General features: G+C 38.9%; 1 protein-coding gene across 1 annotated transcript; it reads left to right on the top strand.

Moving 5' to 3' along the window:
* The first annotated feature begins 27,610 nt into the window (after positions 1-27,610).
* TFAP2D (transcription factor AP-2 delta) lies at positions 27,611-70,004 on the top strand. The gene is made up of 7 exons (XM_039329662.1): positions 27,611-28,170; positions 31,330-31,390; positions 48,801-48,966; positions 49,423-49,541; positions 56,137-56,278; positions 59,853-59,966; positions 66,137-70,004. The coding sequence occupies exons 1-7, from the start codon at positions 27,706-27,708 to the stop codon at positions 66,354-66,356; spliced, it is 1,287 nt and encodes a 428-aa protein (XP_039185596.1). The 5' UTR covers positions 27,611-27,705; the 3' UTR covers positions 66,357-70,004.
* Positions 70,005-72,089: the final 2,085 nt, after the last annotated feature.

Genomic DNA, 72,089 nt, shown 5'->3' with positions numbered 1-72,089 from the left:
CTATTCTATTCTATTCTATTCTATTCTATTCTTATGCTCCCTCCCTTGTTGTGCTTACTCAAATCCCAGTCAACATTGGGAATGTCCAAGGTTCACTCAAACATTCCTCTTAGAAAATGAAATAGGAGTATACAGCAGCCACAGGGCATATATCGGTTTAGCCAGGTTGTCCAGACAAGTCGCATGACCAGATGAACTAATTCTACTTTATTGTAAGGTTATATTAACAGAATCTTGGAAGTCTGACAGTATGTTTCTCCCCTTTCATCTGTACAGCCTAAGAAACTAGGAAAGGTTTCTTCTCAGATGTTTGCCTCACCCACATTTGCTAAGCTACCTCTTCTGCTTAGAGGGGCACACCCACTGCTTCCTGTTTGGCCAAGGGAGAATGGGGCATTTCGCAAATGTAACTCTGTTAAGATTCTTTTAAAATGGCCACCGATTGCCTTGACCTTCTGGAAGGCTGTTGAAACCTGGCTTTTCCCCAGGTTTAGGATGTTAGTGAAACATGTATTTGTTTTTGTGAAATTGTTATGCAGTGCCTCAGGTTTCCTCTTTTGCATAGGGTTGTTTTAATTTGTTGTAGGATGGATAGAGTGAGGGAAGGAGGGATGGATGATTTTTGTAAGGATTGTTTATCACCTAGAATTACATATTTAAGATAGGAAGTATTTAATAAATAAATATAAATAAATAAACAAGGTTGTTGTCAGATGTAGGACATAGTCACATGACTATGGGAGTGCTGGGACAGCCACAACTTTGAGGACTAGTCATAACCACTCATACAGCAACTGTTGCTGAATGAATTATGCTAAACTGAGCACTACCTGTATGAAGATACTTTTAATTCTATCAAAGTCAAGCCATGCATCTGCACATATGCACAAAATAGCTTGTGATGGTAAGGTTATTTCCAGAGTGATATTTTGTATAATTATATCATTGCATCAATGACAATATGGCATAAGACATGGAAATAAACTGACAAAACACATATCCCTCAACAGGTGCATAAATCAGTTTCTTGGAACCACTCTGGATCATGAGAAGACAAGAGATTGCCACATGTGCTCTGAATGGCTACTCCTCTTGAGGAGACTGCAGGGCAGTGGTTTTCTGTGCATTTTAGCACTGGGAGATCATGAGATTAGCCATCTTTGTCACAACTGCAGCAGACATTTCAAGGACATTAAGTATGCAAGTCTCACTTTCTAATCACTTTCAGAAATTGCTCATTACCTACCTACAAGCTTTTAAAGACCTTTGTAATGACAAGTTTGAAAATGCCAGGTGAATCTGCCTTCAATTCTGAATGAAAGAAAAATTTTAATGTTAAGTTTAAAAATGTTAAAAATCAGAAATAAACAGCAAAAAAAAACCCCTAAATAAGATTTTGATCTTGGAATGTTATAAATAGACTAAGGGCCCAGATAAAATTGGAAAATTGAAACTTTTACAACGTGATTTTGGAATTAATTATAAAGAACAAACAACTGTCTGTGGAAAATAGATTCCATTTTGACATAAGAAAGATAAGCAATTTCATGATTTCAAAAATTGGACACTAAAGGGGACTAAAGATTTAACATAGATATACAGACCCGCAAGACGGTGCAAACCATTATAGCAATAAAAATATTGAAGGAGACTATCAAAGTGTGGAATCCAAAAATAATAGCCACAATATCAACAATGCTATTTGCTTCTATGGATAGAATTAGACATAGATGTTCAACTAAGAGGATATTGAAGAAATAACAGATGTAGAACAAATTTTATATATGACAAGATAGAGATGGTATTAAATGAGTATTTACAACTAACCGGCCAAGAAAATTACCTAGAAAAGGTTGTTTCACTGGCTCTACAAAATAATCTGACTAAGGTTTCAAAACTTAAAAGGGAAATACAATAACAAACTAAGAGACTGTCCTGGATAATTTTTCCTATTGGATTTATAAAAGAGGTTTGTTAAAGCCTTGAAGAACTGTGGGCAATGGCACAAAGAAAAACTCAAGAGAAATCAAATCCTATAACAATATTTGAATAAACTAAAGTATAAAATTGTTATAAGTAAAAGGAAGGAAAAGTTCAGTTATTTGATCGGGTTTAAAATAAGCTACATTGTAACTTCTGCCAACCCTTTATGGACTTTCCACTGATACAAGGATTAAAAAGATTGTTTTATGCATTTATTTATAGATAAGAGATGAAATATGATTCCTTGGATGCAAAAACAAAATGCAAATGTTTAAAGTAAGCCCAATAATATTTCATATTATACTATCTCTAAAACACAAAATTAAAGCATAAGGAAACCTGATTTAAAAGATTAATCAGACACTTCCAGAAGTACCGGTATAAACAGGGGCAAATATAATTTAAAAAAGCATACATAAGTAATTCATTCAAATATAAGGGGCAAATATAATTTTAAAAAGCATACATAAGTAATTCATTCAAATATAAGTTCCTACCTGGAATTAAATATTTGTTTTCTGAAATAACAAGCCAAAGCTCTACGTTTCCTAACAATTTTGATGATCAGTATGACAAAATTCTGATGAGTCACAAATCATAAAATTTTGTTTCAACCAAGCAATTATTTAAACTAAACTCCTATTATCAAATTTAAGTAAAATATTCTATAATATTTAGTTTTTTATTTAATATCCTTATCAAACTGGACAATACTATTTATTTTAGACTGAATTTCTTGTTCAGAATCCAAAGCCTTGATTTTCAAGATGTTAGCAGATTTTTAGGAGTCAGAATACTCATCCTAATCTCTGATAACTGGGATAGACTTATTTGTTAGATTCCTTATTAATGGCTGGGTTGCTAATTGTAAGCTGTGAAATGGGTTATTCTAGGAACACATAAGAATTGACCTTGGATATACTGATTCCAAAGCCAAGGAAGTGTCAGGATTACATCCATTGTTGAGGACAGCCTGAAACTGGTATAAATAATTTTTTTACCAACACTGAGGAACTGAAGACAGGACTTTGAACATGAAGACATCTTCTGTTCCTTTTCTCATCTTCACTTAAGATTGTTCTAATGATGATCCACCCCTTAGCCTCATCATTAGCATCATCACTTGGTTAACAAATAATTTGTAAAGTTATTCACTTCCCTCTTATTTGGAAGATCGTGTGTAATTAATAATAAATAATAATAAATTTCTTGATAATAGAAATAAAAGGTATTTATTTAATGATAAATGACAAAATAAAAAATAAAGCCAAATCTGCAGGGAACCTTAGTAATTTTACTGAATAAGTACGGTATATAGACATATAAAAAAACCTCAACCTTCCTCTGAATCTCAATGCTTAAGTTATATAGAGTAATAACTGGAAAATAATTAGCTAATGTATTACTGTCCAAGATTTTAGTAGGGAGCAACAGATTTCTGTGCTCATCTCACTGTCCCCTATCAAAATGCATGTTTATGTTATTTTGATTGAAATGTAAAGAACTGGAAATAATTGTAATAGAGCTGGGTTACAATGTAATGCAAACTGAGAAGTAAGCAAATTCTACTGAGCTTATTAGAATATTATGGCAGTGAGTGCTTTTAAAGCTGTCACAAAGAAGTGGCCTATATAAAGTAGAAAAACTGCAATGATCATTCACATTTCCAACTAATTTCAATTATTCCTTAATTCATTCCTGCCCGTTCATCCTTGCTCCACCCATACAACAACCTCCTGTTGGCCAAAAGAGCCATCTGGAATGGGTTCATGAATGGAATATTGACTGTTGGGAACAATGTTGAATGCTTGTTGTTCTTGTCTTGCACACAAGCTTTCCAAAAGTTTCAGATTGCCAAGATTAGAACAGTGCACTATTCAATGCCAACTTGCTTGCCAAAGCCACAAACCACCAAAAAAGCAGCTGATTTGATGGCAAGGAACACCAAGCTGATGTTCACATTTGCTGACCGTTTGACAGGCAAACCTGTGATGTTAATAACATATCCAAGCAAGGAGCCTGAAAACTAAGAAGATGTGGAATCTGAGTCCCATCGATCAGATCAGATTTCTCCCCATTCCCCTTCAAATTGCATCTAAATTTCACCTATCCAGCAGCAGGAATTTCTGTTTTATGTTTTTCTGTTTTATGAACCAATTTACCATGTCAGACTGTACAGTGTTTGCTTTTAAGAACTCAGGCAACAGCTTAAACCTGGCCTTAAAGACTTGACCTTAAAGATAATACACAAACAATCAGATTTCCAATAATGGGGTATCCCTGCAAAATTTCATCCTTAAGGGGAAAAAAACTCTTTCCTCTGGTACCAATCAAGCAGCGTTCAAATCTGAGAAATATCAGAGAAGAATCTCAAGGTTAATGAAGAGCAGGTTCATTTCAAAGTCATTAGAATAAATAGGGAACTTAACTTTCTGTGGCTGTATTTTCTTCCTTGTTTCCATTCTCCTGAAAAGAGTTTTGAAGTGTTCTTGGAACACAAGAAGATGTTTACAGTGTTGTATGTTTAATCACACTGGTTGCTCAACAATATGCTTGCTTCTCTTACTAAAGTATTTTCTTGATATATAACCCATTTAACCATATAAATGGAGCTTGCGTTTATATTATCATTTGGCTGACACATTTATTTTGACAACATTACTGCACTTCCTGCATTTTTCTTTCCTTCCTAGAACTCTGTTTTTTCCAGCCCTCTTCTGAAACAATAATGTGTTCCTGCAGATGCTGCAAAAGATCAAAAGCTGTTCAGATCGTATTTACAGTGCTAAAGGCACAATGTGTGTCCCTGTAAATGACATGTAAATTACTGGATGATGATTTTACTTCAGTCAGGTTCTGAGGATGAACTGAAATTCTATTTTAGCTGGGAGATATGGTTATTCTGATGTTTGTACAAAATCAGCTTTAATTCCCTTTAAATGTCATTCCACAGGTTCTTGCTGTTCAAAAGGCACATATGATTTATCCTTCATAATTTTTTTCTACTTCATTTTTCTTCCAAAGAACAGTCTTAGGAATAAATTAGATCTGGAATAGCCAAGCATTAAACAGGTTAAAAGAGAGTGTGGGAAATTGTTCTATTGGCATTTTAGACACTGTGGATCAGCTCATATTTGGTTACTTCTTTTACATTCCTTTTCTTGATGGGACATCTAAGCTTTCTATAGTCAATAACCAGACTCTGTGAACAGTGATTTCCATTAAACAGGAACTGAACAATATTAAAATATTTAATTCTTTTTAGTATCTACATTGAGATGGTATACACTCATGGTATACCACAGCCTTCTCTAACTTAGTATCTTTCAGAAGGTGAAAATAATAGTTCTTAAAATTTCTAGGCACACTAGCTGAGAATTTTATCTCAGAATATCTGGAAGCCATTAAGTTGGAGAATCTAAGTTCATATGTAAAATGAGGACCCAGATTGTTGGGGGCAATGTAAATATATATATATATATATATATATACATTGCTTACTGGTGTACACCGCTTAGAGAGTGCTTGCACTTAAAGTGGTATATAAGTCTCATAAATAAATAAATAAAATAAATAAATGTTTCCAGACCTCAGATTTTTATTTTTATTTTTTTACTTAAGCATGTCCATCTTTTGGTAGCTAATGAAACATAGCTGTGTTGAACCTAATTGCCTTGTAAGCACTGAAACTGCACTTGAGAGTTCACATGGAGGAATGTTCCTCCAAACAAATGCAACAGTATGATTCATGATGGATTGGTCTAGATCAGCGGTTCTCAACCTATGGGTCACGACCCCATTTGGGGTCGATCGACCATTTCTCGGGGGTCGCCAAAGAAGGCGATCCGCCATTTTTCCCCCTCAGGGGGCGCGCCACGCATGCGCGCGCCGCCGCACATGCGCACCACGTTTGTGTGACGGGGGTCGCCGTCACACAAACGTTGAGAACCACTGGTCTAGATGATTATTTCTTTTGCAAATCAGCTTTCTATATTTGACTATATGGAATTTCCATGTGTTACTATCAGAAAATAGCAGACTATATTCTTTTACAGAATACTCAAACTAGTTGAAAATAATAAAATGATAGATTTCTAAACCATGGCACCATGGAAATTAAAAACGTGTTTTTCACAACTGTACCCATTCTTCATGCTTTATTTTTGTTTATTTATACATTTCAAGGCAAATCTTAACATGCAGAATGAGCAATACACATTTTATTAGGAAACCCATCTTTGGCCTGATACTTTCATTTTGATATGATGTGACCTGCATTTCTGTCCTAATGTAACTGTCTTATCTAGTCTATAGGTTTTCCCATGGGGAGCAGGCTTAGTGCTCTGAATATGAGAAGCATTTCTGGGTTTTAAGAGAGAAAGAAAAGCACAATAGTGGGATTGAAAAAGCTTCAAGGCAGGGGCAGAGTTTATTCCTGTATACTCAAAGTTGAACTCCTCTCTCCCCCTGTCTCTCTTCCAGATATTTGGAAACAAATCTAGTACATTATATCCAGAAGCTACGGTTTCTGAAGTAAGACCTACATTCCAGTAAATCAGGGGCTTTTCACCTCCATCAAACTCTACTACCCCCAAACCAGTACTTGTAGCAGGATAACTGGGCAACAGACAAATATTAAAGGGGCAAAGCCCCAAGGCTCTCCCAACCATTAGAGAGGGTGAATGGACATGCCTGGGGCAATAGATTTTGAGATATTTTTAAAGACCAGCAAATTGTCATTTATTTAATGCTCCCATGACATAAAGCATCTGAAAAAGCTGAAAGGTGGGGGAGGGGGGTGGATTGACACATGAGGTGGTCTAACCATTGCATCTCATCATGGTATTTTCCTGCTCCCTTTATTCTGTCCCTCTTTACATCTCCTGGAGTCATCATGAACTATCTCATCTAGCAATTTTGAGCATTGCAGTTTTCAGAGAAGTCCCTTTCAGTGGTGGTTTATTTTAAGGTCTCAGGTTTTTTTTGTAGGGGGTTAGTATTGATCTACAATGACATGAATGAAAAATGTGGCTCAAAACATGAAGAAGAATCTCTAGCAACATTGTTCTAGACAGCATTGTACACTGATTTGGGGAAAAGAAACATTTGGGTCTATTTGAATATTATTTGTTTCTGTTTTCATTTACCCCCACAATGAATGTAGATAGAGGGGAATTAAGTGACACTATGGGAATCATTATGCTCCTTATACAGTGCTATCTTTTTTTCTGATCCACAATAATAATATCAGATTTATAGATAGGTGATATCCCTCTGACTTGCTTGTCAATGCCATTTTTCCACACCTGGCTCTCCTTGGCTTGAAGGTGAGAAGGTAGCAAAGTAGAATGCTTGTGATAGGAAATCTTCTCCCAGATGTTCTCTCTGACCCATCTGATACTGCTTCTGCTGTTGCTTCAGGGGTCTATAGCACTGTCTCTCAACTTTGGTCCCTTGGAGATATGTGGAATTAACCAGCCAGCATTTCCCAAGTTTAAGAAATAATAATAATAATAATAATAATAATAATAATAATAATAATAATAATAATAATAATAATGAAAAAAATAGCTGGGAAAGCAGATAACAATACAACCTGGCAATGGCTAAGAGCAGGAAAATTGAAGAAAGAGACCGAGGGACTAATTCTGGCTGCACAAGACCAAGCCTTAAGAACAAATGCATACAAAGTCAAAATTGAGAAGACAGCAACAGACAGTAAGTGCCGCCTATGCAAAGAAGCTGAAGAAACAGTGGACCACTTGGTAAGCTGTTGCAAGAAGATTGCACAAACTGATTACAAGCAGCGGCATGACAAAGTAGCAACAATGGTGCATTGGAAGATCTGCAAAAAATATCATTTGCCTGTAAGCAAAAACTGGTGGGATCATAAAATAGAGAAAGTCATAGAAAATGATAAAATTAAACTGCTCTGGGACTTCAGAATTCAAACAGACAAGCACCTGCAACATAACACCCCAGACTTAACAATTGTCGATAAGAAGACAAAAAAGTCTGGATAGTGGATGTGGCAGTGCCTGGAGATAGCAGAATAGAAGAGAAAGAACTGGAGAAGATAACAAAATACACAGACCTACAAATAGAAATAGAAAGACTGTGGCAAAAGCAAGCAAGGGTAGTACCAATAGTCATAGGCTCCTTGGGTGCAATTCCAAAACAACTGGAGCACCACTTGAACACCATTGGCATTGACAAATTCGCTATAGTCAATTGCAAAAGGCAGCCTTATTAGGAACTGCTTCCATCCTGCGACGATATCTGTAATACCATCAAACATCCACATATGCCTATCCCAGGTCCTGGGTAAGGACTCGATAGGTAGACAAAATGCCAAATCCAGTCTGAACATCTGGCTGACTGTGCGATGATCGATAATAATAATAATAATAAGTCAATTGCAAAAGGCGGCCTTACTAGGAACTGCTTCCATCCTGTGACGATACCTGTAATACCATCAAACATCCACATCTGCCTATCCCAGGTCCTGGGTAAGGACTCGATAGGTAGACAAAATGCCAAATCCAATCTGAACATCTGGCTGACTGTGCGATGATCAATAATAATAATAATAATAATAATAATAATAATACAGTTGGAAGGGATCTTGGAGGTCATCTAGTCCAACCCCCTGCTCAGGCAGGAAACCCTATACCATTTCAGACAAATGGCTGTCCAGTCTGTTCTTAAAAACTTCTAGTGTTGGAGCATTCATCGCTTCAGGGGGCAGGTTGTTGCACTGGTTAATTGTTCTAACTGTCAGGAAGTTTCTCCTTAGTTCTAGGTTGCTTCTCTCCTTGATTAGTTTCCATCCATTGCTTCTTGTCTTGTCTTCAGGCACTTTGGAGAATAACTTGACTCCCTCTTCTTTGTGGCAATCCCTGAGATATTGGAACACTGCTATCATGTCCCCCCTCGTCCTTCTCTTCATTAAACTAGACATACCCAATTCCAGCAACTGTTCCTTATATGCTTTAGCCTCCAGTCTCCTAATCATCTTTGTTGCTCTTCTCTGTACTCTTTCTAGAATCTCAACATTTTTTTACATCGTGGTGACCAAAACTGGATGCAGTATTCCAAGTGTGGCCTTACCAAGGCATTGTAAAGTGGTATTAATACTTCATGTGATCTTGATTCTATCCCTCTGTTAATGCAGCCTAGCACTGTGTTGGCCTTTTTGGGAGCTGCAGCACATGCTGGCTCATATTTAAGTGATTGTCCACTATGACTTCGAGGTCCCTCTCCCAGTTACTACTATTGAACAAGGTACCCCCTATACTATACCTGTGCATTTGGTTTTTCTTGCCTAAATGTAGAACCTTACTTTTTTCACCATTGTTGGATAGTGCCCAGTGTTCAAGTCTGTCCAGATCCTCCTGTATCTTAAGCCTGTCTTCTGGAGTGTTGGCTATTCCTGCCAGCTTGGTGTTGTCTGCAAATTTGATGAGTTCCCCATCTATCCCCTCATCCAAATCGTTGATGATGTTGAAGAGCACTGGGCCCAGAACAGCGCCCTGGGGCACCCCACTACATACTTCCCTCCATGTAGATGCGGTTCCATTGAGGACCACATGCTGAGTACGTGTCAGCCAGCTATGGATCCATCTGGTAGTGATGCTGTCTAACCCACATTTTTCTATCTTATCAAGTAGTAGGTTGTGATCTACTTTATCAAATGCCTTACTGAAGTCCAAGTAAATTATATCCACAGCATTCCTCTGATCCACTAATTTTGTCACTTGGTCAAAGAATGCAGTAAGATTTGTCTGGCGTGATCTGTTTTTGAGAAACCCATGTTAGTTGTTAGTAATGACTTTGTTTGCCTCTAGGTGTTCACTGATTCGTTATTTGATTATCTTTTCCAGATACAGAAAACTAAAACCATACAAAGTATCATGGTTATTCCTTGCTATTAATGATCCTTAGTGACTGGATTATTTTTAGAAAATTGTGATAAGTATCATTGGGCACCCAGCATCCTGGCATATAGTTTCTAATTAAACACAATTATAGCAAATACAAGATAAATCATATTTGGTGGCTATGAATATAGATGAGATTGCATTAATGCTCAGAATCTTGCTAAAATCCAGTGCATTAAACAACTGAATATCCTTTATTTGAAATTTGAGGAAGGAGGGCTAAAGGAAGTCACTAACTCTGATGTGGTAAGATGGTGGAGCAACAGTCAAACCTTCTAACATTTCAAAATTGTTCTAGCCACTGAGCTCCACTGCCTCCCTGGGCAACTTTTACAGATCCCTATAATCAGTCAGAGTCAGTCTGCTGTAGGGAACAGAAGATTCCCACTAACATCTTTTGTTTTACTTGAAAAGGCCCTTTGATATTTCTATGCATCCGGCTCATTTTTTTAAAAAAGCCTCTTCCCTCTGGATACATGGGATATTAATATGATCCTTGTAACAAGCAGCAGAAGAAATAAAACATCTAGGTAAATACAGCAAATGAGATTAAAACCCTTAGCTTTCTGATCAAAATCTGTGACACAGAGTTTCGAACAAATTAAACTAAACATGCCAGTATTTAATGACTAATCCTTTTAAGTATTTTAATGCCCAAATGAAGATTTCTTGGGGGTGGGTGGGGGGAGAGGGGAAGCATATGTGGTTTCCGTTAGAGCTTGCCTCCGGGCGTAGAATTGAACAGATTGCTCCTCTCTTTCTTTAGCTCTCTTAATTAATATTTCACTGCTTTTGTTTTTTCGCGGGCAAGCACCACGTGGTTGTCTGGTTCTGAATGGACAGCTCCCTGCTGAAGCGGGGGCTGACAAACAAGAGGCAATCTTGTGTTGCAGAGCTAGGAGATTCAATAAAGGAATTGCTCCTGCAGAAACCCAATGGGGATGTGGCCTTGAGGGAGACAGGCATCTTCAAAGGATAAGATTTAAAGGCGAATACACCAAGCAGACTTCCATCTATCTACCTACCAACCAATTTACTTCTCCATAATCCTCAATCAGGGTTGGTGTTTCTTGAAAATAAAAAGGGGCAACTTTCCACACTTTTGGAAATATTCTTCCAGAAATGAAATGAAATGGCAGGAAGGATGTTCCAGAGTGAGCAGATTGCAAAAAACAGAGTTTTTATACAGTGACCTTTTGTTTTGCACTGGAGACTTAGAAGTAAAGTTGCTTTTCCCTAACCATCTCTAATCAACAAAGCAGGGGTTGAAGAAAGCTGGTTGTCAAATTAAATTATCCACAGCTTGACTGTTGCAGCATGCTCTGTCTGGGGCTTCTCTTGAAAAGTGCCTGAAAGTTACAATTGGGGGAAAGTACCATATGGCAGTTTGGCTACTAACTTCTGTAAGGTAAATTGTCTCATGAAGTCTGTTCTGAAAGATACACACTAGTTATCAAAGGTTTGTCAGGCACAATTTAAGGTGGTTTTTTTCCAATTTTTATTATTTTATTTTCATTACAATCCTAAGAAAAAAATTCAGATACATAAGAAGTTAAAATACAACACACAAATTCTGACATTGCTCACCCATTTCCCCCCAGACCGCATCCCCCTCTCATCTCTTCACTTCCCCCTTCCTTCTACCTCCTCCTCTCCTCCCCTCCCTCCCTCCTCCATCTTTCTACTTACTTATCCCTCTCCTCTTCTTCTCAATCGGATGCGGTCTAAGGGAAAATGCCCGAGCAATCCTCTATCACCAAAATCTGAACTATTGAAGATACTACCCATACTCTCCCCTCCCCCCTCCCCCCACCCCCTTCCCCCCCCCCCCAACTTCCCAGAGCTCAGTACAGGGTTACAAAAAGAAGAAGAAGAAAAGAAAAAAAAAGAAAACTAAACATAGTCAACTTAAATTTACTACTTATACAATAACCGGAATCCTAATAACCCTTAACTCTCTGCAAACTTGAATTCATAATTTAATAAAAATCCATTATTCATAAAATAAATGAAACTTTGTTGTTCCATACTTCTTCTGAATATATTCTATCCATCTTCTCCATACAGAAACATATCTCTTTTGTGAATGGTCCTTTAAGTAAGCAGAAATTTTAGCCATTTCTGCTAAGTTAGAAACCTTGAACACCCATTCTTCCAAAGAAGGCAGAGAATCTTTTTTCCAATACTGACCCACCAATAGTCTTGCTGCTGTTATTAAATTCAGCATTAAAATAGTTTCTTTAACATCAAAATCCACAAAAATACCCAAAAGAAATAATTGGGGAGTAAATTTAATTTTCCGTTTAAAAACCTTTTGAATGTTCCACCAAATCATAATCCAAAAAGCTTTAATATTTTTGCAAACATGAAAATAAGTTGCATCCAAGGAACCACATCTCCAGCATTTGGTTGCAAATAGGCACAATTTAAGGTTTTGATATTGACTTGAAAGGTGGGATAGAAATCCAAATCATAATAACAATCTATTCTCTTGGGAGCTTCTTTTCTCCTTCTAGCTTTCCCTTCTTCCCTTCCTTTGCTCAATTCATTTCTCAAGCTTTCTATTGCTAAATGATTTGGCTATCAGTTTTGTCTTAATTTTAGTGTGTGGGTGTGTATTTGAAAGTTCTCTTGAGCAATTGCTAGAGTAGATTTGTAGTTTATGAATTAAATACATAAATAAAGGAAAATATGGACAATTTTAAAATTGTATGAATTTGATTTTTGTCAGGGACAAGATGAACACACACATAATCTCTCACACACACACATAACAGAAGCATGTGATTTCATCACTTAGCTCCCAGTTCATTAAGTAAACCAAATTTTATATTTGCAAGTACATAAACCTGTGAGCAGGTTTATACTTCATCTGAATCATTCACAATGATTCACTCTTGAGGAAAGTGCCACACATGGAATGAATGTAGACAAAAATAACACCTGGAATACAAGTGTGTTGTTGTTGTTGTTGTTGTTTTAAAGTGGGAAACGGTGGACAACTTGCATAAGAAAGCATTGATGTTGGTATAAATATGAATTGAAATGATCATCTTGAAAATGATTGTGTAATTTTCTTTAATTTTCATCAATTAACATATATCTAATTTTAAAAATATTTCCTTCACTCTATTTCCGAGCTGTAAGAATACATTCCCATGCACATTTGACACACCAGGTAAATAAAACATAGTCCTCTGAATAGATAGTATTGCTTATGTTAATTCTAGTATTGCACATGTTTATCTAAATTTCCAAGTTTTATTAAAAAGCTGGAGTTATTACCAATTTAGTGACAAAGCTACAGATCTCCAAATCTGTATTAGGCACAGTAATTATTAAGACTCTATGTTACTTTTGTTTTTAATATATGATCTGAATGTAATTCTATTGAACCTTAGAATCAGACTGACTTTCCAAATCAGATCAGTGAATCAAATTGAACACCCTCAGATCAATATAATGATTCAGAATGGTTTTTGCTTATGCAAAAGATTCTTGTTAAAATCTATTTGGAAAATCAAATCACTGCTTCAAATTGACTCTCAATTTCTAAATCAATTCAAATCAAGACAACAGTTAAGGCTAAAATGAAGTCAATCCACACATCCTTAAAATTATAAAATCTTCCAAAATATTTACCCAAACTGATTATTCTTTTCCCCCTTGTTGGTCACTTCAAGTGGTAAAGTAATTGGAATATCAAACACAACTATAAAATATTTTCTTTTCCAGTTTTGTAAAGATCTATATAAGAGACTGGTAAAACTTTAATGCAGATAATTTTGTAGCTGTTTCTAGTTTATAGCTTAGGATTGTAATATATGCACAATAGGTACCTTTCTTCCATTCGCCTCTTTTTTTAATTACAAGAAAAGCAGAAAAGAGCAATGTATTATCTTTTGACTTTTACATTTCTTAATGTCATATATTTCTCTGTGAAATTCCATCTCTATTGGTAATGTAATTTTCTTTCCTATGAAAATATTATATTATATTCAAGGCAAACAACATCTCTAACATGGAGGAATGTATCTGCATTCTCAGTTGCCATCTCAAGAGATACCCTTTTAAATATACCTATAGCAAAGGAATCAGAGATCAAATATTTTTGTTTGTGTGTACGATATAGCCTGTTCTCACCAGATGGCATGTCCAAGTTTAACTGTCATGTAAAATTACTTCCAAATGATGTGACTGATCTCCTTAAAAAATCAATTCTCAGATATTTATTTTTGATTTCTTCCTTCACTCTAGCACAGAATCTCAAAGACATGTTTGCAACCCCATCTTGATCCTATCTCAAATCAATGGAAATAATTCTATTTAATATGAGCCTTGGCCAAACCCTTCAAGACTGAGATTGCTCAAGTTCTAAGGTTTTGATCATTCAGTCTTCATTCACAAGAATCCACCAGGTTGTCAACAAGGCAATTGGCTTAAGGTTTATCTACTGACATTACAAAACTGACTCCATAGTTTGTATTGTCAGCACACAAAATAAGATATTAGTTATTACCCCCCCCCCAAAAGTTATTTTTGAAGTCCTTCCTTTCTTCCTGTTAAAACAAAAACTCACATTCAGTAATGATCCCTTGCTGATTAAAAATGAAATTTCACTACCCATTTTATTGCTGGGTCGCTGAAGATGTGGTTTTTTTCCATATCATATTTAATTCTTAATTTTAAGTGGTAATTCTCAGGGAATATCTTGATTTTATTCATGAGTTATGATCAATGGGGAAATTAAAATATGTTTTAAAAACATAAATACATATCCCCTGATGGATTCCACTATATCTGAAGTAGCGGGTTTCAGTGTGGGGTATGCAGCATATGCATTTTAATAGCAAAAAGTCAAGGAAAATATGTGCAATATCTTGGATTCTTGAGTCAATAAAAGCCTCATGTTTCAAACCATGAATAAATATGTATTCAAATTTTGACAAAAACACCACCTTAATCATAGATTTATTCAAGCTGCTCATACCCTTGGGAGAATAATAGCTTAAAAATATTAATAGCATTGCCCTTCATGTAGTGAGCATTTACTGACAAATCCTAGATCTAGAGCAAAGCTACAAAAATCTTGCAAAATACATCCTTGTATGAAATATTGCAAATGAGTCATATGCAAAATGCAACTATTTATCTGAAAGGAAGACACCCCTGAATTTAACATGATCCTCCAAATAAAAGGTTAGACAAGAAAAATAATAAATACAGACAAAAACCATATACAATGCCAATTTTTTCCTACTTATCATAAGTTAGCTTGGCTAACTTGTGTCAAACTTGTGTGATAATGTGTCTATTGGACCTATCTACTGTATGTACTGTATTTGTTAGAAGCCACAGTCCAGAGAGAAGAGGGGGGGGGAAAGAGAGGGGAAGGAAGGAAGGAAGGAAGGAAGGAAGGAAGGAAGGAAGGAAGGAAGGAAGGAAGGAAGGAAGGAAGGAAGGAAGGAAGGAAGGAAGGAAAAAATGACTTTAAAATAAGACATCTAATTGATAAAATTAATTGATCTCCATCTACCAATCAGTCTCTTTCACAAAGCCAAGCTACTCTTACATACAGAAATACACTAAAACATTGTATTCCTTTCTTCCAACAGAAACAGCAAAAACAAGAAAGTGGGAGGAGGGTGGGAACCCAGAGGGAGGGTAGGAGCAGCTGCAATGAGAAAGAAAATAAAGAGAAAAGGGAGAGCAAAACTGGATGGAAATGAGGAGAGAGGAAAAGGTAGTTAGATGGAAAAGGAAAGACAAGAGAGAGAAGCCCTCTCTTTAGGGATTACAAAAAGGGTTAAAATTCACTAGGAAAACAACCCTTCCCAAGCAAGGGCTAATCTTCAAGCTAATCTTCAAAGGCATCTATGCTTTTCATCATCTTTGCACTTATAGCCCAATCCTTTGTTTTAAATAGCTTATCTATTCTTATCAGGTAATGTAAGGTGGATCCCTGCCCAAAATACAATTCACAGGTGATTGTTTGGGAGGAAAAATATTACGTATTTTTATATTGCCAGTTAATATGGCAACATCAAAATGTTTCACATTTATGAATGACTGATAATCTCAGACAAATTATGGAAATCATTGCATTCTTTCACCTGTGTATTCCTTTCCTAACTGGATCTCAATTGGTAGATTTATATATAGATGGATCTCATTATTCACTGAGATTCCTTTGACTCCTACCACATTTACCTGCAGTTGCCAACAAACATTTGTGAATGCCAGTGCTGAGCCTTATCTTCAAATGAATTATTTAATCGATGCCATAATTTTGATGGTGTATGAGCAGGGCTTTTTTTCTCATAGAACGCCCAGAACGGAGTTCTGGCACCTTTTTTGGATGGAACCTTGTAGGATAGGCAAGGTGGGTTGTATGACGTGTATGAGTTCTGGCACCTTTTTTTTTTTACAAAAAAAGCACTGTGTATGAGCATACCATAGTGCTATGAATTTAATTAGGTATATGGTTTGTTATTACTGGTAAGCATAATTCTCAATAATCTAAAGAATCTAATGTTAATCACAATCTACAGATGTTTTCCTTCTCAGCTACCACAGAGAAATGTAAAAAGTGGTTCCTTAAAATGCATCTGGAAAATAACATCAGTCTAGTTTGTTTTTTAGTGGAATAACAGCTTGTCATCTGATCCGATATTTTTTTACAGAGAAATTTATTATGAGAAATATGACCAACTTCTAATTGAGAACTTGGAAGAGTCTTTGTGGAATCTTTTTGTTATGACTCTAAGCAGTGTTGGTTTTTTTTGTGTGTGTGAAAAAAAAGTGCCAGAACTCACACATCATACCACCCACCTTGCCTACCCTAAGGTTCCATCCAAAAAAAAGATGCCGGAACTCCGTTCTGGGCATTCTATGACAAAAAAGCACTGACTCTAAGTCAGTTTTCATTTTTTAGTAATTGGGCCTTTCTTTCTTTCCTTCTTTCCTTCCTTCCTTCCTTCCTTCCTTCCTTCCTTTCTTGAATATTAAATAAGTCAAGATAAGAGCAGGTTCTTCCAAAAGAATTGAAAGCCTTTCTAGATGAAGGTCCTTGAGAATTTAAGGGCAATGAGTCAGCACATCAGCACCCGCTGATCAGGTTCCTCTGTTCTTTCATTCTAGGGAAGTATGGGTGATGTCAAATTCTTTTATTAGTTGATAATCTTGAGTGACACTTTTTCTTCTACAATTGCTTGTGGCTTGGCATAATGGATGAAACAGTCATCCATTAGTGGGTTTCTTAGATCATCTTCTTCTTGTTGTTGTGCCATATCTGTTATCAGATATTGGCGATCATGTTGGAGATCCTGTTTTTATCAGCAGCCACACGAAAAAGTGCTGGTGAATTTTGTCCAAACCAGTCCATTAGATTTTGAAGCCACAATGTTCTTCTTCTGCCTGGACCTCATTTGCCTTCAATCATTTGCCTGGAGGATTAAATGGAGTATGCTGTATTTTTCTGGGTGTCGCATCACATGTCTGAAATATTCTATCTTTAGTTTTTTGTTTTGATGATTTCCCTTGGCTTTCCCAGGTGGCTTATCACCTCATTTCTTAGAGCATGCCTATGTGATAATTCTGAAAAATGTTTTCATATTTGATGTATATGGACCTTCACTAACCTCTCTTGAATAGATCCTTTGCCATTCTTCACTATTCCAAGTCTCAACTATTGGATAATGTCAAACTGTTATTCAAACTGGGCAATGTCAAGCTCTTTTATTACTTGATAATCTTGAGTGACACTTCCTTTTCTACAGCTGAATAGAATAGAATAACAGAGTTGGAAGGGACCCTGGAGATCTTCTAGTCCAACCCCCTGCTCAGGCAGGAAACCCTATACCATTTCAGACAAATGGTTGTCCAATCTCTTCTTAAAAACTTCCCGTGTTGGAGCATTCACAGCTTCTGGAGGCAGGTTATCCCATTGATTAATTGGTCTAACTGTCAGGAAAATTCTTCTAAGTTCTAGGTTGCTTCTCTCCTTGATTAGTTTTCATCCATTGCTTCTTGTCCTGGCTTCAGTGCTTTGGAGAATAACTTGACTCCCTCTTCTTTGGAAGATATTGGAACACTGCTATCATGTCACTGCTATCATGTCACCCCTCTTCATTAGACTAGACATACCCAATTCCAGCAACCATTCTTTATATATTTTAGCCTCCAGTCCCCTGGTCGTCTTTGTTGCTCTTCTCTTTCTAGAGTCTCAACATCTTTTTTATATCATGGTGACCAAAACTGGATGCAGTATTCCAAGTATGGCCTTACCAAGGCATTATAAAGTGGTATTAACACTTCACATGATCTTGATTCTGTCCCTCTGTTAATGCAGCCTAGAACTGTGTTGGCTTTTTGACAGCTGTAGTACACTGCTGGCTTATATTTAAGTGATTGTCCACTAGGATTGCTAATGGCTTAGCATAATGGCTTTGCTATTCCAATTCTCATCTTGCAAATTTTGGACTAACCTGCATTTAGCACTGTCATAGAAAAGGCTACATTATGAATTCAAAGAAGTATGATTTAGGTTCTGTGAATAGATTACTAGCAGAATCTTAGAATGGCAATTTGGAATCTTAGGAAAGATTCCCAAAGCCCAGAAGATTTAGATATTTTTTTAAAAAAATCTTATGCTGGAGGAATGGAATGCCCAGACAACCTAGAGAAAAGATGCCAAGAATAGTAGATTCACAGTAGATGCTGTGAAAACATGATAACACTCCTAACACACTGAGAGGGCATTAGTATGGGAAAGATTGAGCAAATGCATACAAGAAATATTTTTTATTTACTTTTCTAAAATTGTTATACCTGAAAACTATTTCTGTCAATCCAGTCTGGCATTGCTTTAATGTTAATCCATATTCAAGAACAGAATTGTATTTTAACTGCTATCAATGAACTGTGCTTATGTTAGACCTGCAAGGTAGAGCATCAGACTATACATTCTGGATCTCTCAATATTCCTAAGAACAACTTTGCTGAGCAGTGAAGGAGGTGGAGGAGGAGGAGGGGGGAGGGGGAGGGGGAGGAGGAGGAGGAGAAGAAGGAGAAGAGAAGAAGAAGAAGAAGAAGAAGAAGAAGAAGAAGAAGAAGAAGAAGAAGAAGAAGAAGAAGAAGAAGAAGAAGAAGAAGAAGAAGAAGAAGAAGAAGAAGAAGAAGAAGAAGAAGAAGAAGAAGAAGAAGAAGAAGAAGAAGAAGAAGAAGAAGAAGAAGAAGAAGAAGAAGAAAGATATAACCAGCAATGAAATAGATGGAGAGATGCAGGTTAACTGTTTTTTCACTGATATATTCAGTGCTTTAGAACAGAGGTCCCCAATCTTTTGGGCACTAGGAACCGGTTCCATGGAGAAAGGTTTTTCCTCAAACCAGAGAGTGTGTAGTTTTGTGTGCTGCCTGCATCCCACGGATGGGGCTTTGCTTGTTTGTGCAGAACAGTTGCTGGCATGCCATGGCCCGGTACCCATCCACAGACCAGGGGTTGGGGATCCCTAATTTAGAAGCTTAAAATGTATCTTCTTTGACTCATTGAAATTCCATTCCTCCCAACTACTTTCTCTTTTTCTATGTTGCATGGACCTTCTCTGTGTATACCATGCAGTGTACACAGAGTGAACATTTTCATTTCATTTCTGTGATAGCTGTAGTTTGATTTTATAGACTGCATTCTTTTGCTCTTTTTATGGTCTTATCTTGGCTTTATTATACCCTATTCTCATCCATTTTAAAAATATTTTCTCCAGTTTATTGACTAGAATTAGTAAGCCACAAATAGATAAATAAATACTACCTCAACTGGTGATATGTGTTATTCCCCCTCCCTTTAGGGTGAACTCATGGGTTCTGTACATTTTATTTAATTGCATAGAATAATTTCATTGTAAAACCTATAAAGTAAATTCCAGATGTGAATTATCATCAATCTCAGCATCACGTTCTCCACCTCACATTCTCAAAAGAATTTAATTTTTACTGCACATCATAAGTTATGCATGTCTTTCAGTGAAGTGCTATAATTCATACATTATTCCATTTGTTCATCATACAGCATATGATGTGACATCCCTTTGTGAACAGTCTGTGAAACACATGATGTAGGGCAGAGATGGCAATAGGTGAACCTAAAAAAAAAATACTGATTTTTCACACCCCCATCCAAAGAAGAACAAATGTTATTGCATAGTACAACTATTACTCCTAAATAAGATATTACTGATATACTAGTAGAAATGATAAGAATTAGGTGAGAAAATCTCCTCTGCTTTCTTGGAAAAAGGGAGAGGGACAGTCAGCTGGGGAGGAAGAATGATCCAATTGTAAAATATAAACTTATTTTTCTAGAGTTACAATTAATCTTATTTCTGACCCGTATCCTATTCTCTGACTACCTGGAAGTTTTCTTGGCAATGATTTTCAGAAGTGGCTTGCCATTGCTTGCTTCCTAGGGCTGAAAGCAAATGACTGGCCCAAGGTCATCCAGCTGGCTTTGTGTCTAAGGTGGGAATATAATTCATGGTCTCTTCCATCTTTAGCTTGATGCCTTCACCACTACACCAAACTTGCTCTCCAAATACATTGAATGGGACACGTGTTTCACCTCAAAGACATTTGCTTAAAGAGAGTGCTCATATGTGACACATTATCGAAATGGTGAAATCTAGAAAGGCCTGAGGACCAGATGGAGTAAGTAAAGAGTAGTGCAGAAAATTCAAGGAGAGAGTATATCCCCTCTCGTGCTGGAGGTACATCAGGCATCTTTTCAAAATGAAACCCTGCCAGTTTCACATTATGAAATTCATATACTTGTAATTTTGAAATAGATTGTTTAACAGATCATGAAAAGGCTTGATAAAGAAATGAATTACCTAAATAATATATCCAGCATAATCTGGTTTTATGAAAGGGCATCAAAACTCATATCACATAAGACTCTTGGATTTTATAATACCTTTTTTTCTTCTAAACATAAACCAGCATTTCTAGCATCACAGAAAATAGGAAAAACCTTTCATGTGGTGACAATTAATTGTAAGTTAAGTTAAGTTAAGTGATGGTGCAGTTTAAATTTCCTATGTAATTTATTTCTTGGATAATAATAACTCCTCCAATCCCTTACCTAAGGATTTCCTAACAAGAATATATCATTGTTAATCAAAATGCATTATAAAATGAGTCTACAATACCCTTTATCTCCCTTAATTTTCAGCTTCATATACAAATATATGAATTTGGTATGCCTAATAAGGCCAATTGGTGGTATCTGGAAAATACAGGTATCATGAATACATATCATGAATTTAAACATGATTTGCTGCCATATGCAGACCACATTTTAAGTCTTCTATATCTCTACATAAAGATCTTCCAAAGATCTTTACATAAATTTACATAACTTTTTAAATACCTGGTTTTCCTTTTTTTCTTTTAATTGTTCACAGATGAAAGCTTTCATCTGCCAAGCAGACTGATGTCGCCATTAAACAGGATACTAGGAGGAAGTCAGTGCACTTGTTTGTCCTCTTTTGTTGGAATTATTCTCTCTTGGCCAGAGTGCTTGGATGTGCTTAGGCCATCACCCTTAGACCTGGCTTTCTTTTCCTAGATATTGGTCAGGAGGGCCCCTTTGAGGGAGGCCTCACATTTGCCTTTTAATGCTCCCTTCAATCAAGGGAGATGGTCCCCCTTGAAGAGCATCCATGGATCCCTCCCCTCTTGACAATTATAAAGTGGTTTCAGTTTTATTATTCTTGGTCAAGGCGGTCAAGCGGGTGGTAACTGCACCGCTCCAGATAATTCTGGATGAAATATCTGGAATGATACTTTGATATCCTGATTTCAGGTCATGGTATGATATGGAGCAGCATTGATCAGGTGGACATTTTTTGTTCAGGGAGTATGAAAGTGGTGGTGTTTTCTGGCTTGTGCTTCTTGATCTTTGGAAAGCTTTGATACTGTTGAGTATAATGTTCTCCTGCACCACCTGGTGGACTTGGGGGATGGAGGTGTGATTTTATAATGGTTCAGCTTCTTCCATAAGGATAAGCTTTCTGATGGAGAGGATCATCACTCCACAGTCCTTGAACCACAAGGTTCCATCCTAATACCCCCCCCCAATGCTTTTTAATAACTCAGTGAAGCTACTGAAAGTTGTTAGTGTGGATATAGAGTTGTGTGCCATCTGTACGTAGATGACTCTTACATCTGCTTCTCATTTCCATCTGAATTACAGTAAGTATGGCCATTGTTAAGTGGGTCAGCATGTGACCATGCCTGATTTTCTGTAGCAGTCATTAAACGAACACAGCAGTCATTAAACAAATGCCATGATCATTAAGGAAATGCTACAGTCATTAAATGAATCCATTTTATCCAATGGACATTTTTTTGCTGGTAACTGGAAGTAAGCACTGGAAACTGGCAAAAGTGCAGAAATCATTGTTAAGAATGTTCATCTGATACATTTAAATTTGAAGTGAGTCAATGTATTGTTTTGATACTGCTATTATTTATGGATTATGTAATGTAGTTCAGGGTAGTAATATATCTTTGTAATTTTTGAACTTTTATGAGTGTTTTTGATTTATGTTGCTGATCTTCTCAAGGAGTCAGTGGATTATAAATTTGATAAAAAAACATAATAATCAGAAAGGAAGCAACACTAATATTTTCCCCACTTAGTAAGACTACTCTAGCTTCCTTGGATTGCATGTTGATGTATGTTTGTTTATTTTTATCTGGCCTTTATTGCTTTATAAATGATTGAAGGTGGTGAACATACCTGATACTCCTCCTTCCTTCTATTTTCCACACAGCAACAACCCTATGAGGTGGATTGTGATTGAAAGGCTGACTGGCTCCAAAAAAATCCCCCAGAGAGCTTTCATGGCTAAGGTGGGACTTGAACTCACAGTCTGCTGATTTCTCGGCCAGCACCTTCACCACTACTTCAAACCGGCTCTCTCATGTTGTTCTGATAAGAAAAAGAACAGCCAATCAGATTTCCATTTCAGCACCAACAACCAACACCTTTGCCACTGAAGCACAAGGCTCCCTCATCTAGGACCAGGCTGCTTCCTTCCTCATCCTCCTCGTTCCTTCAAAGTCCTTTCTCAGAGGCTGCCCAGATGAAAGCTGTGAAAACTTTGGGAGAGGCTGCTCTAAAGTAGGCCATTCATTTATTACCACCGACCGGGTGTCCCAGCTTTGCAGAACTGCTCTTGTAGCCAGGACAACACAGAAGGGAATCAATTAGCTAAGTGGAAACTGTGGTTCATTTCTTTAGAAAGATGGCTTTGGGTGTAGCAAGTGATAAACCAGTGATGGTGAACCTTTTAGAGACCGAGTGCCCAAACTGCAACCCAAAACCCACTTATATACCCACACTGGATGGGTGTGGCCCATTCGGCGGATGCAGCTACAGGGGGCATGGCAGACAGGGTGGGCATGGCCACTGGATGGGTGTGGCTGCAGCAGTCGTGGCAGACTGGGTGGGCATGGCCTGGGTAGGCGTGACCACCTCGATGTTGCTTATGGGGAGGGACACCTGTGGGAGCCATGCAGGGTTGGGGGAGATCAAAGGGGTCTCTGGTGGGTGGGATAGTGGGCTCCCCAATGGCGGCTCCAGGCTGGCTGGCCTTAGGCCAGTGATGGTGAACTTTTAGAGACCACGTGTGCTGGGGCGATGGCGCATGCCCACAGAGAGGGCTCCACGTGCCACCTCTGGCACGCGTGCCATAGGTTTGCCACCACTGTGATAAACCATTCTACAATTTTTACTCATTAAATGCCCTTGGATGCGGACAATTATTGCATAGGGGGAGTGTATGGGTAAGATTGGATGATTTCCTTCAAAGCATGGCAAATGCAGCTGGCACGACTGAATCTTCCTCTCCTCCACGAGAGCCCAGGTTATTTGTTTCAACCCCTGATTTCCCTCTCTTTTGCCAAGGAAGCTGAGGAGGAGATTGGCAAGATCCTTGCACCTCCCTCTGCCTTGTTTTGGCTGCAGGGAAGTGAAAACTGCTAACCAGCCTAAACGAAAACAAGGAAGATTAAAATGTAGCACTTTCTTCCTTCCTTTCCAGTTGGCCTTCTCTTCTCCCACTCCCCCGCCCTGGACCTTCTGGGGGGGGGACGAAAGAAAACTTTCTGTAACAGCAAGGATTATTACGGGAATCAAATTGAGAGACTGCTCAACTGCAGAACTGGGGAACAGATTCTTCTAGAGCTGCTGGGCGCTGAAGATTTGGGGGCTCCAGTTTTAGTGGTTTCATCTGGGTCCTACTCCCAAACCTTTGTTCTCAAGACCGTCTTTGGCTCGATCTGGCAGATTTCCTTTTCAGTCTAGTTGAGAAGGAAATCAGAATATGACCCCCAGATCCTAAGCGCATTTCCTTAGTTCCATTGAAAGGAAAGGAAGTTCCATTGAAATAGACGGGAATCCATATAAGAGAGCACCATAGGGGTTTACAAAACTGTATGCAAAGTTCCGAGTTTCTAAGAATTCCTACTCAGAGAAATGCTTAAAAATCCAGACTATACAGGGACGGGACTGGGGAGGAGAGAAGCCATAGGAGGTTGAGGTTTGAGTTGGGGCCCCTTCAGGTTTCCTAACTGGAATGTTGAATCACTGTTGTGATCCTAAGAGGCAGGCAGGTGGCTGTCCTGATCTGGGCCACCCAGACGTTATAAAGACGGGGTAATTCGAAACGAGTCAGCGGCCAGGTTGGGAAGAGGGCTGCAGTTTGGGACGGGGAGGGAGAGAGCCACGGACCCTTACTCGGGAGCAGACGGACAGAGGGATTGTCCGCTGGGGAAATGTGCAGAAGAGGGCTGTGCTGGAGAACACACAACTGGAAGCGTCCTAAAGCAATTGCAGGGCACCCTGGTCGACGCACCGACGCCTTCGCCCATCTTTATTCGGCAAAACTCGAAGGCTGAGAAAAGCTCACCGGAGCCCCATTAATAAATAGCTTTTCAAGATCAAAATGCCAGGCGGCCTCATTGTCTCACTTTCTTTCTTATGAGCGACAACTCCTTTCGCCAGGCTCTTTCTTCGGAGAAATCTGGCGAAGCTCAAGGGTTTGCTACCGAACCTTAGAAAGGGCCTGTCTGGAAACTCGCCTCGCCCGTTTCCGACCACGCATTGCCATTCCGGTCGTGTGCCCGGGTCCATGGGTAGAAAGAAAAGCGCCTTGACTGACAGCTCCCGTTAGCCGGCGCAAACAGATCGCAAGAAAACCCTCCCTTACCTCGGACCTTCAAACAGAGCCCACCTGTCTCTTCGCCCGCGGCTTCTTCCGAAAAAAAAAAAAAACCCTTCGCGGTTTAAATACTTAAAAGCCGAGCAAATTAAATGGCAATTAAAAACCGGTACCACCCGCTCCTTATCGCCACTACTGGCGGCATCGGCTCGCCGGCAGCAAAAGGGAGACGCCAGGTGCCCGGGCGCCGCGACAGCGCTCAGCTCAGCGCAGGACCAGGCTGGCAGACGCCTGGAAGCAGGCAGCGGGGCTGGGGTGCTTCTGCCGGGCCGCCTCCCGAAAGGAACTTGGCCGATTGTAGTGAATCAATGGGAAACACGGGCAGCTTTGATTAGCGTTCCACCAAACAAAATAAAGTCTGTGGCACTGCCCGTCTTATTCGTCCAGCGTTCCACATGCAACGTTATTTCCACTATATTCAGCGTGCATGTGTCGTACATAAACAAAATGCACCGCGACAGCACTCACGTTTCAGATAAGTTCTTCCTTTGAAACGCTTTCTTCACAAACGATGTGATTTCATGTCGGGTGTCCCCACGTTAAAAAGTTAGATTGTGGTGGAGGGGGGGGGCTTAATTTCGATTCTGTTCTTTTAAAAACCAACTCGGTTAATTGGTTTTCTAATTGGTGGGGGGGAGAGAAATTCAATTACACACAAAACAAATTTCTGACCTAGTCAAAAGTGTGTGTGTGTGTGTGTGTGTGTGTGGAAACCAAACAGACCGCAAATACAGTGCGCTAAAAGAAGCAACTTACCAATCGAAAAGGATAGTTTAGCTTAAATTCATCTACATATGGTTTTATGTAATAGATCTAGATCTTTCCTATAATGTGAATTTTAAAAGGTCGGTATGGAAGTGCTGCATGTGGGGATTCCACATTAGCCTAAGTACGGGTGAGAAAAAAGCGTTCTGAAAGAGCGAAGGGGAAAATGTATAAAAACGTTGAAAGAACCTCCAGTTCCTTATTAGGCGAAGATACAATATTTATTCCTTGTCTCCAGGGATGAAGCTGCTCTATCTATTGTCCTCCCAGTTCTCAGTGCTGATGCTTAATTTTCAAAACTTCTATATTACCAAGGGACCTACGACATCAGCCAAAGAAATACCCAGCAAGTACAAAATCTGATCCGGGGAGCCGCTTTTGTGCAGAGGGGAAAATTGTTCCTACAGGTTTTTTAAAAGGCTTGTATGGCGGAAAAAGGGCTGGCGATCTCGACAAGCAGATTGGGGAACACTTTTGCATTTAGACAGAATATATATGTGTCTCTATTTTTTTCCACATTTGGGGGAAACGGGAGACGACGGCAGTTTTTCTAATTTTTTTTTTTAAAGAAATTATTCTTGGTTGGATGGTGGCTTCGGTTCTTTTCTTTCCTTTTAAATTTGGAAAAGGAATTTAGTTTTACGCCCCGTTTGAAGAACGCAAAATGTCAACTACCTTTCCAGGACTCGTCCACGATGCGGAGGTATTTTGTGTGTGTGGGCGCGCGGGGGTGTGCGCGTGTGAGTGTGTGTGTGTGTGCGTGTATGCTTATGCATGTGTGTGTTCGAACGAGCCTCTATGTGTGCGCGTGTGTGCGGCTGGGTTTTTCTTCTCTTTCTCTCGCGCACGCTTTCTTTTTTGTGTATGTATGTTAATCCACACTGGACCGTTACATTTAATTATAATCCGGCTTCAGAAAGAACTTGGGGAAGGAAAGAGCGAAAATTCGTTATGACATCTGTCGCCGGGAACAGGCAAGGGGCAAAACCACTGCCGCATTCAAACGGCTGCCCGGACCAAAACAGGCTGTGCGGCGCGAGAATGTGCTGAAATGTTGGCCACGCTGGAAAAAGTAGTCCGAGAGACAGCTGGGAACCTGGGAGCCCAGCAACCCACAACTCCCCTCCAGACTGTCGGAAGGGGAGGTTTGGGTTTGGGCTTGTGACTGGACGGGACAGAGATGTTTTTAATCAGAAGGGGTAAAGCCATTTCGAGAGCCTCTGTACAGAGCAGTGGAACCTGCGCTCCAAATGAGGGGCCCTGCTTTTTTAGCCAGGGAGTCAGGATCCGAAAAGGCGTCGATCTGCTCCTGAGATGGGACGGGGGAGGGGGAACGGAGCGGCTTTTGCGTTGGGCGAATTCGCCAAAGCAACCGCGGCGAACGCGGGGAAGGAGCGACTTTTTGGCCAGGCGGTGCTGATTCTGGCTTTCAGGCGCAGGATTTACTCTTCTCCCCCCCCCCCCAACACACACACACGCACGCTTTGATTTTGTCCCCCTCCTTGAAAACAGAAACCAAAGCAAAGAGTAGCTCAGAGCTGCCCGGCATCAGCCCAAGGTATAGGCGAGGGCCAAGGCGAAGGAAACCGGGCTGGGGGCGGGGGGGGAGCGTTAGACAGGACGGGGTACTTCGGGCCGCCCCGCTTTTCCCCCCATGCCCGGCCTGCCAACCCTGGGTTACCTTTTCCATTCTGCTTTTTCAGATACGTCACGATGGATCAAACAGTTACCGTTTGATGCAGCTGGGATGCTTGGAGTCAGTGGCCAACTCCACCGTCGCCTACTCTTCCTCGTCGCCGCTCACCTATTCCACCACCGGCACTGAGTTCGCCACCCCCTATTTCTCCGCCAACCACCAGTACACTCCCCTACACCACCAGTCCTTCCACTACGAGTTCCAACACAGCCACCCGGCGGTTAACCCCGACGCCTACTCCTTGAATTCGCTCCACCACTCGCAGCAATACTATCAGCAGATCCACCATGGAGAACCCGCCGACTTCATCAATTTGCACAACGCCCGGGCGCTCAAGTCCTCCTGCTTGGACGAGCAGAGGCGCGAACTCGGGTGTTTAGACGCCTACCGCCGGCACGACCTCTCTCTCATGAGCCATGGCACCCAATATGGGATGCATCCCGATCAAAGGCTCCTGCCGGGACCAAGCCTTGGGCTGGCGGCCACGGGAGCGGACGATTTGCAGGTAAATGGCATGCGCTTCCTGGGCGCGCGGAATCGCCCCGATCCTTCTCTACTTCCTCTCCCTGACGCCTTGCTTCTCGTGCTCTGGATCGGGATCTTCCAGCCCTGCCCTGCCCTGCCCTGCCCAGACAGACAGACTAGCACTCCCTCGTCCGCAGCCCTGTCCTACGAGGACAGAGGATCCAGCCTAAGGGTCAGGCAGGACGCGTCGCGTTTCCCAGAAAAAGAAAAAGAAAAAAAAAAATCCGCCCTCCTCCAGGGAACGTTAAACACAGAAAGGTAGACTTCCTATTAAGTCCCCGAATGAGGAAACGGCCAAAGATTACCGAACAAGACCAGACGTGTAACTAGCAGTAGCAGGAAACAAACTCTGAAAGTAACGCCGGGTGAGACTGTATCTGAACTCCGAGTCCAGCCAATTTCTTTTGCTTAAATCTTTTCCTGGCCTTAACAACGGCGGGAGTTTCTTTCTATGGGCGCCTTAGAAACGTAAACAATAAAAGACCTCCCTACATTTCGGCTTACCTCTCAGCTCTGCCTACCTGTTTATTTTTGCTTACACAAACATATTTTTCCCCGCCGTGAAACGGCTACAGCTGATAAAAGTGAATTCTGGTTACCGCGCTTGACACCGCGATTATTTAATGTCCCGCTTCTCTTATCACTATTTCTTCCCTCAAACTATATAAATTATAACCGTCTTCTGTTAAATTATTCCTTCTAAAGATGTTAAAAAGTGGTTCTATTTTCAGTGAAAAACAGAGAAGAAGTTTTAAGCCGAAAGGGAAAACCGACGGGTTAATATGCTAACTAAACGAAAGCCTCTCACCCTCATACACGGCGGAATCTCCACAAGAATAAAATCCTCGGGGGCCGTAAACTCCTTAAAACCTGACTTTCTGCGCTGAAACTCACTCGATAATTTTCTACGCGTCTGTTGCCCCCTTCCCACCCACCCCCGTTCCGTTTTCAACAAGAGCTTCCCTTATGTTCCCCCTTCTCCAAATCTGCCATTCACTGTGTAGCTTCGCTAAGACCTATTTACTCCCCTTTTTTATAACCACGTCTGCTGCTGATTTTTTTTAGCTGTACATTTTTTCTATGCCAAGCACAAAGCCTTGTATTTTTTTTTCAAAAGAAGGGATTAGCGTCGTTTGCAAGGAAACCCACAATGCGTAAACCCTGTGCGAGAAAGCACCATAGTTTATCCAATTTTCGACTTAGTGCCGTTCAACTGGTCACTTGTGCAATGTCATCCGACCAAACAACGTTTTCCCCCCTTTGACCCTCCCTTTTCCCTCTCCAGGAAGGAGACAGCAGATTCATTTGGAAGAATCATTTCCATTTTTTTTTTAAAAAAAAATTGTTTTGTTTCTAGCTAAGAAAGGAGAAAATAAGACCAACCTTCTCTCCTTTAAATAGGTATGCTTCTCTCTCTCTCTCTCTCTCTCCCCCCCCCCTCTCTCTCTCTGTGTGCTCATTGGGTAGTTGATCTATGCAAGATTGTTAAAAAGCTCAGCTCAACAAAACGTTTCTCTGATTCTTCAATTGTACTTGCAGCCTGGCCAACGTTCTAATCAGGATACAGAAATGCTGGTTTGTTTGGATCATGCCATCATGGCTACTTCCTTAGTTGCAAATCAGGAACAGAAGTACAAAAAGAGAGACGGGACTCCTGTAACTTATTTATATAGCTCTACCTTGTTGATGCTTTGTTCATTTCACTTCCAGGTTTTATAGGAGCAAATAATCAGATTTATGACCCAAAGTCATAAAGATCCAAAGTGAAAGGACTCAATAAGAGTGTTACTCTCAAGTCTTTCAGTCTCTTTTCTTTTTTCTTTTTTTTCCATCTCCTCCTCCCCCTTCTTTTCCACTTTCCTCATCAACATATGTCTCATTTCTAATGCAACAAATGTAAATATACTTTCCCCTGCTCAGAATGTTAAGTGAAAGTCCAATAGTTTGGAAGGCTGTTTAAGTCAGCCTAACAGATGCAAGGATTCTTGGAACCACGGTGGACATCTTTCAATCCCCTAAAAAGATTTTCCATGGGCAACAAAAGAAACTGTCACACCTTTTCCCATCATTGCTTTAATTTATGCTCAGTCGCCCAGTTTTGTCCATATTGATTTCATAATCACTTTAAGGCAGAACATTTAAACTCAAAAGAGGCCTTGGAAAAGGAGGGATTTTTCAGGCCAGCATCAAGAGGGTGAAAAAGGGGGTGGGGTGAAGGATCATAAAGGTTGCTTTTGTAAAAGGTTTTTTTTGGGGGGGGGGGGTATGATTATTATGTACCAATTCTTCCTCCACATGAACTTAATTAATCACAAACTGCTGTGTAGGTGAAATGCCTTTAAAAGCTTATTCCATACTTAAAACCTGATTTGTTTGTGGAGGAAAGTATGTGTCTTTGTTGAAATTTGCTGTACTAAAAGGGAATTGGGAGATGTAGTTGGACAGAGCATATAAGTACGCACAATGTACACACGTAAGGAAAGGGGTTTTTTAAAAAAAATTCAGAGTTTTCTCTTGCATCTTAAGACAGACAGTGATGCTCACATTATATACTTCTATGGGCAGTACCTAATCTGTCTTGGTCATTTTCCTGTTCAATTTAAGACTAGAACTATATTGTTTAGAAGCATCCATTTTTATATGGGCACATCCCTCCAATTTAACTCCATTCTCAGATGTGTCCATGGTCTTTTTCTAATTTGATTCACTGTTGGCAATTTTGTGACACAGAGATGCTACATTTCCAGAGGCCCTGCATATTTTGTATGCACAAATAGGCAGAGAGTCACTTTCATTTTCATTTTAATTTTTTTTTTCATGTGCCAAATATCCCTTCGGCAAGTTCTGTCTGTGTCCATGCTACTTGCTTCCTCTTTGTCTGCCTGCCAATCAATCAGTCTGTCAAAGAACTGTCATATTAGAGAACAGAAAAAAGAAGAAAAAGACAGGGCTTATTTGTTTTGAGCACAAGCTGTGCTTTTCTAAGGTTTCTCCTTCCCATCTCACAATTCCAAAGGAGCGTTATTGTATCCATTGCAAAGACTGCAGCTTCTGCTAAAATCCCAACCATTTCAGCCTTGCAGCTGTGCATTTTACCTGCGTGGATTTTTTAATCTGATTTTTCTCTTCTTTATTCAAGGGTTCGGTGGAGGCCCAGTGTGGGCTAGTACTGAATGGACAAGGTGGGGTGATAAGGAGAGGTAAGCAATTTTTTAAAATAGATATATGTGCATATATCTCCTCTTTGCCTCCCACTAAAAAAAAAACAAAAAAACCAAGTCGTTTGTCTATAACCTGAAACTTGGGACCAGCTTTGTGGGGCAAGCCAGGTGTCCAAAATTTAGTTTTAAAAAGCATTTGGGGACCTTGTCTGTCTTTTGCACTCCTGTAACACTCTCTCCCCTTTCGCTCTCCATCAGTGGAATCTTGTAAGAAATCTCAGAAATCATACTGATGACGGGGGGGGGGGAAGCAGATTTAAATGATCCGTATTGCTTGGAGGGCTTTTGAATTCAGACATGGCCATATTGAAGTGGAAGGTTCAAGAATGAAAGAAACACCTGCTCTCTTTACGACTTAATACGTGATGTTGTGTTGACCTTTTTTCCGCCTGCTGGCTCCGTTTCACTGTTTTGGTAAGTGTCTTGTAGCCTTCCGGTCATGCTTGTGGCTGGAACAACTTGCACCAGAAAACAGAAAGCCAGGGGAAGGAACGTGATGGTTGTTAGCAATTCAATAAATTCTACTTAAAATCGAAGGCAGTGTTTGCAAATGAACATATTGGCAGGTGCAGGAAAAGTGCAGCACCAGTCACAGATTGGGGAGTTTCTGCAGTCCAAATTCTATATTCCTATCTTTGTGATTTAAGTGCATGGAGATATATTTGTTTGAATAGGAGGTGTCATTTCATGTTCTTATGTCACCATTATTTTAATAGACATAAGAGTTACTTTGTCAGAAGGATTAGAATGAAGCAGAAGGAAAATATCAGAGCCAAACCTGTTTCAACGTTATCGTGATGTGAAATATATTTGAACGAAAAGGGGACTTTTAACTTTCATAAATTGTAGAGAATGAGGTGATCTCCTTTTCCCACTAATCCACTCCACAAGGTCTGGAATTCACAACTAGAAATGGGGAGAGACAACCTTTAATTGTTGGGTTGGAATTTATGCCAGGTTTATTAGGCTTTTAATTACTCCTAATTCGATCCCTGATAGCAAACAGAATAATGGTATAGTAGTTGAGTTTGTAGTAGGTGTGTTCATTGACTCAGCTGGAATGTACACTCATTAAATTGGTTATAAATTCAAGTAAAACAAATAAGGCCAATGATAAGTTAATGAATAGACTAAACTGAAAGTAAATGTGAAGAAATATATATATGTTGCTTTACGGTGTCCTCCACTTGGCTCATGTATACAGATGATCGCATTTCAGATTTGCTTTTGTATTATATATGTTATGCATTCAGTTTAATGTCATTGTGGAAGAAATTAGTGGATTGAATTTTCATTTCTAGGAAGAGTGGGCCACAATGAACAAGAGGAATATTCACTTTAAAGTCTAGATTTAGATCTGTGAAATCATGATTGCTCATAAAGCTAATATGAATTATATTACACTAAAAGAAGCAAAAGCTGGAACTGGCAGTGAAATCTCTTTTAAAACCAAATAACTTCGAGCATTCTAAAATCGCATTAATTGGGAAAGACAATCGGGATAGCTTTTTGGTGCTGAAATGGACAGCGCCTTGAGACATTCTCTATCAAAGACAGTTCGGTTGACTGCTTTGGTAACTACGGCCTCAAAGTCGAGGTTTTATAGGTCTTTCAGCTAACTGCAGGCCAATGGAGCCATCCATTCTAAACCATAATCTCAACTGTAAATGCCTTCTGTCTTTTGACCCCTTCTTCCTCTGCATACAAGGTTTTTGATTTTGTGTTTGGAGATCCACAAATAATTTTATTAGAATAAATAAAATACCTTTTTTCCAAGGGTTAGTTATAGTTTAGATATGAAAGAAAGGGTCATTTATTTGGCATAAGCCACTTGAAATAATTAAAAATGACTTCTTCGTTCTCACTGAAATAACTATTTCCCACCAGAGGAGGGAGGGAGGTTGAATTCCTAGGAATTCAACATATCAGAGATAAACAAATGCTTTTGTCTTTTGGACTAGATCGTTACTGCTAAAAGAAAAAGAAATTGTTTTGCCTTCAACTGAGGTGCTGCATTTGTAGCGCTTGGCTGCACGCTAATCTCCCATCTGAAGAAGATTTTTCACTAGTCCTTCAGATAAACTCTTTCCTGGTAATTACTGGAGCTACTGATTGCAGGAAAGAAAAACTGTACTCACTCTTTCTTTCCCTCTCTACTTCCTCTTCCTTTTAAAATGTAGCTGAATTATTCAATGGTGTAAAGAATGATAATAAAGAAATCCTGTCTGAAAATGAAAAGGTGTTTCTTGACTAATCTTAAAAGCTCATGCTCTGGCTCCATGAGCCATCCATCTGCCTTATAGTGCTGTATGTTTTAAATGTGTGCTTAAAATGCACAATAAATACTGTATACCTTTTAAAAACATGATAGAAATAATCATAACATTTAGACTGGAGATAACGTTTTCAGTCTGGAATTATCCACTCTAGCCACTAACACTTTAAAACATATAGGTAGGGGGCTACCTTATATTTTGAACTCTTTGTTCAGATAGGTTAGGATCATTTCAAAGAAGGGAGGTACGTTTAGAAGGCACAAGGTAGGAAAGAAAGAAAAGAAGACAATGATTTCATTTAGAAACCAACAAGAGAAAAAGAGGGGGTGAGAGAAAAACTTGTTTGATTTAAGAAAAACAAGTTAATTTGAATTCCCAGTTTGGGGGGGAGGAGGAAAGAATAATACAAAGACTTGGCTTTAGAAACGAATAATTATTAAACAGATGGGGGAACTGACATGAGTGAAGCGTAAGCTATTCATGCGAAATAAAATGGTGGGATACGATAGATAGAGTGGGCGATTCTACCCCGGATTTATCTTGGCTCTGGGCTGCTGCACACAGGGTTTTCCTGTGTTCTTGGAACCCTGCTTTCCTGCCCCCAACACCTCCATCCCACCCAAGAAGTTGCCTCCTGCCCATCTCTTCCTCTGACTTGGCTGGTCCCTGCGGGTAATTCCTGGTTTTTTTTGGCTTGGTCAGTTTGTTGCTTTCATGAGAGTCGGGATAGGAGGATCTTTTCCTTTTGAAGATTGCAGTGGGGGAGGGGTGATTGGGACGGCAGGGCTTCAGTGTTGGCGTGCTGGCGTGCTAATTACCAGCCAGCGCCAACAGTAGCCACTGATTAGGTGGCCCAGCTCCCACCGCTATCACTTCCAGTTAATGACGTGCAGGATTTCGCCTGGAGCTCCGCTCCTTGTACCATCGCAACCAATAATCTTTACTTTACCTGCTGTGGGCCTATCGATAGCTTCTCTAGCCTCAGGCATCAAGCTTTGATATGGTAATCTTTCTGAGGACCCAAATTCTGCAGAGATCATATTAATGTTGTACATACAGACTGGCACAGCTTTGCCTTAAAAGTTGAATATTCAGATCGGTTGTTTCAAAAGGAACCACTTGCAAAGATACGAATTTCCTATTTACAGAAGAACCGTCTGAGATTTTTAATCACAGAGGAGGGGTGAAAAAAAGATACCTCTCTCACACACACACACACTCCTCCAGCCATTCCTTCTCTTCTCTTCTCTTCTCTTCTCTTCTCTTCTCTTCTCTTCTCTTCTTTCTCTTCTCTTCATTTTTTAAAAACTCTCTAATTACAAATCTAGGGCTGAAGTTTGTGTATGCATGCGTGTGCACACACATGGGTAAGCCTGTCTGTTTGTCTATCTATTTTCCCTAACTTTTTCCTTTTGCCCTCTCTGTTCTCAGTTCTGTTTTACTTCTTCTGTGGAGCCATTTTAGACATGGGCAACCTCTTAAATAGAAAGAAAGAAAGAAAGAAAGAAAGAAAGAAAGAAAGAAAGAAAGAAAGAAAGAAAGAAATAGAAAAAAGAGAGAGAAAGAAAGAAGGAAGGAAGGAAGGAAAAGAAAGAAGAAAAAGGAAGGGGATGGGGTGGGAGGAGAGGGGAAGACAGGCCAATGGTGATACTTAACCCTCTTGTGAAATGGCAATCTCCTCCCCTCCCTCTCCAAAAAAAGAAAGCGGGGGGGAAAAAAAACCTGCCTCTTGTTTCACTTTGTGATCGTCTATCTTTCCCTGCCCCAGGCTAATTTCAGCAGCTTAAATACTGCTATCGCCTCTGGGCCATAAAAAGAAAAAGGGGACCCGGGCTACCCACATTGTCTCTTTCCCCGATTGCCCTTGGCAACGTGAAGTACAAACTACTTTGAATCAAAACATTTTGGAGAAATTAATATGATCTGAACTCTTCCCGTTTTAAGAGATCTTGAGTTTGTCAAATCGCTTAGAGGTGACTGACATGAAAAAGCTGAGGTATTAATGCCTAGCCAGGAACATTGTCAGATCTTATTTGATTAAAAACATCTTTAAAAAAAAAGTCGTATAAAAAAAGCTGAGCATTAGTCACCAAAAAGCAGCTTACCCAATAAATTACCTCTGTGGACAACCCTACTTTCCTGCCTTTGATGTGTTTACTTAATAGGCGCAACCTATTCGGTTTTGATTGTATAACTTTGATCTGCAATTTTAATTTGAGGCGCTTAATTATGAAAACTAAGCCTAATGGTTATTCGGGATGGCGGGGAGAGGGTGGAAAAGGGGGAGAGAAAAGGGAATTCAGAGAGTTTTTCAGCATGAGGTGGGACTAAAGCTCCAGGGGGCAAATATCTCAGACCAAGCATTTTATCAACACTCATTGCTTATACACTCATTCTGATAGGAGGACGTAGCCCGACGATGCACATGCCGCATTAGGAAAAACTCAACTTCTCCTCCTCCCAGACGCCCCCTTGAAGCCCGGGCGTGTAGAAGAGAGGGTTAAGAAAAGGACGCAAACCGGGCAGGAAAGGGAAGCGGTTGGTTGGTTTTCACCGAAACTTAAAAGAAAATTGGGCGCAGTTTTTCTTCCAAATCAGGGCTGGAAAGAGGAGGGCAGCCGGTGTGAGGTTCGAAGTGATCCTAGGCCTGTTTCTCGCGAGTAAGGCTGGCAGGCTCAATTCGCGCAGGTACACCAACTCGCCTCCTGCCGCCTCTATGGCTCTGTGCTTTTGTTTCTTTCCCAGATTTCGGAGCCCTTTTATTCTCAAGGCACTTTTCAATGCCCCACTCTAAATGAACGTTTTGTAAACAATGCTCTCTCTCTCTCTCTCTCTCCCTCTCTCCCTCCCTCCCCCTCCCCCTCCCTCTCGCTCTCCCTTCCTCTCCCTCTCTCTCTCTCCTTCTCCCTCTCTCTCTCGTTGGGTTGGGCGCTTTCTCTTCTTTCCGTTTCCTCGCCTCCCAGTTTAGCGCTATGCTCAGCAGTTAATCTAAAAACCACGCGGGAAACAGCTCCGACGCAAGGCTGGACTTCCACCAAGAAACCCTCCATCACGTTTAGGGTCCTAAGCCTTTCCCCCTCTCGCCTTAGGATCCAGGGCGCAGGGCCGATCGCCTTCCACCTCGTGCGCTTGCTGCCGCCGCTGCCTGGAAGGCTTAGTTACGACTGGAGCTCGGCGCCGGGGCAGGAGAAAACAATGATCCCGGCCCCGCTAGCGCCTGCAGTCCCAATTCCCTCCCCTCTCTTCAGCTCTTGGCTGCCCGCATCTTGATAATCCCATAATACGTATAATTTGCCTTTACTGCATTGTCCTTGACGCGGCTGCCTCTTTTTCAAGAAGCTATTAATCTGCGTCCCATGAAAAAGCCCAACGCGCTAGGTTAATTAATAGCTCCAGTCGAGCAGATTTCAAATGAACTCACAACAAGGCAGGCAGGAGGCGAGAGAAAGAGAGAGAGAAGAGCGTGCGGGGGACTGGCTGGCTGGTCGGGGGAAGGACGAGAAGACCCTTGCGAAGGGAGCGGGTGGCCAGCCACGACGCCGCTGCTGGGGTTTCCGAGGTGGTTGGGCTGGCGGATCAGACGAGGTTGGTGGGTCACGTGAGCCTTCGGAGCAGAGGCGGCAGTGGCTATTAAACTCATTGGATCCCTTGGTAAACCGCATTTTTAAGAGAGTTCTTTCACTTTCGAGCCCAAGGATACAGAGTTCTTAGCTCTGAATCAGCCCCATGCATGCAAATCCATCTTTGGAGGGTTGTAATCTAAAATGAATGGACACTTTATTTATGCTACCTGGTATGAGCTGGTTAGGGAGGAAATATATTGTATTTGTATGTGTGTGTGTGTGTGTGTACTTATATAGTATGTGTGTATAGCTAAAGAGAAAGATGCTTGTTACGCACAGTATATTCTGTTGTTTGGGAGGAATTCAGAGAAAATGTCCAATTAAATTTCTGTTAAAATCAGTAAAATAAAATACCTTAAAAAAACACATTCAGGGAATTCATCATGCTCTCTACTTCCACCCCAAAGTACAGAAAACTATAATTTTAAGAGTGATTCATTTCCATAGGATTGAACTTCTCTAAATATTGCCCAGTAAAGTCTTAGGTGTCAGTAAAATTTAATTAATAGAAGGGCTGCATTTAAAATAGAGGGGTTACGAACTTTATCAAGAGGCAAGTTATGAAATAATTGATAACACATTCAACCTAATTTGAAGCAGGTAGGAATCACTTTGAAACAGAAATATACAGCATTAAGGTTCAAGTCTATGCACTGTTATTCTGATCCAAAGTGCAGCTAGGGTTGATGCCCATCTCTGCAGATCAGCTTAAGTAGCAGCAAATACTTGTATGTATACAAATTTGCATATCAAACCCAGATTTACATATCATGCTGAAGAAGTATGCTTCCAAAATTCTCATTTTTTTTTCATCAGATGAAAAGGTTTAGAATTAGAGGGAGTGCCGCTTGTATTTGAGAAAGCTTTTGCCTATTCAAAAGAGTGTTCCACAATTTTTAACAGGTTCCAAGTCCTTCAGTTCCCACATATCTTTATCTTAGTATGCATTTTCATTGCACATGTGCATATTGATGAAGCACTGCAAGAAATAAAATTCATGGCATTCAACTATGTATGATGTGTACCAGCAGGTCACAGCATAAAAAGAACCTCCGTGCCATCACAAAAAGATCATATCAAGGCTGTTCCAGACAGTATTTTATTCCTGTTTGCCAGTATATAGCTGGAAGGGATATATGATATTACACCCCACAGGCTAAGTCCATTTCAGGTGATCTTTACTCCAAAAAAAAGGGGGGGGGATAAGAGAAAGAGTCAGAAGGAGACAATTTTTACTGATCAGAGCATGAGTTCTCCCCTATAAAGGAAAATCAAGAGGTCAATCCTTTTTATTTAGAGTAGAAAAGAGGATTTGTGACCTTCCAGACATCGTTGAATTTGACATTGTTGAATGTTGAGTTTCCAATATCCCTCAGTATTGCCACAGTGGGTTGAGACTGATGGGAGTTAGACTTCATCCACCCCCACCCCCCAAAAAAAGAATGATCTCGGTCTTTATTGAACTGTTTTGTTATTACCCTGAAAACCACAATGCCCTTTTTCTTTTCTGCTCTCCATCTGTCCCCTGGATCAAAGGAAGATAACAAAGTGAGAGCAAACCCTCTTTTTGCCCCTGCAAATCTTGAAAACTGGAATAAAAGTTTAGAATAAAGTATCGGAAGCATCTTCTTGAGCAATGCTGGATGCATCTTGGTGCCTGATCAAGGTGATCTGGCACCGAATGGGACCTTTCCATTTCTTGGCAGCCTTTATAAGGAGAGACCTTGGTTGAAGCCAGAGAAAATCTCAAGGACTTAGGGAGAAAGTGAGGCTGCTGCTGTGTCAGCTGTCAATAAAGTTTCATAAGTATGTTTATCTGCTTCTGGCCATCCATATTGGCAGGAAAGAAAATCTGACACACACAATGGTGAATGTAGAAAGCAACAATGTCACTCGTAGAGATTTCTGGCACAACCTTTTCCTTATTCATCCTTTTTAGTGTTTGTAATGCTATTATCTAATGCACCCAAAAATGTATGCTGAAAAAAAAACCTCCTAAAAGCACCGATTGAGGACAATTCACAAACAAATAAAAATAAATGTGCAGCCTTAATATTTTAATTCACCTAGTTGATTCATTATAGAATATTTTAAAACACTTTTCTAATTCTTTAAAATGTATTGCTCTCTTAAATATACTTTCCTTTGGAATAACTTTAATTATAGTAATTTATTTTAACATTTGATACCATTTATTAAAAGCCCATGATTGTGCTTTTAAATGGGTGGCCTTACAAATCTTTTAAAAGAAATAAATTAAATGAATGTAATCACTAGGTGATACTATGTAATTTAACTCTGATTTATCATTTAAACTAGTGTGAATGTGTGTCTTAGTGTGGCCCTGGCCACTGCCTGGACAGGTCCATGCAGTTTTCTGAGAAATGGTTTGCCACTGCCTTCTTCTTAGGGATGATGAGAAAGCAGTCCAAGATCACTCAGCTGGTTTTATGCCTCAGGTGGGATTAGAACTCAAGGACTCCTGGTTTTCAGCCTGGTGCCTTAACCACTACACCAAACTGACTCCCTTTTTTAAACTAGTGCACTAACCAAAAGTAGTAACTGACTTTGCATGAAGAAGTTATCTTTTTTTTTACTTCTCCTCTCCACATATCTACCAACTGGACATGTTTTCCCAAAAACTCTGGATAACAGAGGACTGGATCAGGGACTGGACACTGCCTTTCCATCACTGGTACCAAACAGCATCCAGCAGGGATTGATTCCATCTTGGGGAAGTGTGAGCTGCTCCTATGGACAGGAGATGATGTAATATGGTCTCAAAGGGAAAGTTGCTTTTGTCACATAGTTGCTTAGAAGTTTTCTGCTTAAATTCAGACACCTGAGAGCAGATGTAATGGACTTTTGATGAAAATATGTGAAAGGGCAGAAGCAGTGGTGGGATTCAGCCAGTTCACACCAGTTTGGCAGAACTGGTAGCTACTTTTTTGTTGCCCAGGCCCAGAATGGACTTCCGGAAGCGGCATCCACACAGAGAACTGGTTGTTCACATATTTGAATCCCACCACTGGGCAGAAGTGTTAGATAATGGAAGAGGTGTGTGTGGCAGAGGTGCTGTGTGAATCCCTCTCTACTGTGGGAGGAATCTGTAGCTGAGCCTACTGCACAATCAAGCAGGGTTAGAAAGTGTTCAACAGAATGGACTGCAGCATTTGGAAAGGAGAGATCAGACGTCATTGAGGGCAGCTGGACAAAGTCCTGGAATTCTAAGAAACTCAAGAAAGGAAGAATTCTTGTTTATTTTTTCATTCTTCTCTGTAGACTGACCACAAGGGCAAGAAGTGAAAGTGAGGAAGTTGCCTAATGAAGTGAGCATATCAAAACTGTGATAAGGAACACCTGTGTGAATTAGGGAGGGAGGAAGCAGCTGTTAAAAAAGATCCCCATGGGAATATCTTTATAGAAAAGTCTGTATGCTTGTTAAACTAAGGCCACTGTATATATTAGCATCATTAAGCACCAATTATTTACAGTATCTAAACACACTATAAGAAGTAAATAGAACTGTAATTTAGAGAATAATAAAACTGTACGTCCCATTCACTTTTCTGTTTCCTTCCCTCCAATACTTCACAATTCTTCTTGGGAATGTAGGGCTACAGCATTTGATTAAATATGTGTAAATTTATTTTTATTTTTGTCTTCCTCCACTGCTTTTCTAGCATACTCTAGTTTGATGAAGGCTTCTTAGGGAATTCAAAAGTACTGTTTGGTGATATTTTAGTCAATTGTAATAAAGATATCACTCCACTGAATGAAATGAAACTCATGTGAATAAGAGACATCAGTGGGGATCTAGAAAATGTGTTTCAGTTGAGTTTGGCTATTTAATGATAGGGAATGAAAGAACAAATGTATTGCAACATAACAAAAGCAGATGCATTCATCATTAGGGAAAAAATCCAAAATATTTTTATTAGACAACTGTAAAATTTAGAAAATAGCTATAACCTTTTGAATTTCCAAATTGTATTATTGCAATTAATTGCCTTTGTCACAATTAAAATCTAGAAGGAGACCAAGAGTTTGGGGGAAAGTGTATGATGACAATTACTCCATTGGCTGGAAGACACAACTGAATGTTTTTTTCTTTCTTTTTTTCAGTTTCCTCCTTGTCTGCCTATTTCTTATTTTCTATCTTTGTTCTGGTTTATTTTGTATCTTGTGTTATGTTGAAAATTTCTAATAAAAACATTAAAAATGCCGAAGGGAAAAATGTGGCAGGAAAAAAAAAATACAGCTAGAGTTCAAGCCAGGGGCCAGATATGCAAAATGGGCTTGACAGCTGCAAATATACCAATAGGATCATCAATGTTTTCTGGAAAGAAAGAAAAATAAACAAATAATTGATCTTTCCATTTTTGAATATACAAAATATTTAAAAAATCATATTTTATTTGGGTGACATAAGTAAATCCCCTTAGATCGAACACTATTCACTATTCTTTATAGCAGCTGCTACTTTAAGATATGGAACTGAATATGGCTAAAGAAAGCCTAAAGAAGAAGGCTAGAGCTGTATTAGAGTTGTTTTGCAGACAGCTGGAGCTAGTAAGATTATGATGTAAGTTATTATTTTCCACTTGTTGCCAGTTGTTGCAAGTAGATTGGGCATTGTTGCAGTATTTCAAAACACTGTGCTTAGTGAGACAGGAAAATAGGACAAGTTCACCTGAGGGAGTTGTGTTTTTGTTGTACCATCTTCACTTTTTCTTAAGAGAAAAAAAAAAAGACCAGGAAATGGTGCTCTGCCAATTTTGCAGAGCTAGACTGCACTTGGAAGCATCTCTGCTCATAATTGCAAAACAGATTAATGCCAAAATCTTCTGTATCTTGACATGGAACACATTGGTAGTCAAATCAGAATGTGTGGTTAAGAAAAATGAAAAAAAAAAAGAGAAACTGAGAACTGTGACTCCACCATATATGAAAGGAAACAGCAATAAGGTGGGCATGCTCCAGAACTGCTTGTTTTTCCTTCCAGAGGCATTTTCCCCCTTCCTTCAATGGCTGGGCCCTTCAGCTAGTACTCTGTTACTTTGGGGGCTTTACCTGGTACTCTGGTAACAGCTTCATAGTACCAGAAACCAAAAAGGCTGCTTAGAACTTCAGATTTCAGTTTACCAACTTAACTGGCAAATTGCCTAAACTGATAAGATTTCCCTTTATTTCAAGATGTGTCTTTGTTCTCGCTGGCTGAGATCCAAGGAAATGCACAGCTGCTTCTTCAGGCCCAAGGCAGATTTGGCCTTGAGCTTGTCAAATAGTAGTAGTAGTAGTAGTAGACATTCCATAAATGCACTGCCTTTAGAAGCCAAAGGGGCTTTCAGAAGTCTGGATCATACAGCTGGGGGCTGGGGGGGGGAAGAGTGTGAGAGAGAGAGAGGTACAGAATAGGTCATGTAAGCGGGTGGTCCAAAAAGGCAGTCCATAAGTCCGCTAAATTCTTAAAGTGTACCTAGTACAGCTTTGGGGATTTCAAACCTTTATTTTCTTTTTAATCTTCACTTCTTGTACCATTTCAAATGATACCACTTTATGAGCCAGTTGTGTTTTAAATTTTTGCCGTAGTAATTTGCACAATTGATTGCATTTTACCAAATGACAAAGCTTTCAGTGAAAAAGGTTGGAACAAAATGTTGTTAATAAATGGTACAATTATTCATTCAGCACACATTGTACAAAAAAGGCTGGACTATAGCAAAGGAATATTAATATTTAATTGATTCATTTTTATCTTTTCTGCAAAAATCTGACTTAGTTTGTCTTTGACATTGCAATATAAAGAACCATGCTACAGGTGATATTCTACTTGCATGCAAGTATACAAATAAACTGTATTGTGAATTATATTGTGCCTTTAACTAATCTCATTAAATACTTTTTGACTGAATGAAATCCAGTAAGTAGGCTAACGTCAACATGTGCACAATATAACAGTTAAATATTTATTTCTTCATTTATTCTTTATTTATTAAATTTATATACCACCCATCTCACTGTCAAGCAAGTCTGGTTTTCTTTGAAATGCCAGTTTCTATTGCAGATGAATCAAACACACATTAGCAAGACATGTTTATTGCATTTACACTGCTTTAAAATCATTGGAATGCTATATTTTACTAACTTGGTTTTACTGGGATATAATTTCAACTAATTTAGTCTGGAACTAACATTTATATCCCTTTGTAAATTCTTATATTTATTAAGAAGATTGGACTTCAGAAATCATTGTTTTTATTTACCGTGTAATGCAAGAGGTGTTCCATTGCAGGAAATATCTTTTTGATCATTCAGTGTGTTTGTTTAAGTGACTCTTGGAAGTATATAAGAAGTTTTCTTATGCTGCTTCTCATTATAGAAATTCCTGGGACACTTACAATGACCACGAGGTGATTCTAGAGTAAAACAAGGTAAAAGTAAGTAGAAATTACACAGCTATAGACTAAACAGGATAAGAATAATCACTTAAGTGGAAAGGAAGAATTAGGTTGGGGAAGGCCAATATCAAAGGATATCAGGAACACCTGAAATTTGTCAACATATGGAAAGGACATTCTTGAACAAACAAGTCCCATCTCTTTGTCATGGGCAAGTATAACACAGAGAACAGGATCCCTTCCCCTAAAAAAAAAGACTGTATGTGCTTGGGAGTCTGTTCCTTAAGGTCCTTCACATTGACTATTACATCTGTTTGAGATCTTAATCCTATTCTTCTGATAAAGTAAGTTAAGTGAGACCTATATACTAAGGACCGGGGAGTCCTCCCAGATTTGGCCATTATTTGGCTTCAAGTAATGTCCATACAATTTCTCAGTGGAAACTCACATAAAAAAGAAATGTTAAAACAGTTCCACCCAACATGGCCAAAAGCAGGAGGAGTGTTGGGATTTGTGATTTAGCAACATCTGGAGGCCACAATTTCCCCATTCCTGTGATACTAGCCTATTGTGGTGCAATAATTGAATGCCTGCTTTGTATGAAAAAAACAATTAGAGAATTGAAAAGAACAATTAGAGAATTGCTGTCTTCCAGAAGTTTAAAATGCTGTCATCAATAAATCAGTGAGAAAGCTCTGTATAAAATAATAAAAATAATTGATACTTGGTCCTAAAAGGCAGAACCTGTCCACCACTACAATATCTTCACTGCCAGTTCTAAGGCTGCTAGTTGTGAAGTAAGCCTGGAAACTGCTGAGCAGAATTCTGCTTGACCGTGTATGGGAGTGTATGAGCTCAGCCGAGCTGTGCAGAGCAGATTTTTGCTCTTCACTGAGTTACATGTAGTCCTCAACATGTGCATGTAATTGAGCTCTGAATTATGGTTGTAAGTAGTTGGGGTCCTTAACAGGGGTTGTAAGTAGTTGGGGTCCTTAACAGTCAACATGTGATCAGACCCAATTTTTATGACATTTTTGTGGCAGTTAAGTGACTGCCACAGTGATCAAGCAAATCCATTTTATCTAATGGATGGGGTTTTTTGTTTTGCCAGAAACCAAATGTAAATGCCAGAAACAAAAACAAAAACAAAAAACACCCCATGGTCACGTGCTGCACATGGCTGTAAAGATGAACCAGAGGTCAAGCATCCAAAATGCAATCATGTGACTCTGGCAGTATGACTGTCATAACTTCAAAATCGGGTCATAAGTGGCTTTTCGGGGATCTGTCATAACTTTGAACAGTTGCTAAGCAATTGGTCATAAGTCAGGAACTACCTGAATTGAAAATGTGTGAATGAGAGAAAGTTTAGTTTAGGTTGTTTTACCTAAAGTGTGGGGAATAAATAATATCTTACCCTTTCCTTATGTTTCTGAAATATATATTAACAGAACAGATGGACTGAAACAGCCAGATGACTCTGGTGGGGAAGGAGATTGATAACAGAAACTGGATTTTTGCCTTTTTCCTGATGTAAAAAAAGACATTATATGGGTGCTAAAATCAGTAAAAGAAGATGGGCTTGGAACCTTTTTTAGAGGCATTGGGTCAGACCATAAATCCAGCAACAAAGGTCATAGAATAATTTACATTGTTTTCTTTATCCCTATGTAACAGTGCTGGGGTATATAACCCATAACATTGGTTAGTTTGGGATTGTTTTGCATTCTTTGCATCAGGAGCTCAGTAATCACTATAGTTTTTATGCCATGTGTATCCAAACATTTTGGTTCCTTTTTTAAAGTGAGCATTTTCCCACAAGAAAAGTGAATAGCTTGAATGATAAAGTATTCCATTTGAATATGGAGTTGAAAGTTGGTTGCCATATGTAAAAAGAGCAGTATATAATGGAAATATAGCAAATGTAAGAATAAGTAGAATCTTATGAAGCAGGGCGGGTGATAAGAAAGTACTGTACCTGTTTGGTTGTTGAATCTATTCATGAATAAAGTATAAGGAATGTTTGTGGTAATATTACAGGTGTGTTGTTTTGAGATATGAAGGTACATGTCACTTCGTATGGAGATGATGCCCTTTGCAGCAAATGTTAGATAGGCTGTATGGTGCAATGAGACGTATGACTCTGGAAAGTAATATATCAACACCTAAAATAGTTGTGTTGGCAGAGAAAAAAGAGTAAACATTTGAAAGATATAGAGAACTGGAAAAATAGACAAAATAATTAAAGTCATACATCTTGATAAAATGTTTGTTAGAAGGATGGAGAAATTGGAAGAAGTGAATATGTTGATAGGCGGACAATAGACAGCATGTGGCCTATTGTGAGGAATGAATGTTTGTCAAGAGAAGCAAAATGATCGTTTGTATAATTGTGCTTCTGCTCACTTTACTATATAACGTGAATAATTAGGGCGGGAAAACCATAAATGTAAATTGAGTGCAGTGGGAATGAGTTGCTTAAGTATGAATGATACAAAAAGAAGAGATAGGTTGAGAAATGAATCTGTGTGAATGAATGTGGTCCAGATAAAAAAAGTAAATAAAACTATGCTCTAGAAATTTGATCATGTAGTGAAAATAAATAAGGAGTGTATCACAAACAAATAACAAAGGATTTGTGTAGCTGCCTTTCTAAACAAGTGGTGGTGAATTAAATATATATCAAATACAAAAACAATTATAACAATAATAAAATAAATAGAAGTTAAGAAAACATCATACTCCATAATTACTAATACATCCAAAAACTGTGTCTCTGCACTTACTCTGGGCCTCAGGCCCAGTCACAAAGCCAGATTTTTAGGGCCTCATGAAAGGCCTGTAGGATTCTGATTCTGATCTACAGAGGGAGAATGTTCAATAGGATTGGTGCTGTGGCAGGCAGGGCTCACCTTCAGGTCCTGCCCATCAAAGTGCTTAGTTGACGGAACCCAAAGAATGTCCATCCTGGTGGACTGGATTGGGCAAGTAGAAACAATTGGGAAAGACAGTCCCTCAAGTTGCGCAGTCCCAATCCAAGAAGGGCTTCAAAGGTGACAAGTTGCACCTTGAATTGCCCCTGGAAGCACACCAACAAATTTTGTACCTTGTATGCTGAGTATTCCATGCCATTTATTACTTGTGCTGCTGCATTCTACACCAGCTGAATTGTCAAGAGGAAGGGAAGACGCTGAAAGCTAAGATGTTGGATGTTGAAGGGTTTTAAAAAAGAGAGAGAAGAAGTTGTGAAAACAGGAGGCACTACATGAATTGATTGACTGAATGCAAGGATGACTTAAAGGATTAGAAAGTTATGGAGAGTTACGATGAGTGGTGTTGGTGTAGATTGGATTTAGGTAAATTTTATTTTCTCTTCTCTTTTGCTTTTAACTTCTTTATCTTATTACTTGTAACTCTTTTTGTCTGCTTTGCATGATACTGCTTATTTCAAAAGGGAATAGCATAATGGAAATTATGAATTTATATGAAGCAGTTCAATATCACTTCCTATTAAAAGAAATTGCAAAGAAAGCTACAATTAAAACATTGGGTAAAGGAGTTAAAATACATACTGAATTTTTTTAAAGGATACAAAAGAAAATACATAAGGTGAATGATATATAACAAGCTCTTTCTGTGGTGATGTCCCAAATGTGCAACTCTTTCTGTGAAGAAATACACAAGTTACTGGTTCCATTGATACTGTGCTGAACCAATCTTTGATTCAGCTTTCATGATTAGTTAAAAACTATGATAACAAATGTAGTTTTTGGTTTCACGGGTGCTCATTTTATTACTTTTTACTATCCTTCATGGTATTTTTAGTTTTTAATTTGTTTTGTCACCTTTTTAATGGAGGATGGGTTGCTGAATGAAGTGAACAAATAAAACAATTATGTAAATGCTTCTCTTCTTTTAATCAGTGATGTTATGGAAAGAGAGGAAGCAACCATCAGTTGTGTGTTTCTGTGAACTTTCTCATCATATCTGTGTTTTAGTATATAGCTGTTATTATTTACAGCTAAGAAATGGGGCAAATATCTGAAGTTAATATTTTTTAATGACAACAAATTGTATGTCTTTATTTATTATATTTATACCCATCACAATAAAAAAGACTATTAGAGCAATGAGACAGCCACATATAATACATCAAAATAAAATAAAAAAGATAAAATTGATCCAACCAACATCACACACTTCCAAACCAATAAAAAGCAGTCACTTCATATCTCAAAGGTTTCCTGAAATAACTCAGTTTATAAAAATGTTCAAAATGCCAACAACAAAACTGATTGAATTTTTAAAAGAAGGTTATTTCTGAGTGCAAAAACATGACAGATAGAAATGGCATAATAAAGATGGACCCTTAAGTCAGTCTTGACTCCTGGCAACTTCCAGGACCAAGATTTTTAGAAGTGGTTTGTCCTTGCCTTCTTCCTAGGGCTGAAAGAGAGAGACTGGCCCAGGGTCACCCAGTGTCTAAGGCAATATGGACTAGGGCACTGAGGGTCTCTTTTTAATCTAAAGGGCCATGGATTTGTGTGCTACAACCTTTAAACAGGCATATGGAAATTTAGGTCTACAGCTTATGGGTTCACACAGGAAGCAAGAGGAGAGCAAATAACACAGTGTGGTGACAGCATCCCACATTTTAATGGCTTGCACCAGACACTGAGACACAAGAATTATAACAGGAACATTTGGATTATGGCATTATTGTGAATATGGCATTATGTGGGCATAATTGTAATTTATTGTGGATATTGCAGTGTGCTAGGCATCTCTTTCCAGCCAGCATTTCTCCCTTCTTCTGATACCAGCAGTTACTTTAAATGGAAGCCCACATGTGCGCGGCTTTCCTTTGTAGGGACTCACTATAAAAGAAATAAAAAGCCCCACCCCAAGTCTAAATTGTATCTCTATTTATGAATTATGAATTACTTTTGTACTTTAAAAATGTCTCAATTATTCTGCTTATTGAGATGTGCTTTTGAAAGTAATAAAATTGGCAGAGATTTCGGTGTCATCGGTACCATTTCAGTTCACAGGTTCTTGGGCTTATAATGTACTTTAATCTACGTTTCAGGTGGTACGTGTGTCGTCAATCCCACAGATCTCTTTTGCTCAGTTCCTGGTCGCTTATCATTACTCAGCTCCACTTCCAAATACAAAGTGACCATTGCAGAAGTGAAAAGACGATTGTCTCCACCAGAATGTCTCAATGCCTCTCTGTTGGGAGGGATTTTGAGAAGGTAAGAAACAAAAAGCAAAGGGCACGAGGGCAAATAAAAAACTATACATTAGAATAGGGGTCTCCAACCCCCAGTCCGTGGACCAGTACCGGGCCCTGGCATGTCAGCAATCAGGCCACATAAACAAGGAAAGCCCCATCCACAGGATGCAGGCAGCACACAAAACCACGCCCCCTCTGATCCGTGGTAAAACCTCTTTCCACATAACTGGTCCCTGGTGCCCAAAAGGTTGGAGACCTCTGCATTAGAAGATGGAGGAACAGCATCCATATCCTTGCTTATTGTTCCATTTTAATTATTCTTGTAGAAGAAAAGATATTTAGTTGCAAACTAAGAACATGCAGCTCTTAAGCAGAGATTGGGGATACTTGTAAATAATCAAACAATTGAAAACAAATGCCAGCAACGGTAAAAAGAAGATTGTCTTCACCTTCTTCCACATTTCTTTCCTGATAGAGCAAAATCCAAAAATGGAGGGCGGTGTTTAAGAGAGAAATTGGATAGGCTGGGCCTCAATCTGCCTGCCGGAAGAAGAAAAGCAGCTAATGTCACCCTCTTGACATCCTTGGTGGAAGGTAAGATTTATTCTAACCATGATGTTAAGACTTTTCGCCTTCTGCTCCTGAGTTACATTTCTGAGTGTTCTGAAACAAATGAGAAGGTTCTTAAAAATCATTTAGACAAAGTGACCATAGGGATCATGCATTTAATATAAGTGGCATGATTCCTGAAGATTCCTCTGGTAACCCCTTCTACATTTTTATGTCAGATGGAGAAATAATTGGAGAGAGGATGGAGTGGGATGGGAGATAGAAAGAGAAATTTGGAAATTAATAGAATCATGCTGATATTTATTGTAAATCCTTAGCAGGATGCATGCAATTGCAAAAGTTAATTGACAAAATAGTTGTTGCAGCACATGAAAGTTTTTGTTCACACGTGTCTACATTTACAGTATCAAGCAATATGTAGGAATAAACCAATGAGCATCCTCCAAACTAGGATTTAGAACACACACAAAATTAACACTCAGATTATGTTTTAGCAGCTTAAAGAATATTATCCACTTTCATTAGTGGGATTATCAGTTAACCTATATACAAGAGAGACTCTTTAGGAACCAATGTGTTGTTCTTATAATAGCAGTTGAGAAAGAAAAATTCAGGAATGATGTTTTGTCCTAGCAGTAAGGCTAACTTTTGTTTCAGTAAGATAGCATGCTTTTTTTTTTCAATCCCCCATCACAGCATCAGTTGTGTCAACTGATAAAAGATAAAGCAATTTTAAACTAGAAATAATATACAGCAATTTTGCAGCTTTAGTTTTGCAGGAGAATGGGTAGAGAGTAGAGAAGGGAGTCTTGTGTTTCTCCATCATTGTCTCCATCTGTCTCATAGAGGACAGGAGAATAAGAATACGTCTATGGCTTAGGAAAAGATGTTTTATAATTTCAGTCTTTTCCACAAAACAGATTGTTGCTGATGTGGGCTCTTAGGATTTGATTAAAAAGTTCAGCACACAACTCCAGATTTTTGTAGGCAACAAAAGTCTTGTTCTCTTAGCCTCACTTGATAAACTTAACTAACCACATTGTGAATTCCATTGTGAATTCCTCCCTCCTCTCAAGTCTTGATCATACAGAAATGCCATTTGCATTTTATACTGCAAAGCAAGATCATTTGTCAGGTTGTTAGCTGGCTTTTCTTGGGGTGATAAAATAGTTTGATTTTTATCCTTTACCTTTGTCCATCTGCACAGAATAGATCATATATTGCCATCGTCATCCTCTGTAGAACTCTAGCATTTTTTTCTACATCAACTATCTTCAGTAAACTTCTTCAGATTTTTCTTGTTTTAACAAACCTTCAGCACATTGTTTTTATAACTTTAACCATAAATCAATAGCTAAGCTCACCTGGGTTGCCAGCCACTACATCCATTCCAGCACAAAGTGATATGGTGGCTATGGGCAAGTAGGATGAGCCAACAAACAGCCATAGCAGCTAGAGGCACACCACCAACTATTATTACTATTACTATTATTATTCTGAAGCCTTTACAAAGTTCATTTGTACTTTTGTTATAGATAGCAATCTCTAGGCCAGTTCCCTATCTAGGCGGGAAATGAGCAATTTGGTGCTGTTTTCCTGAATAATGCAGCAGAACAAATTTGTATGATTACAGTGTCAAATACCAGTCTGCTACTTCTCTGTTAAGAGTATTTCATTCTTTCTAACCAAAGTTGAAGTTTGTGAACTGTGGTTGCTGTGAATTTTTGATCCCACATACCCCTTTTCCCTTGGTAAGAACTTTTGAAAGATAAAAGGTTCAATATACCTCGTTCTAAAATTATTGCATTAGCACTGCTCTCAACCTCACATCAGAAGTCTCAATGCACAGAACAAAAGAAAAATTCCTCTTAACACAGGATGCCTACAGAAAGCTCTCTTTAAATCTTGAAATGCCTGTTACCGCTTGGGAGTTTAGTGAACTTTATTGAACTGCCTCCAGATTACAAGTAGAGTGTTTGCATTGCAGCAGGGATATCCAGCATCAAAATAGTGAATACAACTGGGTGATGGATGACCCTCCCCCTTTTAAGGTGAGTCATATGTATCATGTACACAAACATAAAAGAGACATGGGTTTGATCACCTAGCTGCATTCACCATTTTGATGCCATTGACTGCTTTAATTGAAAAATGAGACACTAATCAGCCATAGAACCCCACAACTCTGGCAAAGATCTTACTTCCATTTTGGATGTTGGAGGTTGTTGAACAGTTTGCACTTTCTGCTCTTCCATCTTAACTTCTTGTTAATCTATAAATGTAACCTAAGTAAGACATCAAGCCAATGGTGTAACCTAAATAAGACATAAGCCATCAATAGACACATAGAAATTAACCATATTTATGCACTTTCAAAAGAGACAATAAAAAAACCAAGAAGAAAAAAAAAACAGAGCACATCCTCTTTAGCAACTAACATGTAAATAAACAGGATTAACAGGACAAGCAGAAAACAATACCCTAGTCAAGGAATTGCCAAGGAGAAAGCAACACCCCACCAAAACTGGCAGGGCAAGCTACTTCTATATAGACAGAAAGTAAACCCCACAGACAGTCACACTGACTGTCTCAAATAATTGGGTAATGTTCCTCATGTTCTTCTGCAATAAATAACGATATCATCCAAATATGGTTCATAGCATTTTCTTTGGCCTAGATAGAAGTATTTGGTCTCTGGAGAGTTGTAGGAGTTCTGTTATATGAAGTACAGGTAGTCCTTGTTTAGCAAATTCCTTATACAGCAATAGTTTGCAGTTAAAGTACACTGGTGATGAAAATATACTTTTGCAACCAATCCTCATATTTATAAGCTTTGCTGGTCTGTTAAATCAAAGGAAAGCGGAAGATCATATGTGAAATCATGGATTCACAATAGTAAAACCATTCTGCTTAATGACTGAGTTGTGGCTCCCAGTTGTGATTTCTAAATGAAGACTGTCTTTACAGAAGAAGCTTTCACTTTGGGAGTTACCTTGAGAGCAATTTGTCAATAGCCTTCACTTAAATCCAAAGTAAATAAGTATTTTCCATATATACTTGTTATATTATTTATTCTTAGGCCAGGCTAGTTATGAAACAGTTGCTTGCTTAAGAAGTGTTAGGTCTACACAAAATTTAACTTCTCTTTTTGTCTTACGAACTAACACTATGGGTGAAGACCATTTTATTAGAAGATGGTTCAAGAAAAGATTTTTTTTTCTTCTTTGTTCAGGGTATCTCTGTAATATGATAAGATTTACCTCTATTTCTGAGCTCTACTAATGTAGTAGTACCTGGCTTATTTGTAAAAATATCATTGAAATCTTTTTAGATTTGCTTTTTGTGGTGAAGTTAAGCTGAGTTCTACCATGTCTCAATGCATTGGGCATAAGTGTATGTGACAAGCAGGTTTATAATTGCTCTGCTGAATAATCCAATTTACGAGGTCACCATTCTAGACTGGGCACTTTCTTTCAATCCACTGGCTGACATGACAGACTGTAGTTTCTTCACTCTCAAGTCTATTTTGCAGGTTCCATTTTGCATTCCTGGCAGGAAACAGAAGCAACACTCTCTCTGCCCCTTCTAGTGATTTGTTTCTGGCTTTTATATCATACCTGCATTTTGCATAGTTGGCAGTAGTTTTGGATGTTCTTTGTCTCGTCACCTAGTTTCTGCAGTTTTTGTCTTTGGCTGAGAACTTTATTAGGAACTTTACTAGTCCAACTGTCCTTCACCCCATCTATGATTCTTCTTAGTTATCTTCCACACAGCAATTCAAAAAGGGCTGATTCCTGGGGAAAGTCTGTGACTCTTTTCTATATAAGGAAGGCACACATTCCAGTGTTTGAGTCATCCTGGGCAGATTTCTTTTATGTGTTTTTCAGAGTCTGATACAATCATTCAGTTAATCCATCTGTCTGTGGGCTCTCCTGCCAGATATCCCCAGTGCTATATATATAAATGCTTTAGCAAAGCAGATTGGAAGTTTGGGGCTTGATCTGTGAAAATCTCATTAGGTACATCCACTCTACTGAACAGTTTAAGCAACGCATTGGCAATGACTTTTGTGGTAACTGCAGAAGGGAATTGCCGCAGGGCATCTCATAGCATAATCAGAAATTACAAGGATAGACTGATTTCCTTTTGCTGACTTTGGCAAGGGACCAGCAATGTCCATAGCAATTCTAGAAAATAGAAAGGGGGACAAAGGGATTTTTTCCATCGGTGTCTTGTTTTGTCCTTCCTTGGGGGTCTCCCCTAACTTTATAAGAAGAACCCAATTTTTCTCCACCAATCATGATGTGCTACTTACTCATCACTATTTTCAACCACTGCCCTCCTACAATTTATCAAAGGATCTTTTTTTTCTTGGAGAGGTCTAATGTCTTCCTACCATTTGTGCTTTAGAGACTGGGTTTGTGCCTGTTCGCCTATCAGTCTTTCTTTATGTGGCTGCCTCTCTGGATCTAGGATAGCAATATCTCAGAAAAGAATTCTGCTCCTCATTGTTTTTATTATTCTGGTAACTATTTATTATGAAACCTCTTTCTACTCATTATAGCCAAGCATTCTTCTTCTAGTACTTTGGGCTGAATGCATCCTATATCATCTTTTCTCAAGTAAGATCACAGTCTGTTATGAACTGAATTTCATGATACATCACAGAGATGTTCCTGATTAAGATATCAAATGAGGAAATAAGTCCACTACAGTGCATGGACTCATGCATACATGCAATGTACTCATGCATACATATAAAGCTCATATTTATTCACAAAAGAGAAAGAGAAGGAGAAGATTGTGAACTGGCAGTTCCCCAAGATTGCCACGATTTTATCAAATAAGCCCAAGCCAGCAGGCATTAAAAATAGTAAATGTTGTTTAAGTGTTCTGTCAGCAGTTTTTTCTTGAATAAAGTTCTTTCACATATTTATATGTCATTGGATCACAAGACCACAGCTCTTACTGTGTTAAGATAACATCAAAATGTGTTTGTCTTGCATTCAGATACAGAGTTTTCTAATTTCATTTTTATAACTAAGTTCCTAAGCTATGTTAGACTTAAAAATCCACACATTTTCTTAATTTTCCCATGAAATGTTCCAATTAAAAATGCCTGTAAGATAGAAATCAAATATATCAACACATACATAGTAGTAGGAAGTATTTTAGGAGAATTGGGTATATTAGGCAGAATGCTAATTTGGGCTGGGCAAAATGTTAAAATTAGGCTGCACATTCTATATGTCCCATCAGCCAAGGAATGTCAGATGGTTGAGACTAGGTGATGTGCCTTCTCTGCCACAGTCCTTGCCCTCTGCAACACTCTCCATTCAGATTTGAGGATGGCCCCAACCCTGTTGGCCTTTTATAAGAAGACCTGGTTTTGTGCCCAGGCCGAAGGCCCCAAGTGTGTGAAGGGTCCTGTTTTCTGGTTGTGTTGACATTTATGATGAGATTTTTTTTCTTGGCTGCCATATATATATATAATTTTGTAACTGTTTTTAATTGTTTTATGATTGTTCGCTGCCCAGGCTCAGTTGTTTGAGATGGGTGGCTATAGAAATGGAACAAATAAATATTTATGCAAATAAAACTGCATTGTTTGGAGAGCTACATATTAAAACAAATACAAATGCTTAAACAAATCTTGAGTATGATGAACTGAATTTGAGTCACACAGATGAAAAGTTGAGGAAATATCAAATTCATCCAATTTATATAAGTACAAAATGGTGAGAAGCTAACATTGTCATATAGTTGCTTCACCCATTTCTGATATTCACATGGCATTCCTCTAATGTGCATTGGCTTCTTCAAAGCTGGATTTCAATTCTTGAGATAGACTATCAAGGCATGGAATACATGCCTGACACCTGGGTGATGGGATGAAGAAAACCATTAGCTCAAGGAAAACCATGTAGCTTCAGAGGTGAGGATTTGTTTTTGGTCAAGCCACTGGCACAACTTGAGTAAACCATCCAGCATCTCAGTTCCGTTGGCCTATGGTGCAGCGTAGAGACACTTCATATGAGTAATACATGAAAGATCCAAAAGAAGCAAAGCAGTGACAAGACATACAGACACACAAAGTGCTTGTAAGTGTTTAAAAGTAAATGAAAGTAGTAGGAAAATACAGTAGAAATATGATAACACCTGGGGAGGAGGTAATTGTTTCTAATTGTCTAGCTGGTGGGGGGTACTAAACGAGCATTACAAATCCTATTCTCTCTGGGAGGTGATTGAGGGAGGTTCACTTACCTCTTTGGGCAACTTCCATTAGATGCCTCTCTTAGCTTTTAGTTAGCAGTTTTCATTCCATCTGACTGTGGCACTGGAAGAGCTGGAATGGCAGCAATAACTCATCTAAGAGATCAACTCCATTTCTTTATGTGTTCAAGTGAAACCTCCTAATGTGAAGAACTGCTGCTGGTTTTTCTCCTTCCTGTTTATGAATCTTAAAAGGGGGAGGGAGTCGTCTTCTTGTGGGCAGCGATATTCTTGAATGATTCATCTCAGGCAAATACCAAGAGTCTTTTTAACTAACCAAGGTTTTAAAAGGGCCACTTAAAATACATGCTTCTTTTAAAATCAGAGTTATTTTGTTTGGTCATAGGAGAAGCTTTGCATTTGGCCAGGGATTTTGGCTATACTTGTGAAACTGAATTCCCAGCCAAGGCAGTCGGAGAACATCTTGCCAGGCAACACATGGAACAGAAGGAACAGACAGCAAGAAAAAAAATGATCTTAGCAACAAAGTAAGTTGTTTAAACACTGCTTTGTTCACATGTGAGTCTCAAAGCTAACTACTTATTTTAACCCTATACTAAGCCTCCAAGGCAAATGGTCTTGAAGTTGGGTGGATTTCACAAGTCAATATAAATAATTAAAAGTTAAAGCATCAAAGGTAAAATTTATTTATATTGTGGTACTTTAAGGTGTGCACAGACCCAGAAGGATGCATAAAATAACATTCCTTCATATATACCTTAATGCAGTCAAGTATGCATCTGTGATAGCTATTCTGACCAGAGTTACTAATACATCAGTTCACGTTGAATTGAGATTTATTTAGAAAGAAATATTGCAAGGGATATGCTCCATAAATCATTTCTAATAATATATTGGCAGTCAAAAGAAAACATTTTGAAAGGCAACAATGTCAAATATAGGATGCCAAATCACTTGGCAGGGTACTTTTCCTTATCTTTAAATGTAGAAATGCTTTCCTTTTCTTTATTTTGATTTTCGTTTCATGGTAAATAAATGCAGTTGCATCCAGCATTCTATCTCTACTGTTTCACTAGGCTAATTGGATGGCGAAGGACAATTGAGAGAGAATGAGACTTTTTTTCCCCCTCACAGATTTGTTGATGATGACTAGAATCATCAACCACCTAATGGATCACAGTTAAATGATGTGATCATCAAATAATGATATCATCATTATCCTGTTACAGTTGATTAGAACTGGAGCAGAAAGAGTCCCTTTCTTTCTTTCTGGGAAAGCTAAAGCTTTATTTATAAAAATTGTGAAAATGATGTCAGAATACACCTTCAGAAAGTTCCCCATAGATATATCGATTGGGGATTCAAAGCCTATATAATACAAAAGTTGTTTCAAGTTCAAAATGGATTGTGCCACCCTTATTACAGGTGTTCCAATACTTATTGATCATTCCAAAGGTTTTATGAGCTTGAACCTCATTTAGATTTGGAATATTTCTGGAATATTTGAAACAGTTCCAGTAAAATTGGAGCAGTTGGTTTGAACTTCAAGCCAAGTTTTTTCAGTGCTAATATTTTGCGCGTCATTAATGTCAGCAAGTTACATGAACAAATTCTAGATTCTGCAGTTAACAAAGACATTGAGGGATAATCCAGAGAGTTGAGCTGCTGCTACAGCAATTTGCTCTTGCAATGAAACATAGAAATATTTGTTACATAAACATATTTGTTATCAATGGAATTCTTATTTTGTTATGTAAATGAAACATTTGTCAAACAGTTTAAGAAATATTGATAAACTGTGGATAGATATTCTGGATTTAAGAAGGCATTCTTGGGGAAAAAAACTTTCATACATACTTTCTGTAGTAATGTAATAATCAAATCACCTTAATCATAGATGTGAATTTAGTTTGATTTACAAGTAAATTCTACTAATAATTCTCAGCTCAGTTCTAGAGATTATCAAATTGTTCAGTGAGATCTTACTCAAACAAATATGCCCAGGTCTGCTTTATATTTTTTTCCTTTCAAGTTTGTATTAAGTTATGGGACATAGTAAGGTGTATTTGATCTCCTAATTTATCATTTTTATTGTACAGTGGACAAAATATATCAGTTGCATTGAATGAAGTCATGCTGTTGGCATATAAACAAAATACTCAGGTAATTCCATTGGCTGCAACAGGGACTTTAAAGTGGTTTCTTCACAACTCTGTGGTTCATTTTAGGATTATAATCTGATCCACAAACCATTCAAGGTGTATGACATAAACCAGATTTAAGTGCTCTTATGGACTGTATGGGGCTTAATTTATAAGAATCCAGTCCAATTTGTTTATCAATCAGGCTGCCTACATTATATTGCACTAGTTCTAAGTGTGTGCTTATATCCAAGGACAGAGAACAGCCATATCCACTAAGGCGTGTCTTTGTATTTTTCCATGGCCATGTCTTCAAACCTGGTGACAAGAAGGAGGTTACTGCAAAGAATATATATACTATCAAAGGATTTCATGAAAGTAGCAAGCTTTTTGTTTCCTTTGAAAGGGAAACCTCTTTCCTACTTGATGTGTAACCTCTCTTCAAAGAATCCCCTTTGGCTATATCAGCAGGCCACAATCCAAAAAAAATCACCAAACTGACTTAAAGTGGCAGAAAACAAGCCTCCCCTTTTTATTAGGCCACATGCAGACATTACAATCAGAAGTTCTAAAATGCACAAATATACCAGAGGCAAGCTGGCCTTATTATAAAGGGCTCTGTAGCTTCCCAAAGGAGCCATAAAAAAAACAATTACACTGCCATGACCAAACAGAATCTTAAAACATTTACTAAGACAAAAGCAAGCCAACTGGTGCATCTGCATAAGTGGCCATGAACCATTTCAAAGGGAGCCTTTTCTGCCAAGAGAGAGATAGCTTTGCTTAATCTGCTACCTCCGAAGGAAGGCTCACTCTAGCTGGTTTCATTACAGCTTTTCAGGATGTAAATTTTTCAAGATGGGGATAACAGAATCTATGTGTGTTCTGCTTTCATTTCCAAATAGTACCTGGCCTATTTAATTTGATTTTTTTTAATATACAGCTTTAAGAGGAAATCATGAAAAAGATAAGAAAGGTCATTTGCCAGACTAGAAATCTATGGGATGCCATCCAAATGTGTCTAGGAGAAAAGGTCTTGGTGGCTTCTGGCTGAAGAATGCCTCCAGTTGAGGGTGCGGGTGTGGATTGTGTGGATTGTGATAGTTAGATCATCTTTTCCGGTGCACCCCAGCCAGTAACTTATCAGTTATGAATGATGCTTCTCAAGCCAGGAGTTCTGCTTGGCTCTTGAGAAGCAGGTTCAGAAGCAGGGAGAGGGGAGTGGAGAGGAGGGGAAGATGAACACATATCAAAAAGTGAATGGAGCCAAGACAATGAATGAGCACAGCCAGGACACTCTCTTTAAATTTACTTCAGATTGAATTTGTTTTAATTCAGAATAATTGATATGATTCCTCCCCACTTCTTTAATACTGTTTACATTCTGGCACATTAAAAAATGGCACATTATAAAATGGCAATTCAGTGGCCACTTTTGGAAGGGTTCAGAGGGAACTGCCAAAATTTTAAAGGATGCATACTTCTGTGGGGTCCCATATTATAGACCTTGTTCTTGGTAATCTTAACATTTTAGCTCATCGAGATTTTTTTTTTTCTGTAACAATCAATGACAAAGGAAGAAAGTCAACTATTCTGCTATTCATTTGCCTCTAGTGCAATTCATTCTTATAGTAAAAATTTACATAAATTTACATTGCCTCCAGAAGTTGTGAATGCCCCAACACTGGAAGATTTTAAGAAGAGACTGAGCAACCATTTGTCTGAAATGGTATAGGGTTTCCTGCCTGAGCAGGGGTTTGGACTACTAGAAAACCTCCAAGGTCCCTTCCAACTCTATTATTATTGTTGTTATTATTATTGTTGTTGTTGATGATGATGATGTTGTTGTTGTATATTGGTATAATTTTGCTGAGGGAAGCATGCGTGGTATGAAACTTACATATTTATTCAATGAACATGGTAAGTAACCTTAATGAGTATGCATCTATTTTGATTCTAGGCAAATATGTAAAGAATTCCAGGATCTCCTAAGTCAAGACAGGTCACCTTTGGGCTCCTCAAGACCTACTCCAATATTAGATCTGGATATTCAGAGACATTTAACACATTTCAGGTATGACTTCCAAAATCTATTTAATGGAGTAACTTTATAAAAAAAAAGTTCTGAAGTGTTAAGAATACTTCCTCTGTTCAGAAGTATGCAATGTGTTGTATATATGGAGATCTTCCCCATAACTGACTAGCCTCTGCTATACTGTATAAAAGCTCTTTAATATATATAAATAATAATCTGGTGTGCTGCAAAAGGATTGTGTCAGCTTCTAGCATCTTCAGTGTGCTTTCAGCATGTGCCCACATCTATAATCCCCATTGAATAAAGCAGTAAGGACACAGATCTAATAAGACTGAGCAATTATCAATAAAATGTATGTGCTAGTTTCAGATCCGAATGAGGATGTCTGAATAGTTTTTTCATTATTTAAATATGGAAGACAGAAGAAGTGCACACTTCACTGCTTTCTAATCCTTGTTCATTGGGTGAAAATATGCATAGCTCTTTGGGATATGGCAAAGGAAACCTTTGTGTCTTCTTGCACATGTCCTGTTCTAAGAAAAAGATGAGGAAATGAAAGAATACTCCAGAGAGAAGCAATCCAGGGGAAAGCTAATATTGTTCAGGATCTATCCAACATCTTACAACAAGTTTTGTGGTTGGGACCATGACTGCTTTTTAAACTCCTCTAGTGATGTGCTGTTAATGCAGGAAGATGCTCCATTGGTTTAATAATAAGGTTGTGTTTATGTGTCAAATCATTATATTATATTTCTTTTAAATTAGTATTGCCAGTCTCCTTGGGTTTTTTTTTTATTATTCTTCATTTATCTCAGCTGATAAAATTGTCTAGTTGAATACACAGGGTTTTGTTTGTCAGAGAAACACAAACACAAAACTTTGCCCTTAGACTCACATAGGCTAGGAAGCTTTCCTCAGGTTGGTGCATTCAAAGATGAAGCAGCCAAAAATGCATGGGATTGTGGCATATATGAAGACCACACAATTGAGGAAAGCTACAGTAACAGAATGGATTGCCCAGATTATTCATTTAATCCCAGACTGCAGTTTTTCTATAAATAAGCAGTCAGGTGCCCTCTAGTGATCCTTGAAAGAACTAAATGTTTCTTGTTCAAAAGAAGTAGACTTGATGTCTCATCCTAAGGAAGCATGAAAGGAAGGAATATAAACTTACACTTTCATTGTTGCCTCTAAAAGAGCATTCTATTTCAAATACAATTCCACTTTTGCCTAAGTAGAATAATGTGAGAAAAATTGCTTAGCTTTTCCCAGATATCAGTTATAAAAATATGGTGGAATGGTACCATGGTTGGAGCAAATACACATGAAGCATTATCTTGTATCTACTGTATGATGCAAAGATAGGCTTGATTTTTCTAGCAATTATTTTGTAAATTCTAGAAGTCATACAATTTTTAATTTAGTCCACATAGAATATGATCTCCCTATCCTATAATAGCATGTAAGTTTCCCCCAATTATTATGTACTATATTGTCTTCAAAACAAATAGAAATATAAGTATTACCCTTAGAACACCCATAATGTTTCTTGATTTAATTGAATTTCATGTGTTTATTCTAATAACAGCTTGTAGAATTTTTGGCTAAGATCAAGTGTAGTACTACAAGAATAACTATGAGCTCTAGTTGCCAAATCTTCCTAGTGATCTCTTCATCCTCCTTCATCTTGCAGTTGCAAGAGTGACACAAAAACACTAGGTAGACAAATAATTTTCTATGACTTCTGCCCAAGAGAATGTCAAGAGGACAGGATTCCCATTAGTAGCTACATGACCAGGTTGCACAGTTTACTGTGATCTTACTTCCAACATCTGGGTAAATGCCTGAAAAAAAGATCCCTGCACTCTGTTCTCTAAACACATAGGCTTTCACAGTAACTAATTTTTTTTTGCAAAGGTCTATGTTGCCTGCTATGAACATGAGACTATCTAAACTAAAAACCAAAGAAGAGCCCAACTGGATCAAGTTATTGGCCATTCTGCATCACACTGATTAAATGTTTTCCAGCAGTTGATAAGCATTGATAAAAAGATGATAGCCCTCCTCTGCTTTGGTTTTCTAACAGCTGATATTTAAGATATGCTCTCTGTAATTCATCCAGTACATTTTCTAGTTCTCCCTTTCGAAGCCATCTTAATTAATAGCCATTACCAGGGATTGGCATCAGATTTCATATTTCTAAAGCATATTGTTTACACACCTACTTCCTTTTTTCAATATTGAAATTTAATTTCAGTGGAAAGCCCTAAATTCTGTGGCAGAAAAACTTAATCCCATCTATATTGCATGATGTTTCTTACTTTAGCCCTGTGTATTTCGTGCATGCTTTCATGCACCTGGATCATCTCTCTTTTTGCCCCATCGTTTGTCTAAGCTAAAAAGTACAATTGTGAGAAGGAGCCGTTCTACCCGCCTCATCATTTAGGTTGCCCTTTTTTGTGTCTATGCTGCTCCACTAGACACAATACATTTTACGCTGGTTTAATTGTAATTAATCTCAGGATTAATCTGAAGACTATTAGGTGATGAGTGAAATAATGATGGCCATGCATAAGCATGGCTGGTTAAAAAGGCATTTGTAATTTTTAAAAAAATCTGAAGGTGTCGCCCCATGTGGATTACTGTAAAGCAGTGTTTCTCAACCTTGACAATTTTAAGGCATGTGGACTTCAACTCCCAGAATTCCACAGCCAGCAATGCTGGCTGTGGAATTCTGGAAGTTGAAGTCCACATGCCTTAAAATTGTCAAGGTTGAGAAACACTGCTGTAAAGAATGGAGTGGTTTACTGTAGATCCCCGTTTCATCAACTCCATGGAATGCTGGTAATTTCTCTGAAGTCGAGGCCTGAGATGAAACACTACAATTATCTTTTAAGATATTCTATGGTGTGCAGGTAGACGCTGTTGAAATCACACGGTCCATCCCTGGAACCAGATGTTTTTCATATGAGCAAGGCTTAGCATAGAAAAATGTGACTCTTTTTGAGTATCATCCATCAGCCACAGTATGTTGTAAATATTTGATAGCAACTTCTGCTGCTAGCGATACCCAGATTTGGCCATTGTTGGAAACTGGAGATAGACAGATGGCATCCTCCTCTTCTTCTCCCCCTTCTCTGTGGAAAATGAAAGTATTTCCTTTGCAGAAGGACTAAATTGTGTCAGCCTTGAGGGATGGAGGTGGAAGGGTCGGGTAGGATGTGAGATACCTTATAGATGCTGTTGAAGAAGAGTCCAAGTCTTGAGGCCAGTTGGGCTGCTTTGATATACAATGAAAAAATATCATTAAAACATAACATCAAGCTCTGAGAAAACTGCATAATGACTAGAAAAGACTAGCAATAGACCTGACTGCCCCTCCCTTTCTCTTTTAAGATCCCTGAAGATTCTTGGCAAGTATGAACAAACTGAGTTCCTGATGTTCAGGATTTTCTCTATAATTAATCTATATTTTATCCAGAGGGAAGAGTAGATTTCTAACCTATGCTGAGAACTTGCTTGGCTCATTGAACCCTTTCAGTATAACCAAGTAGTTGAAATGCTTTTTTTTTTTAAGATAATATTTAATGGCAGTGTTTGAGGATGGGATGCCTTCTCTGCCCAGAACTAAATCAAGTGATGATCAGTTTTCTATTTCTATAAAAGGAATGATAGTGGCCTAGCTTGGACTCATTCATTTGGATCATACAATATATTGGCCAATGTGGCCCATCAGCACAGACATTTTCAAAAACTTCTGGCAGCAAATCCTGAGATAATTCTGAATGGAGAAAGCCTAGGCTCCTAGATTTTGGTTGCACAAATCTGGGTGATCATTAAAGACATAGAAAACATAAATTCTTACTAACAGCAAATGGTCACCTGGCAGTTTGTAGCTCTAATCTAGTAATCTAGTCCTAAGAAATCCAGTCCAGGAAGTTTTTCTTAGATTCATCCACAAATGAATACAGAGTCATGTATTGTTGAAGACCATGGGCTTCTTGTTGGCTCGTCAGCTGGTTTCCTGGAAAAGAGGCCACAAATTTTTAAAGGAATAGTCACTGGATACTACAAAAATGTTCCATATATTCTCCCTGCAACATTTAAGCAGAATATGATTTATTATTTAACATATTTCTATTCTACCACAATTGAAAAGACCTTCTGGAAACTGCAACATTTGCGGTACTTTCAATCCATTCCCTCTAGATGGCAATGCAGACATCTAGGCTGGGATGTAACCAATAGGTTGTCAGCAACTTTTCAGGGAGAAATAAATATCTCACCTGGCCACTCGGACTATTTTGTGCATCAGTGTGATGCATTATGTCCCTCACTGGTAGAGTGCCAAAGCATTTACGCTTTTCATCCTATTGTTTAACATCTACATAAAACCAATGGGGGAAGTCATCCATCAGTTCAATATCATCACTGCACTAATAATCAGTTGTGCATCACCACCCTGGGCTTTATGGATAATGCTATGGAAATTTTGCCTGGAGGCTGTAAGAGTTCTGCATAGGACAAAATAGACTGAAAATGAACCCAGGTAAGATGGAGCTACTGTTTGTTCATCAAGATTCTCAGTCAGCTCTGTAGGCTTAGCACTGAGGGATTAGATCAATTACTCTGGGTACTCTTGGAATCAGACCTACTACCGAATAGAAAGATGGAGGTTATGGCCAGGTGCCAGTTTGTGCCAATAGTCATACCTGAGGCAAAAAGATCTCATAAGAGTGACAAAATACCTCTTTTATTTATTTGATTGATTGATTGATGTGATGCCCAACTCATCTAGGGGTGACTCTGGGTGATTACAAACATTACTTTTATGGTTAAATAGAGAAACTTCATTACTACATGGCTGGACTACTGCAGTGCATGAGGAGTCTTGAAAGCAGTCCATTTATTGGCAGGTGCTCCCTGCAAAGAGCATGTGATGCTATGGACTTTCCATTGTTTACACAGTTTCTGGTGCAGCCTAAGAAGCTCATTTTGACACATGAAACTCTATATGATGCGATGCCCAAGTATCTGTTGGACTTCCTTCTCTAAGCAGAATCAGCATGTCCAGTGTGATTCTCTTGGAAGAATCTCTTAGTTACATCTCATTCCCTGTTGCAGCACCCCAGCCTTATGGAATAATGTTACTTTAGAAGTGAGGCCTGCCTCTTCCCTTACAACATTCCAGAACTTAGTTAAGACTAAGATTAGCTGCTTTATTTCCTTCTTTATTGCTTTGGTTACTATTCCTGTACTATTTTATTATGTTAATTTTTAGATCATTTTTTGTCATCACCATCAATTAATTAGTTACTTTGGTTTACAAGCTGTTTCAAAGGCAGGCAGGGACCTCTTGGTAGTGGTGAGTTTATGAAGAGGTCAACATGTGCTTAGGATCAAGTATCATCATTATGCTAATGATAGTAAATGGTATATTTCACTGTTTGACCATCTCAGTGCTGCTTTCCCAGTACCTGGTGGCTGAATGGGGAAGAAACAGCTTTGGCTTAACCCTGACAAGGTTAATTGGCTGTGGGCCCTAAGAGCTCCACCTCTACCCCTAGCACCTAGTGCTTTGCCAACTCTGGCTGAGGTTACACTCCCTAAATCAGAGCTGGTGCATCAGCTGGGGTTTCTCTTGGGCTCACAGCTCCTGCCTGAAGACAGCTGTGGCTGATATACATTTCACAAATACTTACCACTTGCACCCTTTTAAGTCTAAAATAAATGAAGCACATTCACTTTGAGGGTGGGGATTATTTATTTCATGGAAACCGACCCTTTAACACCTGAGGAGGTAAGTCCATTGGTAACCATATGCAATTTAGGGTGAATTTCTTAGTGTGCATTTATGCAGACTTGCATTGCATTGGAGTTCACACCACTTCCATTGACATCATATCTGCCTGGATGTGTTTGCTGGGGGCTGGCAATTTATAAATTTGTAAATAAATAAATATAATAAATATTTTGGTAGCAAGTTTATCTCTCTCTCTCTCCTTTATATACATTTTATCTATCTATCTATCTATCTATCTATCTATCTATCTATCTCTATCTCTATATATATTCTTTATATACATTTCATATATATCTTTATATACATTATACACACACACACACACAGGATACATATATGAAATATGCACACATATATACATATAGTAAACTCTTCCTATTTTTCTCTTTTTTTGCCTGCTTTACAGTTTGATTACTCATGGCTTTGGAACTCCTGCGATTTGTGCTGCCCTAAGCACTTTCCAAACTGTTCTAAGTGAAATGCTGAACTACTTGGAAAAACACACAGCGCACAAAAATGGTGGAGCACCAGAATCCGGCCAAGGACACAGCAACTCAGAGAAAGCCCCACTGAGGAAAACGTCAGAGGCAGCAGTGAAAGAGGGCAAAACAGAAAAGACAGACTAGCAACATCAGGCAGAATCTATTTCCAGAGAACTTTGCTGTTATTTTTTTTTAAAGAAACATATATCTATCTAACTATATCTATATATGCCTGTATATCTCATCTAGCTCCTGTGGACCAAACTGAATGGGGGGAAAGAAAAAAATTGTAAAAAATCCACCAACCCAGACAACTCTAAGGACACCAACCATGTGATGAGACTATCCATTTTTAAGTGTTGCTCTTGAAACTGCTGTGTGTTTGTGTGTGTGTGTGTGTGTGTGTGCGCGCGCGCGCACGCACGCACATGCATTCATTTAATCATTCCAAACATTATACCAATGCACATTTTCCTGGCATTTCTAGACTCCAGAAGGCTGTTCAGGATCATGAAAATACATCATCATGGGATACACTTGTACCACTGGGAAAAATTGTATCACTCCACCCATCTGATGGACGAAACACAAACAAACACCTCTTTTCACTTCTGACATCATATGAAAGACCCCGGACTGAGAAATGAAAAATATCAGAGCTCTTAAGAGTACAATCACTGCATTGTCATGACTGATGATTGGAGGCCTTGGGAATGTATAAAGGATCCTCGTCAGTGCTATGTCAAAGCCCATCAAGGTCCTGTCCTTCCCATTCAAGGATCACCCTCAGGATGAAATCACAGATTAGAATGAATAAGCCTGGACCTTATCACCTTTTTACCTCTGCTTGGTGTAAGTCTTTCCCATTTGCATTTCAACTCATTAGCCCATTTTCATCTCAGCAAGAAATAACATATAGTCACGTATGCTGCTGGTTCAAAAGAAGAGAGTGCAGAGGACTAATGTATTATTTTGATATTTCTGGGTTTTCTTGCCTCCTTTTTCATAACAGCTCTGATTCAACACCAGATGTTCTCCAGGTGGTGGTAGAGAGCAGGCCCAGGTTATTCTTCCTTGTTTTAGTTCTCTGGGGCAGATCCCCAGGAATGCCTGGAAAAATAACGTATATGCTGAATTGTTGTAAGTAAGTAGGTTCCGGGCATCCTTGACTAGGCAAGATTCTCCTAGCACAGTCTGCATAAAGGGTGCCCATTGCTGCAGATGTTGTCTTGTCATAAACAAATTGAGGGTGTAAAAATAAACTAAGGTGACCATCCTTAGAAGACATACTCATGTACGGGTTCCTGGCTCTCATACTGCCATGGTAATATGCGTGATATGGTGATATGCTTACCAGAAGCTGTGAAGAGTTCTTTTTAATCCAGGAAGGAAGTAAAACCCCAAGCGGTAAAGTCTGCCCATTCAAGTCACCAATGAAATTTATGTGATAATAATATAGAACTGGGTTGCCATTGTCATCTTCCAAGTGGGTTTCTTTAAAGTATTATATTTATAAGGAAATTAATGCCCAGCTTCCTGCTTTGTGGCAGTTTATAGCTATCTAATTTTAACCTAGTCTAAAGGCCTGGAATACTAACCTCACCTAACCTACTCCCATGAACTTTTTGAGATAAGCCAAAATCAGCTTGGTTAGATTTATTTGTCAGGACTGAGTCACAAATTAGCAATGGTGGGATTCAGATATGTGAACAACTGGTTCTCTGTGTGGATGCCGCTTCCGGAAGTCCATTCTGGGCCTGGGCAACAAAAAATTAGCTACCAGTTCTGCCAAACTGGTGCGAACTGGCTGAATCCCACCACTGCGGCGTGTAGGTAATCTTCATTTAGCAAACACAATTGGGACCAGCAACTCAATCATTAAGCAAAGCAATCACTAAGCGAAATTGCCACTGTGCTTAAGATCTTACTTCAGTTTTCCTTTGCTTTATAGACCTGTGAAGGTCACAAATGCAAGGATTGATTGTAAAGTTACTTTTTCATCATGGTCAGAACTATGAATGGTTGCTAAACAAGGCAGTAAGTAAACAAGGACTACCTATATTGAAATCTCATCCAGTATCCTGGCACAGTTCATTCAAAACCCTTGATCTGCCTAAGCATATTACTGCCTTGTTATATAAAGCTATTATGGGCCAATACGCTGCATCTAGTGAGCATATCTTTCAATAGGACACATTTGTCCTCCCCCTCCAAAAAAATCAACCACCCAATCAAAATTAAAAAGGTACAAATGTAGTTCCATCAAAGTCAATGATGTTATAGCAGAATCCAAGCACTAAGCAATAATTGTAATTTCACTCAGATATGGCTAAACTTATGATTTTTTAAAAAAAAGAAATTGTAGTCATGTCCTGTAGGCCATGTGAGTGTATTCAAAAATGGATTTAATAAGCTTAAATTCAAAAATGAATTTAATAAGCTTAACCTTGCTAGGTAGAATTTCATGTGTCTGGTGTGGGTAAGAGATCCAAGTCTCTGGTCTGATCTGTCACTTGTTAAGATTCTGGCAGCAGCCACCAAATAATGATAATAAGATCTGTCAATGACTGCTTTTACTAAGAAATGTTACTCTACATTCAAGAAAGAGAAGATGTTTTCAGTCAGAATGGCTAGGTCACTTGAGATTGTACATTCCACATTCAAGGGTCCACTTGTTGTCAAAAGATTGCCTATTATTTTAGGGCCTTTTCCCTAATTTTGAAATCCTGGCAAAAACTTCATTGAAACTGTATAGTCCTTTCCTGGTTCAATTCATATTTAAATATCTCACTAGGTCTCTAAGGGACCAATTGGCTCTTTCTGTTTTTATTGATTAATGAGTAAGCTCAATATCCAAAGATCCCTTTTCTCTGTCTAACATACAGCCATACATAGGACATCCTTCACATATTTTTATACAATGCATATCTAAAAAAATAAATAGTGTGGAAACCACTTGTCTGAGACAAAGAGGTAAGCTGCAGCTGAATATAATATAGCCTGAAGCTTCATATCACCGGAGGGAAAAATTATTCGTTGCTGTCTGATGTGTAGTATGACTGTTTCGCCTTTAACTTGATGATCTATCAAACAGGAACAGATATAGTGAATGGTCTCCCTCAAACTTCTGTGTAAATACGACATCCTGTTCATACTTGCTTTCAAAATTTCCTCACAAGCATGATTGTTTCGTAGAAGCACTGCTCTGATGGCACTCTCTTTTGTTTGGGTTTTTTACTTGCATTCTTCTCTACTCTTGGTGATTTTTAATAAAAGAAAAGGGGGGGGTCCTTTTTTGCTCTGGACACTAATCCACCAGAAAGAGATGAGGATTGTTCTCTATCAGTTGATCTTCAAAGAGATCGTGCTCCTTGACACTTGACTTATAAAAGGGCAAGAGAAACTGACAGCAAGGGATTTCAGGCCAATAGAAATGCTCTGAGAGATGACTTCCAAATAATTTTTCTCCTGGCTGGATTGCAAATCAGGAGACTGGGAAGAGCAGGGGGCTTTCCCACATCAGATAAAGGTCCGATTTCATTTGCAGTTTAAAATGATTTTAATTCAAACCCACGACTTTTCCTTTTGTATGATGGACTCTGTATAGCAATCATTGTACTTGTACAGTATTTAAATGTGAGTGAGCACATAGACACAAGCAAGATGTCATGATTTCCCCTCCCATTTTGATGGGATCCTTTATAATTTGGCAATGAAATGCATAGTTCTTTTTCTGTTTCTTATATGACTTGTTTATTAGACATGACCCTAAGAAAATATGACCCCATTTAAGTGAACATTTCACAGCAATAAAATCAATGCTGATTTTATGTACTTGGAAATAATTTCTAAGCAGCAATAACATGTGAACGTCAGAGGTGTTGCCTTTACCACCATCTTTCTGGCTAAGAGAAATGCAGGTAGAATTGTGTTGCCTACCAATCAATCTTCCTGTCAGGTTAAATTGCTACCTTAATGAGCAAACACTGTTTCAAAGTAATTAGCGGGATGTGTTAATCTAAGTATCAAGTAGAATAATGAGAAGTTCCCATCTTATTCATCTGCATTCAAGAGTTCCACTAAATGGAGTGAGTCTTACTTCCAAGTAACTGTACTTAGGCATAAAGACAAAGAATCTCTTGACTACTCTTAGCCCTGAAGTCCCAGTTACAGATACCAAAAATGGTAGTCCAGGGAAGACTTGAAAGCTTTCAAAGCATAATATTCTACCTATTGGGTCCGATAACTTTCATGGTCGGGAAACGGAGAAGACAAAACAATGAAATAAATTTCATCTTCTTTTTCAGTAGTTCAGCCCATCTCTCTAAATTACCACTCAAGAAGGTTGACATCTATCCAGGTACAAAAGAGCCATTTGATTCCTAAGTATAAATTGGGTCAGGAGGGTGTTTTTGCCCTATGTCAGTGGTGGCGAACCTATGGCACGGGTGCCAAAGGCGGCACTCAGAGCCCTCTCTGTGAGTATACGCACCGTAGCCCCAGCCCTAGGCCTTCAACTGGGTTTTATAAAACCTTTTCGCTTTAGGCCTCTGCCCTATGTGCAAAAAAAAAAAAAAAAGGTTCAATCAATCAGTCAATTTCAACTTCTCGCGGGAAAAAAAAGATCTTGCAAAGTTGGAATTGATTGATTGAACTTTTAGTCCCACACAGTCTGCCATTACCACCGCAGCCATGCCTACCCAATGGGCCACACCCAGCCAATGGGCCACACCACCCGGCACCCGATGATGCATAAGTGGGTTTTGGGTTGCAGTTTGGGCACTCAGTCTCTAAAAGGTTCGCCATCACTGCCCTATGTAGATACATAGCATTGCAAACTGTCTATGGAAACCATTGTGGAGGGAGAGAAAGGTACTTTAGAGATATTTCAGATAGAAACAAGGAGGGATGCAGAACTATTTCATGTTCTCTTTTATCCCCTGTGCCAGGGCTTTTCAACCTTTTCACAGATTGTACCACTTTTAGGATATGGCAATATTCTAGTACCACCAGTCACCTGGCAAGGTGTCAAAAATGTGATGACCAAAAAAAGGGGAAAAAGTGATAAAATACAGGTAGTCCTCAACTTACAACAGTTCACTTAGTGACTGTTCAAAGTTACTACGGCAATGAAAAAAGTGACTTATGACCATTTTTCATTCTTATGACTATTGCAGCATCCCCAGGATCAATCTACATTTGGATGCTTGGAAATTGATTCATATTTATGATGGTCACAGCATCCCAGGATCATGTGATCCCCTTTTGCAACCTTCTGACAAACAAAGTCAATGGAGAAACCAGATTCACTCCTCCTTTTATATCCCTTCTTCTCTCCTCCCTCTTTTATATCCTCTCCACCCTCCTTCTTTTATATCCTCTCTTCTCTCCCCTTCTTTTATATCCTCTCTTCTCACCCCTTCTTTTATATCCTCTCTTCTCACCCCTTCTTTTATATCCTCTTTCTCCCCCCCCCTTCTTTTCTCTTTCGTGCACCTCCAACTTATTCCTCTCAAAGCTGCACTTCTCCACTTCTCCATCTCTCTTTTGCAGTCCCCTTCTCTTTCCCCCCATTATCTGTTTTTCCTCTCCCTCTCCCTCTCCCGCCAAAACCCTCTCCTTTTATAGCCTCTCCTCTCTCCCCACCTTTTCTGTGTGCACCGGAAGTGCCAATCCTGGGGCTTCTCTCTCACCCCTGCAGCAATGCGCACTGATCCTGGGCTCCTGCCAAGCCCCATAACCCAGCAGAAGCACCAATCACCTGTAGCTGCTCGTGCTGATCCTGGGCTCCTGCCGAGTCCCCATAGCCCTGCAGAAATGCCAATCAGCTGTAGCTGCACGCATTGATCCTAGGCTTCTGTCGAACTCCCATAGCTC

Source organism: Crotalus tigris, unplaced genomic scaffold (assembly GCF_016545835.1).
Source record: "Crotalus tigris isolate CLP2741 ecotype Arizona unplaced genomic scaffold, ASM1654583v1 scf7180000024401.5802323, whole genome shotgun sequence".
NCBI lineage: Eukaryota > Metazoa > Chordata > Lepidosauria > Squamata > Viperidae > Crotalus > Crotalus tigris.
The sequence above is the reverse complement of the archived record's forward strand: the minus strand, read 5'-3'. Positions and strand labels throughout refer to the sequence as shown.

Coding starts and splice junctions, on each gene's coding strand:
- TFAP2D (XM_039329662.1), top strand. CDS start 27,706: ATGCAGCTGGGATGCTTGGAGTCAGTGGCCAACTCCACCGTCGCCTAC. Junction 28,171..31,329: donor CGGGAGCGGACGATTTGCAG/GTAAATGGCATG, acceptor TCTTTATTCAAG/GGTTCGGTGGAGGCCCAGTG. Junction 56,279..59,852: donor AAAATGATCTTAGCAACAAA/GTAAGTTGTTTA, acceptor TTTTGATTCTAG/GCAAATATGTAAAGAATTCC.